This window comes from Nuphar pumila, chromosome 12, assembly GCF_984573655.1.
Source record: "Nuphar pumila chromosome 12, dmNupPumi1.hap1.1, whole genome shotgun sequence".
In the NCBI taxonomy this organism is placed as follows: domain Eukaryota; kingdom Viridiplantae; phylum Streptophyta; class Magnoliopsida; order Nymphaeales; family Nymphaeaceae; genus Nuphar; species Nuphar pumila.
The window spans coordinates 1,659,820-1,731,908 of NC_143260.1; the positions used below are offsets into that span (position 1 = coordinate 1,659,820).

Consider the following 72,089-nt stretch of genomic DNA (forward strand, 5'->3'; position numbering starts at 1 on the left):
GATATTTGTGCGGTTAGTGCACTGGGCAAACCACTAAAGGTGGACAACCTAAAGAAGCAGAAGTCTCCTTCACTTTGCTCTATGACATCAAAAATGTTGAAGCAATGATTTTGAGCGACGATAGTTTCAGTGAACTTTGCTTTTTTTGCATGATCAGAGCACCTTAATAGGTTTACACGTGATTGATCTTTAGAAGCAATTCTTTGTTTCTTTTCATGATGGAGAGAGATGCCACAAGTGCATAAGGTTTTGGAGATGGTGGACAAACAAAGCAAGGTATGTTGTCGTTAAGCAATATTAAAACCTTTATACATGAGGGGCTCCGTTTATTTCTCCATCCATGTCAACTGTTTGAATATGCATCTCTAGCTTGGCTTTGAAAAGGTTTAGGTCGGATGACATTGTCTCGTTTGAGGTCCAATTCCTGCTAATTCTTTTAGTTGTAAGAAAATTCATTTGCCCTTCTACATTACTTGGATGCTGTCTATGAAATTTTTTGTTTTTCACGAGATGCGCTTACACTTCATTCCTTTTTCCCTTTTTGGCTTTTTTTGACAGACATGGTGTTACCTTATTTCCCTTAAATTGTATATTTGAACTAAATATTGGTCTTCCATTCAAAGGCTAATGATTTTGTGAAAGATAAATCACATTTTCTACTCTTGTTAAAACAGCTTCAAATAATAAGCTTGAAATTGAATTCATGCAATGCTTCTGTTTTTTGTTAAAGCATTTAATTTCTCCACTGATCTTAATTTTTTCATCCTAATGCAGGCATTTGGGTTGATGAGGAACAGAAAAGGCTGTAAAAAGTGGAGTGCTGTACAGTATTTAAATAGTGAGCGAAGTACTAGACTAGAAATTACTAAGCTGGTTGAGTTTACTAAGGGTTCTTTGATTCATAGTTTCTTTTTTCAACATTTGAAGAAGATGCAAAGGATTTCACTCTTGTATTGCAAATCGCTAGTTAACCTTCACAATTTGAAGTTAAAAGAATTTGTGATTGGTTTCCCAGAAGCAAAGAGATGGAAGAATTTCCCATACAATATCTACTACCCTTTTGTTCAGACAGTTATAGGCATGCTGATCATTTTGTCTGTTTCTGTCGCTGTCAGTAACAATCCAACATGTAAGGACCCTTATCTTCTTCAAATTTGGTTCTGGATGCTGGTTGGCTTGAAATGATTGAATCACCACTTTGTTGTCTTAATGAACTTCACCATGCTCAGGTTCTTATACAGCCATAAGAACTAATCTTTTTCATCTGGATAATGTTTTGTTTGCAGAATTTGCTTCTTTTTTTATATTGTCTGCAGAATTTCGTTCAGTAATTTTATCACATGGACTAAGGGAACTGTTGATCATATTCTGTTGTTCTTTTCATTTTTCGAGTTAATTCATGTTGAAGCCGATAAGTAAAACCATTATCAGAATGTCACATGCTAAGCCAGTACTTATGTGCTTTATGTTGAATTGATCTGTCACACAGTTTTATAATTTAAATACAGTTGCATTGACTGAGGAGAATCTCCTGTTCTTGGAGGCATGGAGGACTATCGATCGTGCCTATTATGACAACTTTTAATGGGATTGGATGGTTTCGGTACCGTGAAAAAACACTTCGAGAGGAGCCAATGAATACACGAGAAGAGACATGTATGCAAAATTTCATGTCCATATGCTTATGCTCTTTTGCATTTACTGGATCTTATGCTGATCTATGGATATACGGGGGTAATAAGGGTCTCCATGACCTAGTAAAGGATGAACATTCGGTACTCTACATGAAGATATGCCTAAGTTGGATTTTGTTTCGAAATGCCTGAAATACAGTTTTTTGTTTCTTTTATTCTCTTTTTTCTTTCTTTCTCTCTTTTTCTAATCATAGTTGGGCAATAAGAATTATTGGGAATAAAGGATCAAATTCCTTATGCAGAAGATTTAATAGTCAGGCTAGTATTAATGTAGCTTGCTACAGTCCATCAAGTGGTTAGCTTTCACAATCTGCAATGCTATGTGGAAATTTGAGAGCAATATCATTTCTCTGACCGTTCACTGCTGATCTGATTTGCTATTTTGAAACAAATAATTATGCATGTGTGTGTAGATTTCCTCTATTAGTTTCTGTCCATCCATTCCAAAGTCATTAATTAAGGATTTCCTGAGTGGAGAATGAATTTCTAACCTCTACCATAATTTGCATGCAGATATTGCAATAAGGAAAATGATTAAAGAACTCGACGATCCCTTTACTCGATTTCTAGAACATGAAAAGTTTAAGAGCTTGCGGGTATAATCCTAATTCTTATGGCAGTTTGTGTGCAATAACTTGGATAAATTTAGCAAGAATATTTTCAAAAGCAATGGGTTTTTTGTTGTATATTTTGTTATGCAACCATAAGTGACAGCTTCTTTACAAGACTGACTGTCTTGTCTACCTTGAAGGCAGTCTGGCACTCAAGGAGCTCTTACAAGTGTAGGGTTGTCAATTGGCTATCCCAAAGGAACAAATGGATCTTCTACTGGTCTTGTGGTTATATCATCTACACCTGGTGGCCCCGCAAATAGAGCTGGTATTATGCCCGGAAATGTCATTTTAGCAATTGACAATAAAAGCACAGATAATATGGGAATATACGATGCTGCTGAACGCCTGCAGTAAGAATTTAATTGACTTAACTTTTATACTTTTGAGTTTCAGAGGCACTTTCAAACTGCAAAACTGTAGTTACACCAGGCATTCATCATTTAACTGCTTGAATTTCTTTTAACTATTGACACCCATTTTAGAATTGAAGGGATGATCCTTGTTCTGTTTTCTGATTTTCTTCATATACATTCTTTTATTTGGTCTTGGTCGTTATATTACACATGTTTTTCTCCTTTTCCTTGCCATTTCCTTTCCTTACCTGATATACTTGGTATTGCAGAGGGCCTGAGAGGAGCTTAGTCGAATTAGTGATTTGCAGTGGTTCATCTGAAATAAAAAAACATGTCATTGAAGTAAGCCCCACTGCTCTATCAATCAGGGATTCATGCAAATGTTCTCTATATTTATGTTTGTTCTCAATAACAATCATCTAATTTTCTGTTCTGAAGGCGAGAGAAAGTTACACTAAACCAGAGTTACCGGAAGCGCCTAGGCAAAAGGGGAAGCGCGCTTCCCCCTCGCTTCCCCCATTTTTTTCATTTTTTTCGCTTCCCCTCGCTTCCGGTTCACTTCCTAGGTCGCTTCTGGTTCGCTTCCTAGGTCGTTTCCGAGACGGTTCGGAATTTTCTTCTAAGTGGCCCCACGCTTCCCCGCTTCCTAAATTTTTGAAAGTGCCTCGCTTCCCGCTCCCGCTTCCCGTATCGCTTCCCGCTCCCGCTTCCTCGACTGGTAACTCTGCACTAAACCCAGTAAAGGTAAGGATGTGTGAAGTTTCAAGTTTGGGCAAGGACCACATGAGAATTGGATATATCAAGCTTACTTCATTTAACCAAAATGCCTCTGGTAAGCATTGTAATATCTTCGTAGTCATCAATTCTGGTGAGACTCGGATATCCCACAAAATTGAGCAGTGTTCTTTCATAAAGGTTTTCTGATCTTTCCATTTTCAGTCAAATTTGTAGTCAAGCTTCTTACATACCTATGCCACTTGCAGTAGCTGTGAATTTCTCATATTTTATAGAATGGATACTGAATGAAGTTTTGCCCTTGTAGTAACTTGTTCAAGGGTTTTATGTCTGGTGTGGGATGTTTGAAATTAATATTTTTTTTTCACTTGTGTAGTATTTTAAAGCGGCTTTGCTTGCAGGAGCTGTGAAGGATGCTATTGAGAGTTTGAGAAAAAATAATGTAGATGCTTTTGTCCTGGACCTCCGAAATAATAGGTGTGTATCTTAGTAGTGGCAGTTTTTGTCTTTTTGCAACTGTCCTTACAGTGAGATTCTTATGTCATGCAGTGGTGGTCTATTCCCTGAGGGAATTGAGATTGCAAAAATTTGGTATGCCACTTACAAACACACTCCCATGCCAACCTTTTCTCACACTTTTGACTCTTGGCTGTTTGTTATCATAATACACTCAACTTCTGTCCATGTGTTTTGCTTCTAAAAGTTTGTTGAGCTTGACAGCAATGTTTTTTAAGGCTGCAGAAACCAGAAAGGTGTCATTGTCTACATTTGTGATAGTCGAGGTGTGAGGGACATATATGAAGCTGATGGAAACAATGCAATAGCATCATCAGAACCCCTAGTGGTGCTGGTAAAATCTCTTTGAATGCATGAAAAACTCCATAATAAATTTATGTGTTTGTGTTAATATTTATTTATGTATCTGGATAATGTATAATAGGTAAAGAGTTACATGTGTTGAGCTACAAAGGAAGTTATAGCCCTTGAAGAATTGAAAAATGAATATATATATACATATATATATACATATATACATATATATATATATACACACATATATATATATAGAAAACAGCGTATCATCAGAAGCTAGGGCGTCAATTTTTTTCAAAAAAAAAAACTCTTTAACTGGGGTTCCTGACCACAGCTAAAAGGTGAAAAAATGCAAAAAAAAAATGCTTTATCTGTTTGACGATACACCTGTCTCTCTCTCTCTCTCCATCTGTATATATTGTTTGTACAATCTAGTTGAAAAATCATAGGTGCAAGTTGTATCCACTCAATCTGACCTCATAGTTGTGTTCAGCAATGTTTGTTTGCTAGACTTTGGCTCATCTTTTCTTATGTAAAAATTTGATTTTTTTTGTCATGAAATTTTGGCACATTGTGGGCCATTGATTTTTGAGGCCCTTGGAAAACCAACATAAATGTTGCAAAGGCATGATCCAAAACCTATTTTCTATTAAATAAACGATATAGGTCACGTTTATAAGCCTAAGTCTACAAAAAAATATGACAATGTAAAAAAAAATGGTGTTTTCTTTAAGGTCATGTGGCCATAGGAGACTCTTGGGAGGCCATTCCAATAGTCACTCTCTCCTAAAGGATGTAACTTTCAAATAATTAATCTATGCTTAAAAACACAGTTACATGTATGAATACCAAGAGATGTGTCTCGTGGCGCTGAAGGGATTTCTCCCAAGAATATGTCCCAACGTTCAAACCCCTTACAGGATTATAAATATAGTTAAGTGAAGCCAGGAAACATATAGAGTATGTGTGTGAAATAACATACAAACAAATACCAAGAAATTGGATTTTCTGGGTTTACGTGAAGGAGGGTTAAGAAGGTTCTCACCATCCCTGGTGATTCTGAGCATTACAGCACACGCTTCAGCCCACCGATTTCGTGCTTCCGTAAATATAGAATCCTACATTGGTATCAGAGCACAATAGGTCCATCCCTATTAGTGATCGTGTGCATTTGTCAATGATCATGTGCGACTCTTGATGGTCAAGTGTGCCACAAAATCTCGTGCATCACCAGGAAAAACAAATCAAAAAGGGAAATTTAGCGAAAAAAATGTTACTTATATACATTTATTATTCTAGGAAACAAATAGTGATCAAAATCACTGTTTGTAAAACCGAACAAGGGATTTTTTCCTGTAATTAAAAAAAATGAGGATTAAGAGTCGAGAATACCCGGTTTCTCAGATTTCTCAAATTCGGTAGACGGCACCCTGCGGTAACTATCACTAGAATTAGAAAGAGGAAGATCTACCGCACTGTCCCCACCAGTTTTTTTCCCTGCACATAAAAAAAATAGTGGTGCCAGAAATTGCTGAGCCTACGCCGGCGAGCAAGTGGTCTTCCTCTTGATCCTTGAATGGTGTGAATCACCGGAAAATCCTCCAGAGAAACCCAAAAACCACAAACTCTGTTTGAGAAGGGGAAACAAGAGAAAGGGAAATAAAACCCTTTCTTATTTTGAGGGTTTTGACTCATCCCAAGAAGAAGAAAATCCCTTGGCCACAAATCGACGAAATCTTGCTAAATCGGTCGGGTAATCCCCAAATCCAAGCACCCAAGGCCGAGATCAGCTTGAATCTCTGACATGCAAAGTGTTGACCAACACTTTGGTGGACGATTCATCACCGAACAAGAGAGCTCGTTCTCTCCGACGGATTGTTGCCAAAAACCACAGAAAGTGAAAGTGTGAGGACACCATTTCCTCGAAAGCGCACCGCCACAGGACCACCCTCTATCGGCTGGGTTCCATCGCCGGAAAAAGTCGCTTGGAGAGAGAGAGAGAAAAAGAGAACCTAAAAAAAGAAAACAGTAAAAGGAAGAAGGGTCGAGACCCTTCGATTCTTTAAACACGATTCTTTATTTTTTAATATTATAATTTGTTACTTTTTCATTTAAATCCAATTTATTTTATATATTCCATTTAAGGACCTCATGAAAAATCTGCACAAAGGGATTGTTTTTTGAAAATTCCAGAAAGAGGCTTATTTACTGATTTTTTTGAAATAAGGATTCTGCTAGTCGTTTTTAAAAAACAGGTTTTGTACTTTTATAAAATTACAAAAAGGCAGTTTATTCTTTTTGTTTAACTCAGAAAATTACAAAACAGGGTTCTCTGTTTCTATTTTATTTTTATTACACAACCATTTTTCTGCTTTCTAGAAATTGCAGAAAGGGGTCTCTTGCCTGCAGAATACCCCTTAAAGTTCTTATTAATTGCAGTTTGATTATTATTTGCTGGATTATATTGCAAATTTTATTGCATGCCTAAACTTGCATAAGTAACCTAGAATAATCTATGTATTGCTAGTTAAAAATTAGTTTAATATTAATCCTAGCATCTCTAAATTGTTTAGGCATATGGAAAATCGTATCATCATGTCTGAACTTTTCAAAATTGAAAAACTTAAAAGAAGGAACTTTGGAATGTAGAGGATAAAAATAGAATACTTGTTGACACATGACAAGACTGCATATGTTAACAAAAGTAAAACCCTTACTAACTGATAAATCTAGTAAAAAAGAGAAGAAAACTTATAAGTTTATCGAGGATGATCAAATTGCTTAAGCAACTCTCCTCACATTTATGCAAGATGACCTTATACATGTATTTGAAGATTATGACATCGCAAAGAACATGATGGAGGCAGTTAAAAAAAAGTATGATATGACTTCAAAAACTCATTTCTAACTCATTCTAGAACAATACAACTCATGCAGAAAGAAGGAGTCAGATAACATAGTGGATCGTGTGAATCATATGTTGGTAATGGCTAAGTACTTAGCCATAACTAGAATATTCATGAGAGAATACAAATTTTCACCATATTGAACAACTTTCTTTCATCATCAAAAATTGTGCCAATTACCATGAGACTAAACCAGAAAAGTTTTTCTCTAACTGAGCTCCCTCTACAACTAGTGCTTGAGCAAGAGCACGTGACTAAAGACAAGAAAAGAGAAATCATGAACACCCAAGAGTTCTTCTTGACAACCTCTCGAAAGTTCAAGCTTAAGGGCCAATTCTTCTAGAAATTTAAGAAGAATAAGTTCAACAAGGGGCATCCAATGCAATCTAAGAACCCTAAGACTGCAATTAAGGGTGCATGCTTCTCTTGTGGAAATGTTGGGCATTTCAAGGATTGCCCAAATAGATCTAAGAAAGAGAATCCAGGAAAACAAGAAACTGAGCAACGTGAAACTGTTTGCATTGTATTTGAGTCATTGATCACAGATGATGATATCTCAGGATGGTGGATTGACTCAGGAGCGACATGACCTAATTAATCAGATGTAAGGTCATGTGTCCATAAGAGGACTGATGGGAGGCCATTCCAACAGTCACTCTCTCTCAAAGGATATAATTGTTCATTTATGTAACAGTTAATTATAAACAAATTAAACCTAATTAATCTATGCTAAAAAATATAGTTACATGTATGAATACTAAGAGATGTGTCTCTTGGGACTGAAGGAATTTTTTTCAGGGATGTGTCCCAAATTTCAAACCCCTTAATGGATTATAAATATGGTTAAGTAAAGCCAGGAAACATATAAAGTATGTGTAAAATAACATACAAACAAATAGCAAGAAATTGGATTTTCTAGGTTTACAAAGAATTGTTGTGCTGTGAAAGAGGGTTAAGAAGTTCTGTCCATCCCTGGCGATTCCGAGCGTTACTGCACATGCTTAATTCCACCGATTCCGTGCTTCCACAAATATAGAACCCTACATTTTCTACTAGTTTGCATGTACAAATGACTGATAAAACTTTATCATATATATAATGTGTGTGTGTGTGGTTGTTATTTGGTTGGTGGTGGAGGGGAGCGTGGGGTTTAAATATATTGGCCATCAGCCATTATTGCTAGCAAGGTCTCACTTAAGATATGGCCTACATGTGTAAACAGGTTTTTCAAGAGCTTCAAAAATCAATATCCCAGATGCATCAAAATTTTGTAATTGAAAATGCAGTTTTAAATTAAAAATAAAGACTGATTGAAAGTGTGTTAAACAATAAAAGAACCATCTAAAACCACCTATGAGGCTGGATTGATGAGATAAAGCTCGTATGTATGATTTTTCTTCTAGATTATACAGTGCTAGCGATGGTCTACATGTTAGCCCTGCTCATATTGGTACTAACGATAGTACCATACTGTCTAGTCAAAAACATCTTCAACTATAAATTTGGTACTATCAACATTACCTATTGAGCAAAAAGTCGTAGTTACAGATGTTTTCTGCTTAATCTGGCCTTGTTGGTGTGTTTATCATTTTCATGTTATAGTGCAATATGGCCATTGTTATTTACTTTTAGAAACCCGTCCAATTAACAATGTCAAACCTGGTGACCTATGTCACCTGGGTACGGGTACAGTGGATACGACACGACAATTCCAAAAAAAGTGGGTACGGGGACATATATATATATTAAATATCACATAAATACAAAATAAACTGAATATAATCTAAATATATAATTTATATTTAAAATATATATTATATACTGAAAATATAATTATAAATTATAAATTGAATACGAACTTGTATGTACAGAGGGTAAATGGTGTGTCCTGGTGTTGACACAGGTACGGAGGGAAAAATGGAGTGTCCAGGTACCATAGCTGGTGACTGTTATGGCTTTGTCATGGCTGGAGACTAGGAAAGAATACTGGCATCCTATATCCAGAACAATTTAGTAGATGATAAGAAGTTCAATTAAATTTTTGCCACTAAAAAAATTATGAATGCAACGGGGTTATATCAATATGCATTTATTCAATTATTTTCAAGACTTGAAGTATTTTTTAGTATATTCAGACAAAATTCACAGCAAAAGATGCATTACATTCCCAAAATACAACTAGTAAATCTGACCTTTGATATTTTATGGAATTATTTTATTAGCTATGATGTTGACAATTCTTAAGGAACCATGATGGTTGAATTTTATTAGTGGCTGTGTGCAATAATAAAATGGCTAGTGTCTGATTTACCTTGGATCCTTCCTAGTATATTAGGATTCATTCCTTCTTTAATTTAATGCTGTAGTGATCTTCGTGTGTCACCAACTTTGTTTGCCTAAACAAATTTTCTTTTCTTTCAAAGGAAAAAGCTATGGGCAAAAGATGTGATTTGTCACTATCCACCAAAAAACATGAACTTATTCTAGTTGTGGATTACGCCTCATGCAGTGTCTAATGGATTCTAAGTATTTATCCTACCTTATTCAGTTATCAATATGTTTGCAAACTCTTAGACCTTGGAAACTTGGATTAGGATTTAGGAGTTGGCTGAGTTACTGAGTCACTTGAGCATGACTCGAGCTTAGTTCATGTCAGCTTGTGATTTAACTGTCCCAGAAGGGTTATTTAATATGTGGTAATCATGGATCATTTATCCATCATCATGTGCTTTTGCTCTTCTTGCATGTGTGTGTGCACGCGTGTGTATGTGTATGCCTTTTGGTTTGCGTGCTCACCTTGTTGCATGCCTGATGCCTGCATTTTCTCTTCATTCTCTTCAGGTGAACAGAGGAACTGCAAGTGCCAGTGAGATTCTGGCTGGAGCATTGAAAGATAACAACCGTGCTGTTTTATATGGGGAGCCGACGTTTGGAAAGGGGTAATGCTTCATGTCCTTCATATATGATCAACCTCCTCTTCTTGTAGCAATCAGCTGGACATCCTTGCATATTCTCATGCTTGCATTTACTCAAACATTAACCTGGTTCAAGGTTCCAGGCCTGAAAATGATCATGGCTACCGTGGACTAGCTATTTTAATTTATCTTATATGTTTGTTTTACAGTAAAATTCAATCAGTCTTTGAACTATCTGATGGATCTGGTTTGGCCATTATTGTTGCTCGTTACAAGACCCCTTCTCATACTGATATCGACAAGGTTTGTTGCCACTAACTACTTTGTGAAAATGCCTCTCTTCTGAGCTGTTTTCTGATATAATGGGTTTTTCGCTCTTCAAGGTTGGTGTGATCCCTGATCATCCCCTCCCAGCAACTTTTCCTCTTGATGAAGATGGATTGTGCAACTGCATTAATGATCCCACCTCTTGCAGTATTGGCAAAGCCAAGTTGTTTTCAAAGTGACTAGCGCTTAGTCTCCCGTTCACATGCTGTATTTGAGTTCCACATTGTATGTTGCTCTGTAAGGCGCATTGGTCACCTTTGTTTCAACTTCTGCACCTCCCAAGTTTCTGTGGGGGTGCCCATCACCTGAATGACTTCCGTGGAGTATAAGAACTGTATGATGCTTGGTTTTAGTGACGTTTCCTGTCTGATACAGTACCATCCTCATTATCTACTCTTACAAACAATAGTTGACTCATGATACCGTTTGAACAAAAAAAAAGGAAAATGTGATTGCTTTTTTAAGAGGAGCTTCTGAATAGAGATTGGTTTCCATTTGCAATTCATTTCTATTTTTGTTCTGAGTGTGCATGACATGAAACATGACAAAAGTTTAGCGGTTTCCAACATAGAATGCCAAGGAAAAAACGACCGTTTTACATGTTAAGTCTAGCACTCATTCTTTTCTGTATTCTGCCTTCAATTTTGAGTTGCTCCAATGGAATCATACAAACAGAGAGAGAGAGAGAGAGAGAGAGAGAGAGAGAGAGTCATTTAGGCTTCCATTCATGATGGTGTATGAGGTGGCACAGATGCTTACGTGGATGCTAGGTGGTGGATGTTGAATGGCTTACAGATGCTTGAGGGTCCCCCAGACCACATCCACTCAGCAAGGAGAGCATTTGTTGCCGCCGTGGGGTTGTAGAAATCCCACCAAACGTGGCTCTCGCGTTGTCTGCACACCATCCCGCTGCTGGTGCACCCCACCGTGGCTCCATACCGTCCAGTCCCACAGCACGCGTTGTTTGCGCTCGAGAATCCTGAAATCAAATTTAAGAACACAGAAGAGACTCGCTTACTCACAGAAACAACCCTCTGAGAATCAAAGTTTCTCGAATCATGAATTTCAAAGTTTGCCACCATAGAAAAAATGGTGACCAAGTTCATAATTCTGGTGCTTCATATGATTAGATAAACTGAATTTTATAAACAGGAAGAACAGAAGTTCATGAACTTGAACGTGTTTTGACACGACACCGAATGTGCAAATACTTACCAAACCTTCGCGGCTCACGAATGATGTTCATGATTCCTTGGTAGACATCGCAGAAGACGATCTCGGAGCCAGGCAGCTCAAGCTGTAGCTTGAGGATCTCTGAGGAAAGCAGCGTGTTGTACTCGAGCACCAGTTGGTTTATGTCATCAACACAGCCTTTCATGAGGCTACCACCTGAAGAATTGTATCTCTCCCATAGGATCCGTGGGGTGCAGCCCAGTGGTCCTATCCCAGAACAAACAATCTTCCTTGCATCTGCACCATATAGATCCTACACCAGAGGCATCCATTTACTGTGCTTGTCACATGTGCTAATTGTCTGAGCCAGCCCGATGAACCTAGAAGGTTTGAGTGAGTCCCTTTACTGGGTCAAAACAGGGTGCAAATTTTAGGCGCAAGTAGCTGGATCGGGCCTAGTTCTTCTGACCATTTTCGGATTCTCCTTGCACCCAACCAACGATCTAAGTCGTTGGGCCTGAATGTGGCTTGACCGATATGGTCCCAATGGACCAATTTGGCCTGCCTGGTTTTGGGCATAAGTTCAGTAGGCAGTGCAGCTCAGCCCCAGCTATTTTTTTTCCCCTAGATTGAGAGTAGCTATGGGTAGTCGTTCCAGTAAGATTGTAGGCACAAGTAGGGATGTAAAATAGTCGGATTCGGTTCGGATGTGGCCTTTACTCAATCCAACCTAATCAGATTCGGAGTCGGATATTAAGAATTGTCATTGAATTCAGATAAGCTTTTTACCTGAACATATTTATGGGGCCCGATTAATCAAATGAAACTTGCACCTGTGAGTTTCGGCTAGAGAATGCCGCACCGCAGTGACTGTGACTCCGTAGTTAATGATTTCTCATACAAGATCCTAAAAATAATAAAAGTACTTAAAATTTTATATAATAAGGTATAGAATGTAAAAATATTGCAGAAAAGTCTTTTACTGTATTAATTGCATGTTGAAAACAAGAGATTTTTTAACAGAAAATATAATTTTATCAATACCATACTTTTCATGATTATATCAACTTTTGTAAATATCACAATGAAATAGCAATTATTTTCAAAAGACCAAGGATGTCTGATCGAAGTCTGACATGTTATTTGCGGATATGGATCTTTTAAATAAGATCTGAATGTGATTTCAGATCGGACTCTTCAATCGGACTATTTTTTGGATTCGGATCTAAAGTTGATCCAAATCAAAGACCCATTGCATTTTTTATGTGTAAATAGCTAGTTTTTTTCTATTTTTCTTGGATCCAGTATTATCACATGTATTTCGGATTCGGATTCAACCTTAGCTCCCCTGATCTTATTCAGATCTAATGTTTACATGTCAGATTTGGATCTGAAAGATCCAGCCTGAATCCGACCCGTTTTCACACCATCTAGGGGTGTCAATAGGTCGGGTTTGACCTGGACCCAACCCGTACCAAACCTTATAGGGTCAGGGTTTGGTGATAAACAAGGAGGTCTGATTAGAATCCGGGTCAGACTCAAAGGATCTGATTAATATATGCAGCTGGGTATGGTTTATAAACTTTCATATCAGACCGGGCTTGACCCGAGTTCCAACTAAGATCCAAAAATTTTCAACTTAAAATAGATATAAAATATTATTTTACTGGGCATCGTCCCGGGTCTGGTTCATGTAATCTTTATAGGACCCGGGTATGGTTTCTCTTATGGTAGGTCCGATTGGACCTAGGACCAGACCCTGTGCTTGGTCTCACCTGGGTTCGAACCAAACCCGACCCGTTGACATCCCTACCTACATGTCTACATCACACAGCTCCAGAGATGGTCCAGACCCTATGCTTTCAGCCGGGCCCACATGCAAGAGAGAGAGATGAATCCACCTTGATGATGCGGGACATCTGACGGACAAGGAGGCGCGCGAAATCCGTGCTGCCGAACCCCTGCCGCACGGCGAAAGCGTTGGGCAGGAAGACGTGGAGGTAGTCGTTGGCCCCCACGGAGACGTAGAACAGCGACCGCGACGCCAACTCCCTGGCCCGCTCCTGGCCGTACGATATCTGCAGCAGCTGCATCGCGTCCGTCGCCTGGCGCAGCTGCGCGCTCGCCCCCTGCACGCTCGACCGCTCTGTGTACAGCAGCCCCGCCGTCAACGATCCGAAGTTCAGGCCGTTGACCAGACCCTCGATCGTCCCGTTCATGCCGTAGAACGGAGGTGCACGTGGCAACCCCAGCTTCTCGGCTGCACACAGCAGAACGAACACCAGAAAAAGAGTAGTAAATAAAAATATCCATGGTGTTTGCAATGTCTGGAACATTTTCGTTAATTACACAAAAACTAGGGTTATTTTGGTCATATTAATCAAATCACGAAATCATGAAGGAGTTTCTTGTAAATTCTCAAGCGGGACGAGTCACCGAGTCAGGATCGTACTGACTCTGTGACTCGGAAGGCGAATAGTTACGACTCAGGTCAATGAACTAGCTAGACCGATCCGAGTTGTTCTCTTTCCCAGGATGGACGGTGGATTTCGTAGGGTAACTTGCTAAACGGGGAGACGACTTTATCCGATTGGTCTCCAGGTCGACTCTCGCGACAAATCGGTTCTCTGTGGTACGGAGGAGGAGGAGGAGAAGAAGACTTACACAGGAGATCCGGGACGAGAGGCGGATCGGCATTGCGGCAGAGGGAGGAGGTGGCGTTGCGTTGCAGAAACGAGAGAAGGTAGACGTTGTCCCCGCAATTTACCGACGAATCTCCGATGATGAAGATTCCGGCGATCGAAGATTCGCTCACGACCGGGTTGATCACGTATCGGGTAAAGAGGGAAATGGTGAGGATGAAGAGGAAGAACGGTGGAATTCTTGATTTTGATGAAGGGCTTTCTTGACAAGCGAGCATTTCTTCCAGAAGATTCTTCCCCTCTGTAAACGGAGACATCGAGGGTCTCTTTTCCCGCCTCGCGAAAATTACAACTCACCTTCAATTATTTCGTTAAGTACTTAAATAAGGCATTTTCCAAGATGAGGTCTTTGCGGTTTGTTAATTGACGATCAAGTCCTTAGATGCCACACGGTCCGATATGACATTTATGGAGAGAGTATTAAGGGGTGGCCATTTAGTCGGATACGGTATCGGATTTTGGCTAACCGACCAGGATGAATGGTTTTAGTTAGGGCTGTCAACGGGTCGGATCATGGTTGACCCGGACTCACCCGCATAACCGGGTTCGGGTTTTGTCGGGTCACAAAAATAGAATTCCAAACCGAGACCTGGCTAATTTCAAAAATTTAATTTTATTGAAAATACATATAAAATACTCTAGTTGGGTCAGGTCAAGTACTCTGCAAAAAACCCAGCCCACATATTACTCGGGTCAGGTTCAGGTCAACCTAAACATTACTCAGGTGCGGGCTTTTCATGCCCATAATGGGGGATTTGGGTTCAAGTTGGGCACCCGATACAAACCCGATCCATTAACAGCCCTAGGTTTAGTGACTTCAGTCTACTTATAGAATTTGAAAGAAGAAAGCATGATACCAGAGATGAAATGTGATTGCACACTTATGGTGTGCGGATAGAGGTGGGCACTTGGCTGGGCAGCCCGCAGGCCGGCCTGGCCCAGCCCACCATGGGCCAGAAAATTTGGCCTTGGCTCGGCCCGAACCAGGCCTCTGGCTCATGGCAGCATCAGAACCCCTAGTGGTGCTGGTAAAATCACTTTGAATTGATGCAAAACTCGATCACTCCATGCTAAACCTAGAGAAGCATGGCTCAGAGCTCATCAAGCTCAAAAGTGGACTCATTAAAGGTTTGTTTAGGATGCTAATACATTAATGTATTAGAGACGCAAATGACAAAGTCCCAAATTGGAGTTGCAAGCGGCCAGAATACGTTTAGTTGGGTTATGTAAATAGATTTGGAACAGATTAATCAATGGGATTTCCATCCAACCCTGTAAGAAATCGCACACTCTACGAAACCGGATTTGCAGCGTGATGAAGACAATTCACAAATAAAAAATGTTTTTTTATTATAACCGTGAATGCCTGTATGATTGTTGTAATTTCATTACTGTTTAATCATATCATTTCACCGCATTTTATACTTTAGTTTTGAGATATAACCCCTAAGAGAAATCTCTTCATCCCTTAATATACACATCTCTTGAATTTGAATATTGTGACATATGAAAAGCCCCCAGAGTCACCTTATGGCCACATGACCTTACATCTCTCACTTGGTAATAAGAGATTTTTTAAGTTTTTATGTTTGTTATCAACTGAAACCTTGCCTACACACTTTCCGAGTAATCTTTACTCTCATTGTGTTTATATGTTTGTTCTCAACCGAAACCTTGCATGCATACTTTCAGAGTAATCTTTACTTTCATTTACTACTTGCACATATCTAAGTCTCATCTGACTTACAAGTCTAGTGAAAACATCCTCAGTGTCTGCCTTGGTTAGCGGGTCTGCTATCATGTCACTTGAAAGAATATAGTTCACTGTTATTTCATTTTTCATAAGTATATCATGAATATATTGATATTTAACTTCGTTATGCTTAGCTTTAGAGTTATCAGCTCTTATTTGTATTAGTCTTATAGCAACTTTATTGTCATAATATAGTTGAACTTGATCATTTGAAATATCCAGTTTCAACTCATTTAAGAAACGATTTATCCACACACCAAATGTAACTGCCATGTTGCAAGCAATATACTCAGCTTCTTGGGTATGTTGTGCCACACACCTTTATTTCTTGCATGGCCATGCAATTGCCCCACCTTCTAACATAAATATATAACCAGAGGTGAACTTTGTTTCATCTCTATCACCAACATAGTCAGTATCTGAGTAGCCTAGAAGCTTTAAACTATCTGACTGATAGCATAACTTAAGTTTCTTGGTTTTCTTTAGATATCGAAAAATTTTCTTCACTGTTTCTCAGTGAGAAAGTTCATAATTACTTTAATATCTACTTAATTAACTTACATCAAAACTTAAATCAGGTCTATTGCAAAGCATTGCATGCATCAGGCTTCTAATTGTCTAAGCATAAGAAACATTCAACCTTTTTTGTCTATCTTTTGGATAGTCATTTTTACTTAGATTTTGGCCTGTTACTATAAAAGTATCATTTGCCTTGGTACTTTCTATTCTAAATTTCTTTAGAATGTGGTCAAAATACTTTTCTTGACTTAGACATAGCAATCTCAATTTTCTATCTCTATGGATTTTAATTTCAAGGATATATGAAGTTTCTCTCATATCCTTCATTTCAAATCGATAATTTAACTATGATTTAGTCATATTTATCATGTCTATGTCATTTTCTGCAATTAATATATCATCAACATAAAGAGATAACATAGTAAACTCACTCTCACTATCTTTGACATATACATAGTAATCCAGACTATTTGCCTCATAACCCAATTTAATTATATCATTATTAAAAGTCAAATATTACTGTCTTGGTAATAGCTTAAGTTCATACAAGGATTTATAAAACAAGTATATTTTATCTTCTTAACCTTCAATTTTAAAACCTTCTAGTTGCTGCATGAAAATTATTTCATTTAATTCACCATTTAAGAAGGTCATTTTTACATCCATTTGATATAGGTCAAGATCAAAATAAGCTATCAATGCCAAAATGATACGAATAGATGTCAGTTTGGCTATAGGAGAGTAAGTGATGCAATGTTATGATGGACTCGGTATACACCGATCCACGATCTAGGATCCAAACGGATCCAAATGCATGCGGAAGCTTATACGATGCAGAGTCCGAACAGAACTCTGAAAAACAGATTTTCGAGACTTGTATGCTCTGTTTCGACAGAGGCGGTCCAAATGAAAGTTGTGTGTCATTCGCACAGCTTTTCAATGAATCCAGAAACAACAGATTTGAAGCAGGAATGTTCGATCCACGGACTCGACACCGAGACTGCTAAATGAGTCCAACACAGATTATCGACTTTCAGGGGCAGATTGTTTGAAGGGATTTTTTGACCCTTCAAACGCTGAAGTTTGGAAAAACTCATAACTGACAAAATGAAGGTCAGATCCATACCTTTCCATAACACTAAATATCGTAATTTTTCAATGTTTCTACAATCCTCTATGAATTTTTTAATATCCGGAATGATATAGAAATATTATTGCAAGAATAAAAATTTAAATATTAAATAACAGCAGAAATTGATATTTTTGGAGCACAACGAAAATGAGTCAACAAAATCTTTAAACATAAAAGTTGTAGGTTTCGATCTTATCTTTTCATAGAATTGAAAAATTCTAAATTTCAAGTAGGGAAACTTCAGATAATGGCAAAATACCAAACACTATTTCAAACGTTCTGTAAGAGAAATGAAATAATGGACTTCTGTCAGTCCAACACCTTGACAGACAAATTCAAAGGTCCAAACGGATGAATCCTAAAGAGGTCTCAACTACAAAGTTGTAGACAATCGTATCAACTTTCCAAGAAGCTAAAGAACATGAAAATCTATTCAGAAATGAGTCTTTCATGGATGTTTTAGCATAGACTTCTCTGTTATCATGGAACAACGATTTGGTCTTTTTGAAAGAATCTGAGATCATTCGCACACATCAATAATCTGAAATAACTTAGGATCAAATGAGACAACTTCAACATAAAACTTTTCTAAGCATGTATTCGCAATTCTCAAATGAGTTGATACAGTCTAGCAATGGTAAATCAAGAACAATCGCAACACAAATGCGAATAAGAGTAACAAAAGTAATAGAACGAAGAACCGATGGAGATATCTGGATTAAAGTTGATAATGGCCATCGTTGGGAAGCAAATGACGCCACAAGATGAACCACAAATAGTAGAGATGAATCTTTAGCCACCATGAACAAGAATGCTTACACAGCCACGTCAAGGTCGATCTTCTCAAAGATCACAAACTCGAGCTTTTCCACCAATCAAAGGGCTTGATGTCGTTAGCAGAAAACTTACTAGGTATTTTAGAGGCTTAACCAATATGATTCACTTAAAATGATAAATATCAAACTTGTAGGGAATAATCTTAGCTTTCCAACAAACTAAAGATCACGTAATTTAGACCAGTATCTAGGGAGATACGGTCAAAATACAGAGACTATCTTCACCACAATTTTCTCAAGTACCAGCCACACCAAGAAATACGATTTTTCAAAATGGAGAAGAAGCCCTTTTCCCCCTGATCGACCTCCCTAATTAAAGACTCCTTTGCTTGGGAAGAGCCACAATAAAAAGACCTTGGGCCTTCCCAAGCCTTGCACCAAAAATGAGTGTGCAAGGCCTCGTTCTTTCCAAGAGCTATTAACTCACCAACAGTCCATTTTTTACTTTGGACTGGTCAACAAAATTTGAATGAGGTCCAAAACGGACCACACTAAGGTGGCACCACCTAGGACCCCCCCTTTGAAGATGGATCACGATCCAGATCCAAATAAGTTGCGAAATGGATCCTGCACCAACACAAGAGATAAGCAAAAATGCGAAAAAAAAAAAAAAAAAACTACCCTTGGACCCCCATACACCCTCTAGTACTACAAAAAAATCTTACAGGGTACCAGAACTATTCGGATCCGTAGAATACAGCTCCTAAAAAAAATAAAAAACATGTTTAATACGATTCCTCACATGCCAAAATGGAATCAAAAAAATAAAAATACAATCTCTGAGAAAAATGCAAAATATCTCAGAAATTGAAACATGATAATCAAAATGGGTCTGCGTTGGCAGAGATCCAATTAGACCCCAACAGTCTTGCACGATTGAATCTGCCCTGGATCGCATCCTGGATTGGATCTTTGGAATTGGATTTGGATCCAATTCATCTTCAAATCTCGGATATTCAGGATGCTCTGCATCATTCCCTCCTGGGTCGAAAGGCTTCATCCTCGAAGCCTGTATCTGCTTAATTGTCACTACATAATCCTTGCACAAGTTCAAAATATAATCAGCGTAGACATTGTTCAAGGTAAATAGAAGAGAAGTAAACAGGACACGAGATTCAATATTGGAATGACAAAAATATTTGATGTAATGCAATGCAATATGCTCTATAAAATGTAATTCAGACAAATACAAAGCAGAACAATGAAATTGAATCTCAAAAGCATCTAAGACATTATATTTAATGACCTTACCTTGCATCAACGCTCTGTAGATAATACCAAATTTTGGGTCAGAAACAGATACTGATTGACTATATAACATGTGATTCAAAAATGAAAATTTTGCGCTATTAGATTGAAATTCACATGATAAATCACAAGCAACACAAAGTAACAACATACCAAATGTACTATCAGGATTTATCAAAGAGACAAAATCAACATCATCTACTAAACCCTGGTGGTCATAAACAAGATTTGGGGTTTTAAGGCCAACTAGACCTACTGTGTCATGACTAAAATAAGACTCTAAATTCAACTCCGCAGAAGGAGTTTCAACATCTAAGTGTTCATTGACACACCTGTCTTGTTGATTCTTATTAATAAAATCCACCATTTTGATGTCGACAGTCATGTCAGATGCAACTCGAGATAAAATCATAACGTCCATGGGTTCATAAAATTTTTTGACGACTGGATCGTCAAGACTGACATAGGACGGGTCTTCTAGAGGTGCTATTTCCTAAAATGATGAGATGTGAGGCATTTCTTCTTACATATTTTCAAAGACTGGTTTAGTAATGAATGCACTCATAAGAACATCCTCAAATTCAGGTGAGGGTTCCTTCTCGATTTCCTCATCGAAAATCAATCCACCAATCATTTCACGAAAAGGCTCCTGAGGAGGATCCTTTGTGAAAATAACAAGAGTGTGATTAATTTCTTCACACCGGTACTCTTATTTGCTATCCCAATCTTCATTTTTCATTATAACTTCTTTGAATTGTCAAGATCTTAAGACAGAAGAAATAGAATTTTCTTTGTCCTCGCAACTCACACATGAGATTTCCTCAAACCTAACCCTAGAATTATCAAATTTAAATGAGGTGGGGTTGGGTCGGGGACTAAAGGATGAGACGGGTGTACGAGAACTCTGCCTTGATTCTCTCTGCGAAAAAATTACATAATGAACCTTCAGATTTGGAGCACTAGACTCCTGAATGGATCCTTCTTTTTACCCGCATACGTGTACTGATATGGGTCAGACCCACAAACGGAGTCAGAACACCCATATGCCCTCAAGGATTGAAGCAGATCCGATCTGTGACAAAGCTCTTTCTCTAATTTCAGTTCACAAAGCTTCGATTATATCCCTACAATTCGCATTTGATCAGCGCAAAGTTGACTTTGCAGATTTTGAGCTTTCTTATCCCGTTCTCACTCAAATTCTTCATCAGAGTCATAATAATATGTCTTACGTATTCCTCGTGAACCGTGTTGACTTCGCTCGAATGCTCTCTCTCGCTCTTTGGTAAAATCTTTCATCCTATGACTTAGATCTTTGATTTTATACCGCAAATTTTGAGTTCCATACTTAAGGTCACATATTTAATTTTCAGGCTTATACTCACTATAACTCTTATAGCATGTTCGCCCAAACATGGCGCATGGATCCTAAAAAAAAAAAAAATTAACCTCCCACAATACTGGGAATCATGTTGGATTGAAAAATCCAACAACCCTCACTTTGATACCAAAACGATGCAATGTTACGGTGGACTCGGTATACACCGATCCACGATCCAGGATCCAAATGCATGTGGAAGCTTATACGATGCAGAGTCTGAACAGAACTCTGGAAAATAGATTTTCGGAACCTGTGTACTCTGTTTCGACAGAAGCGGTCCAAATAAAAGTTGTGTTCGATTCGCACAACTTTTCAACGAATCTAAAAACACCAGATTTAGAGTAGGAATGTTCGATTCACGGACTCGACATCGGGACTGCTAAACGATTCCAACATAAATTATCGACTTTTATGGGCAGACTGTTTGAAGGGATTTTTGACCCTTCAAACGTTAGAGTTTGGAAAAACTCACAACTGACAAAATGAAGGTCAGATCCATACCTTTACAGAACACTAAAGATCTTAATTTTTCAATGTCTCTACAATCCTCTATGAAAATTTGAATATCCAAAATGATATAGAAATATTATTGCAGGAATAAAAATTCAAATATTGGATAACAGCAGAAATTGATGTTTTTGGAGCACAACGACAATGAGTCAAAAAAGTTTTAAACATAAAAGTTGTAGGTTTCGATCTTAGCTTTTCATATAATCAAAAAATTCGAATCTTCATGCAGGGAAACTTCAGATAACGGCAAAATACCAAACATTATTTTAAACATTCTGTAACAGAAATGAAATAATGGACTTATGTCAGTCTGACGCCTTGACAGACAAATTCAGAGGTTCAAATGGACGAATCTCAAAGAGGTTTCAACTACAAAGTTGTAGACAATCGTATTAGCTTTCCAGGAAGCTAAAGAACACGAAAATTCGTTTAGAAAGAGTCCAACGTGGATATTTTAGCAGAGACTTCTCTGTTATCACAGAACAACGATTTGGTCTTTTTGAAAGAATCTGAGATCATTCACACAAATCAATAATCTGAAATAACTTATGGTCAAATGAGACAACTTCAACATAAAATTTTTCTAAGCATGTATTCGCAATTCTCAAATGAGTCAATACAGTCTAGCAATGGTAAATCAAGAACAATCGCAACACAAATGTGAATAAGAGTAACAAAAGTAATAGAACAAAGAACCGATGGAGATATCCGGATTGGAGTTGATAATGGTCGTTGTTGGGAAGCAACCGACGCCACAAGATGAACCACAAACAGTAGAGATGGAACTTCAACCACCATGAAAAAGAATGCTTACATAGCCACGTCAAGTCGATCTTCTCAAAGATCACAAACTCGAGCTTTTCCACCAACCAAAGGGCTTGATGCCGTTAGCAGAAAACTTACTAGGTATTTTAGAGACTTAACCAAACTAATTCACTCAAAATGATAAACATCAAACTTGTATGGAACAATCTTAGCTTTCCAACAAACTAAAGATCACGTAATTTAGACTAGTATCAAGGGAGATACAATCAAAATACTGAGACTATCTTCACTACAATTTTCTCAAGCACCAGCCACACCAAGAAACATGATTTTTCAAAATGGAGAAGAAGCCCCCTTCCCCCTGGTCGACCTTCTTAATTAAAGACTCTTTTGCTTGGGAAGAGCCACAATAAAGAGACCTTAGGCCTTCCCAAGCCTTGCACAAAAAATGAGTCTGCAAGGCCTCATTCTTGCCAAGAACTATTAACTCACCAACAGTCCATTTTTTACTTTGGACTGGTCAACAAAATTTGAATGAGGTCCAAGATGGACCACACCAAGGTGGCACCACCTAGAACCCCCCTTTGAAGATGGATCACGATCTAGATTCAAATAAGTTACGAAAATGCGAAAAATAAAAAAAACTACCTTAGGACCCCCATACACCCTCTAGTACAACAAAAAAATCTTATAGGGTACCAGAACTATCCAGATCCTTAGAATCCGGCTTCTAAAAAAAATAAAATTAAAATTAAAAAACTTGTTTAATATGATTCCTCACACGCCAAAATGGAATCAAAAAACTAAAAATGCAATCTCTGAGAAAGATGCAAAATATCTCAGAAATTGAAACATGATAATCAAAATAGGTCTGGGTTGGCAGAGATCCAATTGGATCATGATAGTCCTGCACGATTGAATCAGCTTTGAATCGCTTCCTGGATTGGATTTTTGGAATTGGATTTTGATCTAATTCGTCTTCAAATCTCGGATCTTCAGGATGCTCTGCATCAGTAAGTTTCTTCCTAATCAATTTTTTCTCATTGAGTATAGCCTTTTGATACTAATCTTTTCTTAAATCTATCAATAGATCCATCTAACTTGAGTTTTTTCTTGAGAACCCACTTACTACCAATTACCTTATATTCACTAGGTAAAGTGGCTAGTTCCCAAACTCTATTCTTTTCTATAAAGTCCGACTCATTTTTCATTGCTTTCTTCTAGAGTTGAGACTCATTAGAAGTAATTGCATCTTCAAAACTCAAGTTGTCAAGAATTTTATCCAAATATATGGAATAGCATAGTTCCTCACTCAAGAATGTATAATAATCATTCAAATAGGATGGAAGAGTTCTTACTATTTTCTATCCAGTTACTAGATGTGAATTTTGCTCATTATTCACAACTGGATCGTTATGCTCTAACTCTTGATTTGGTACCCCGGGATCATTTATGATATCCAGAAAGATATCATCTTAAGGATAAAAAATGCTTTCATGAGTTTTCAAGAATTCTACCTCTCTACTTTCTATAAATCCTTTTTGAGGATTATATAGTCAATATTCTTTTGATCTCTTTAGCTATCTCATGAAGATGCATTTGATAGTCTTGCTATCTACCCACTTTAGTAAATGACTAAAGTATGACTTTCTACCAGTCCATAATTCATGAAGAGTAAGTTTTACAGTCTTAGAAGGAACCTTATTCAGGATATACATGACAATGCAAATTGCTTCTCCCAGAACTTCTTGGGAAGATTTATATGTATCAACATAGATCTTGTCATATCTATTAAGGTTCTATTCATTCGTTCTGCTACGCAATTTTTTTTTGGTGTATAAGGCATAGTTGTATGAGAAGTTATATTATTATCAATACAGAAGGTCTTAAACTCATCAGAGTTATATTTACCTCCTCTATCAGATCTGATAACCTGGATTTTTTTTCTTAGTAATCCTTCAACTTCATGTTTGTATGCCTTAAACTTTTCTAGAGCTTCAGTTTTCTTAGAAATTAGGTATATGTATCTATACTTAGAGTAATCATCTATAAATATGATAAAATATAATTTTCTTTCATGTGTTTTTACGGTTAAAGGTCCACAAATATCTCTATGTACCAGAACTAATAAGTCACATGACCCACTTTTCTTAAGAAAAGGTTTTCTTGTCATTTTTTCTGATATGCATGGTTCACATTTTTAAACTCTATATTTTTAATAGAGGGTAATAATCTCATGCGAATTATTTCTTTCATTTTGTTGACATTTACATACCCTAACCTTAAATGACTTAAATATGCATCAACATTAAATGCACAATCACTATAATAAGAAATATTCATTGTATTACTTGTAAAAATAGTTACATTAAGACAACAAAGATTATGGTCAACATCATTGCGACCTCTGAGCTTTACTTTTTCATCTTTTTCAATAGTAACCTTGTTACTCCAAAAGCGAATTTCGAAGCTCTTTTTAATAAAATCTCTCACTGCCAAAAGATTTCTTCTCATGGAAGGTACATAAAATATATTTATTAGTAGGAGATTGGTCACTTCTACCTGAAACTCATAGGTCTCTATCTCAACCACATCACTATAACTGCTATTTTCCATATACACCTTATGCAAGCTTCAACTCCTTCATCTCCACAAGTTCTTTCTTTGTTTTAGACACATGTCACATCACCCCTGAATCAATCCACTACCCTGAGAGATCACTATATGCGATCAATAATTCAGACACAGTGCATACTAATTCTCGTTTTTCATTTACTTGCTTTCCTGGATTCTCTTTCTTGTTTCTATTTGAATAATTATTCTTGAAATGCTCAACTTTTCCACAAGAAAAGTATGCTTCCCTGATTGCAGCATTTGAGTACTTGTTTTGTACTGGATGTTTCTTATTGAATTTATTCTTCTTAAATTTCTTGAAGAATGTGTCTTTAGGCTTAAACTTGTGAGAGGTCGCCGGAAAAGACTCTTGAGTATTCATAATTTCTCCTTTTTTGTCTTTTGACATGTGCTCTTACTCAAGAGCTAATTACAGAGAGAGCTCTATTAGAGTAAGGCTTTTTTTGTTCAATCCCATGACAATCAACACTATTTTTCATGATGAAAGAACGCTATTTAATATGGTAGAGATTTGCATGCGCTCGAGAATATCATTTTCTACTATGACTAAGTCTTTATTCATTACCAACATTCGATTCACATAATCGACCACGTTATCTGACTCTTTCATCCTACAAGAATTGTACTGTTTCAGAAGAAGTTGAATATGGGTCTCTGAAGTCATATCATACTTCTTCTTGACTTCATCCATCATTCTCTTCGCAGTATCAAAGTCCTCAAACACTCGAATGAGATCATCTTGCATAAATGTTAGAAGAGTTGCTCGAGCAAGTTAATCATCTTCAATAAACTTGTTATAAGCTTTCTTCAGTTCTTCAGTCGATTTATCAGTTGGTGAAGATTCTACTTTTTTAATATGTATAGGGTTTTGTCATGTGTCAATAGATACTCTATTTTTCTTCTTCACATCCTAAAATTCGTTCCATTTAATTTTTCGATTTTGGATAACTCAACCATAACAATTTGATTTGTTATATTCTAAATTTTAAACAAATATTAGAATTAATAAAGGTTTTTCAAGTAATATTTGTAAATGTAACTAGTTTTGATCTTTTTAAACTAGTTTAGCATGCAATATGATTTTTATGTATACAAAAATCTCACAAAAATTAATAAATTTAAGCATTTTTTGACAAAGATAAGTAGCAAGCAGTTTTTTAAAACTTAGAACCACTTTTTTGCAATTTCAAAAAGTAATTTAAGAGGTTTTGTGTAAACAAAAATCATAGAAACATATTTATGCAACTTTCTGAGTTAATCATAAGTTCAGGCACTTTTTTGTAATATCAGAAAAGTTTAAAGGCCCTATTCTACAAAAATTCAATAAAACAAAAAACTTTCTAAAATTTTTGTGTTAATCAGAAAAGATAAACAAATTTTATGTAATTTTCAGAAAGTCGGGACCCTCTTTAAGTAAAAACGGAAAAACAGAAAGACTTCAAAACAAATTGAGTTAAACAGAAAAGAGAAAACTCTTTTCTCCAATTTTAGAAAAGTCGTTATACCTCCAATCCCTTTTATCAGAATTTTCGTAAAATTTCGAGTCTAAATTGATTTTTTTTAAGTAAAAGAGGTATACGATAAAAATGAAAGGGGAAAACCCAATTTAGGGTTCCCTGTTTAGTTTTGTTCTGAAGGAGAGGAAAAACCTGTCGTCGGAGCAGCGTCGGTTTATCCAGCAAGAGACCTTCTGGCGACCTCCTCCGGTTTGTTCGGGGATACCCACACCTTCTTCTCCCTTCTTTTTTGTTTTTTTATGTCTTTGCATATGAAAAAAGGGGGTGGATATCGGTCGACGTTTCAGCGAGTGCATACGGCACCCAGCTATCATCCGACGTCAGGATGCCGCATGAGACCGAGTGATCGGCGATCGTCGCACGCCGCTGCAGGCGGCCTGTCCGGCGACACCTCTTATCAGCGGCGACCCAAAAAAATACTGGCAACCAATCCAGCCTCTGATCAAAAGGTGAGCAATAAAATTTTTTTCTTTCGTATTCAGTCGATGCCCCTTTGGCTGTCTTGCGTCTGATTTGAGCCCCTTAGAAAAGAGAGAAAGGAAAGGAGCCAAACCCTCTTTCTCTCAAAAATTTTTCTTTTTTTTTCTTTTTTGACACTGTGACCACCGAAAATCGAATGGTCTGGCGCATAGAGGGAGAGGGTCAAAAAAGACCTGGTCACCACCGGTGTCCGATTACCACCGGTGGTGGTTTTCCTTTCCTCTTTCTGAAAAAAAAAACAAAAATCCCGAAAAGGACCAAACCCTATTTTTTTATGATTTTTACGCAAATCGGGAACACGTTGGGTTTTTCGATTTGACTAAATAAAAGAAGAGTGACCTCTCATTTTATTTTTTATTTTTCTCTATTTGTGCTCTTTTTCTGGTGATGAGTCACTATCGTTTACCAGCGTTCAATTTCCTACATCAACGCGCCTGCATGCACAGGAGACTTCTAACGATATCGTTAGAGATTTATCGAACCTGTTTTGATACCACTATAAGAAACCGCACACTGTACCGGACTGAATTTGCAACGGAACGAAGACTCCACAGTTACGCTTAAAATCACCATGAAGTCCAAACTCTCTTTCTCTCTTTCACAAATCAAAAATGTTGTTTCACTGTAACCGTGAATGCCTTTATGATTTTTGTAATTTCATTATTGTTTAATCATATCTTTTCACTACATTTTATACTTAGTGAAGAGTTCTAGTTTTGGGACACAAGCCCCGAAAAAAAATCCCTTCATCCCTCAAAAGAGACACCACTCTTGAATTATATATAACCCTACTCGGACCCGTTCCCTTTGCCACAAGTGTGCAGGTGCCTTTCTCGCTAAGTGACCCGGTTCTCAACAAGGGTTTATCGTCATATAAAAAAAATCAACTTTCAACATCTGCAGCTTTGCAGATCTTGGCCTCTTTTGCAAATGGTGAATTACATATCTCAACATAATCAGAGACCAATAACCAACAATAATCGTCACAATTATGTAGCGGAAGCACCAATAGCATCAACAGAAATGAGAATCCAGACCACTCCAACAATCAACCAGTTTAAGAAGTCGTCTTCGAATTGATTAAACTAAAAAAGCACATCTTTTTCAACTTGTCAAACTTGCATGTCAAGTACAATTCTTCAAGTAAACTTAACCACGAAACTATCAACGCCAAATACAAAGCCTAACTACCAAATAAAAGGTCAGTGTTCCAAGCACTAAGCCTTTAGCTTGCGGCTAACCCCACGCCTAGACCAGGCATTGCTTCGATCACCATTCATCTGATTCCTTTTGGCCACAACAGAGCACTGGTCCCCTCGATTCCCCTTACCACTACCCAGCGCAAGCTGGGCTCTGCGCCGCCTAGCCCGATTCTCCAACCGCATGCCTCTCAAAGCCTGAACCCTCCCTTCGATCTCGAGAGACTGGGAGAAGTCCCAAATCCTGACAACTCCTTCCTCGCCCGCGGACACGATTCTATCAGTGCCAATCGCCACAGAGAACAAATTGCACCCAAAACCATGTAACATTCTTTGGGGAGCCTCAAATGTACCAGGAGCAGTAGAGTAGCACCTTCGAGCCGAACCCCATCTCGACCTGAGCAGCTTTCTCACATCAATCAGTGCCATTTTTCCATCACTGGAGCACGAAACAAGCCAAGGAAACTCGAAAGCAAGAGCATACACAGGACCAGTATGAGGAATCCAAGATGTGACAGGCTTAACGCAATCAACAACAGAATCGGAGTAATTGCATCCACCACTGGGAGAGATAATTTCAAACATACGAATAGCACCATCTTCTCCACCAGTGAACAGAAGATCACCAGTATGGTTTCGAGCCAAAGCATGTATATTGCCCACATGAGCATTGCCAATAGCTCCTACCATATCCCCACTTTCAATGTCCCAAATATAGGCATCCCTACCAGCAGCACTCACGATCGTTGAGCCTCGAGGGCTTAGATCCCATACCCAGTCTCTCTGTCTTAATACCTTAGTGCACTTCAGCCTAGCCCTATCCCAGATTCTGATGCTCATATCCCATGAACCACTGTAAATTCTGGAAGAATCTAGTGCAAGACAAGACACTGGTCCTCCGTGCCCCCGGAGGCGGAACTCAGAATTCTTGTTTGCAGTCCCGGAGATGTCAAACAAATGTGGCACTCCTTCAACAGCTCTCCAACACTGGAGGAATGCATCGGTACCGGCTGCCACCAAAAGCTCAGTATCTGCTACCACAGCTCGGACGGTGCAACCTAATGGCTGAGAGGAAGCAATCAACAAACCCTCTTCCATGTTCCACATGCGAATCACAGAATCATATCCACCACTGAAAACAAGCTTTGCCGATGTCAAAACAAATACGGAACGAACCGCTTCTGTGTGACCGTATAGCACATCCACACTGTATCGACCGAGGAGCGCCTTGCACCTACCTTCGCGCTCGATATAAAGGTCTTTCCACGAGTTGTCCGGCTCCGGCATCCCAGGGCCCAAAATTCTTGCACCAGCAGGGGGTAAGCCCCATCTCTCACAGTAGAACTCCTTCCAGTTATGATGTTCAGAGACGAGCCTACAGAAAAGCTTGCACACACAGGTGATGGCGCCGAGCTCTTTCGCATCCAAGTGACGTAGGATCTCTGAAACTAATGCCGGGGGGAGGTCGGTAATATAACGCCGACCCTTAGCTGAAACATCATCAGCTAAAGAAACAATGGGATGATCAACCCCCACAGACGATTTCCATATGTCTTTCTCTAGCTTTATCCTAGATGCTGCACAAGGAATGTACGACCCAAAATTGGTAGAAGGAACTTCCTCATCCCAAGGGTTACTTTCAGATACTTGTAATGAATCCTGTATTTCCTCGGATTCAATTGCCATAAAAGAAGGTTTCTGTCTCAGCAACACCACCGTCAGAAGTCCTAAAGAAACCTAAATCTTAGAGGGGAAATCCACCACCACCACCAAACGAGATCTTCAAAGATACCGGATGGAAATTCGATTCAGCTGCTGATAAAGAATTCTTACCCTCCCTCTCTGCCCCTAAAAAATCAAAAAAAAGGAAGGAAATAGAAAAAGGGGAGGAGAAGGAACCCTAACTATTGCTCGATTCGCATAGAACTTTTGTTTAACCACACGAATTTCCAATTATCCTAAAAAGAATGCCCAAACCAAAAATTCGAAAAAACAAACTGATCTCCTAAAGAAACCCTAAAAAGACCCAACAAATTGGAGAAATCAAATTTCTCTAACCCTAGAAACTTTACCCAAAGAAGAAAGAAGATGAAATCTGCTACCCTATAGAAGCAAGAAAAAGGTATCCAAACAATAAACCAAAAACGCAAAACAGCTAAGAAAAATGAAACATTAGGAAATTCTGCTCCAAACCCTACAAATTACAGGAATATACACTAACCCTAACCCTAGAAATCCAGATAGAATTATATGAACACATCAATGTAAAGATCCAGAAAAACAAGAAATTACAGGAAAACTCTAAAGATTTCACTCGCGTACCTCAGATTATAGCGAAAATGGAGCAGAATTCCCCTACTTTTAATATTACGAAAAAAAGGAGAAATTAAAAACGAAAAAAGCGAAGGAAGAACGCGTCGACTTTGACAATCAAACACGACAAAGCGAAGGGATACCTTTTATATGTGGCCCACCGTCATCCTGACCGTCGGTTAAAGGTGCTCCCTGATTAATGATCTGATCGGAACCGTCAGATACGTAAATATCGACGGTAAAGATGAAATAAATTGGTCGTACGATTCACTTAATCATGTTCCGACTTAGCAGACGCAGCTAACCAATTTAACGTTAGAAACAGGACGTGCAAGCCATGGTAATGCTTTGAGAATTTTTTTTCTCCTCCTCTTCTCTTTAGGTTTAAGAAAAGACTAGCGGTGCAAACGGATCGGATATTGTAAGTATTTAATCTGAACATGTCATGTTATTTCCGGATTTAGATTCTTAAATTAAGGACTGAATGTGAATTCAGTTCTGATTGATATGTGTATAATCCGGTTATTATCAGATCATGATAAGATTTAGACCAGTATTTTAGGTTGGACCTCATTTATATTTGGTTCAAAATCCAATCTGAGTTTTTCTTTTTACATGTAAAGAGATTATTTTAATCCTTTTTATTGACTCCAGTATTATCACGTACGTATAGTTCTGATCCAACTTCAACCCTACCTCATTAAATCCAATTCAATCCAAAACTCGGATTCAAATCTATTATCCCTGCTTTGGATTTGGATCCAAATGTAACATGATCTAACCCGTGTCTTATCCCTTTGGTCCTTGAAGGATGACCTTTGGATGTTAGTATGACTACCAATTCAACTAGGGATGGGGCTGGCCCAGCCAGCCCATTGTCCAGCCCTATATATGTTTATACGTTACGTTTAAATATGTATTTTTTATATATTATACTTAATATATTTTTCATTCATCATTCTTTATATATATATATATATATATATATATTTTATGCATTATTCTTTTTATATATTGCACTTAAAATATATATAAACATAAAAATTATATATATTACCTATACGAGCTCCCGCTCAGCTCGCCAACTACGTGAACTGGTCATGAACGAGTTTGTGACTAGATGACTTTTTAAAAATCGGTGACTTTTTAAAAATCGGCGCTATCAAAACGAGTTATTCATTATAAATAAAAGCACAGTATTTTCTCAGTTTTTAAAAAAAAAATCCTCGTAGTGCTTTATTAATTACCATTAGTAGCAACCACGGATACCAGTGTTAAATACCACATATTTTTCAAACGAAATGCAATTAAACCAGGTCATTTTAAAAATGTAGATAGTTTTTCTGATTTTTCTTTTGTATTTATTATTTAAATTCTTAATCAAGGTCCTCTCATAAAACAATTATTGTTATTATGTCTTTATTTTGTTAACATTTTCGCAATAAAAGATAGAGAAAAAAAGAAATATTGTAAATATCACAAGAAATTCATGATATAAATAAAAACTAAGGCCCAGTCAGTCTCCAACTGATTAAGAAGAAACACAAAACATAACAAAAAAATAAAATATAAAAACTAAAAATGCATTCATATGTTCGACATGTCATTGTAAGTTTGTGACCGTTTTGGAGTAACTAAAATCTGACCAGGTAACATGCAGTCAGGTTCAGGTTCAGGTTCAGGTTCAGGTTCAGGTTCAGGTTCTGGTTCCAGTTCCTGTTTGGGACATGCCCAGTCGAGAAAATGAGATCCTGAACCCAACCAATATATTAAAAAAAAATCAAAATATGAAAATTACTCCAAAATGCACATAAAAAATACCTAGGTACCGTTGTGCCGTTGGGTTGTGTCAGATATCTGATAAAACTTCCACCCTCAAACCTAACCTGATTAATATTTGGGTCAACCCAAATATTGGATTCTAACACCAGTCCAAATACACCTAGCTTAGCAAAATCAGATCAAGGTGGTTAAAACAGACTTGGATTAATCAGGTAAACTAACTCTACTATGAACAAATTACATGTAATTTGATAAGATTATGGCTAGGGCTGGGAAACAAGACGGATCGCTCGTACTTCAGCTCATGCTCAGGCTTATAAAGAGCTTGTCCAAAGCCATCAAACAGGCTCAGCAAGTCGAACATGAACAACAGATGTTCAATTCGGTTAGGCTAGTTGAGTAGTAGTAAATATATTGGAGTATATAATTTATATCACAGATGGTAGTATAAAATAAATAGTCAAGTGTTTGGCTTGCAAGTAATAGGTTTAGAGTTCACACTCTAATTACTTTCAGCTTTGAAACGATGCATTTTTTTCTGTAAACAGGCCAATTCAAGGTTGCCAGACTAGGAAGCGAAAGCAGGAAACAATATGGGAAGCAGAAGCGAGAAGTGATGTATTTAAAAATGTATAGGAAGCGGGAAGCGAGGAATATAAAAAAAGAAATGTAAGAATTGAATGAGAATCAAAATGAAACACAAATAAAAACTAAAATAAAAGTGACTAATATTAAATTTCATGATTTTTTTTAGTGTAAGAATTAAAATTTTAACAAAATCTAAAAACGATGACTACCAATTTAGAGAAAACACATGACAGTGAGTGAGAAGAGTGAGAGAAAACACATAAAAATTATGAAAAGTTGAGTAAAAGAACATATATAAGAAGAAAAAATGAAGCATGTGGAAAGCATAGGAGAAGCCTGGGGAATCGAGGTTCTCATCAAGTTTCGGAAGCATGGAGTATTGTGCTTTCAAAACAAGTTTCCGGGAAGCGAGCTTCCCATCTATCTAAGAAGCTTCCGGTAACTCTGGGCCAACTTGAGTTTGGCTAAATAGGTTTAGAGTTAACAGTCTATACTTTCAACTTTCAAACAATGTATTTTTGTGTAAATAAAGCAAAGCTCAAGCTCAGCTCGACTCACCACAAAAATGAACCAGACTTGAACACCTCATGTTAGGTTCTTTCGGCTCTTTTACCAGTCCTTATTATGCCTCTTTTCAATTTGTAGCTTTAAAGACCTTAGCATGAACTTCGTACTCTTCAATTTCTTGGTGGCATATCTGACCATAGTTACCTGTGTAGGAAGTTGAGGCTGAGAAGCGAGTGATTAGAAAAAAGAGTAATTTGCACAATCAACCGCCTGCTTTATCTGAATGCATGACATTTTTTTCCTTTCTCATAGAACAACTCTTCATGTGCCATCTTATAGTGATTTTTTAAACAAATCAATAATGAGGTTATTCTCATCACTTTATATAACTAAACAAAGGTCAATTGAATGGTTTTAGGAGCAAACATGTCTTTGAAACATAAATTATAAAAGCAGGCGAGTAAATGCAATAATCAAAATGTTGAAAATGTCTATGGGATTTTACATCCTAGCAGCCACCAAAGAAATGCCTCATCCCACCATTCAAAAATTGTGAGAGCTAATAGCTTGGTATCTTCTCTCCACAATATGGAGAATATACTCATCCAATTCTTGTGCTTTCTGACCACCTAAAAAAGAAGAGAAAGAAAAAGTTGCCAACAGAAGAAGACACTATTTTATTAATGAAGATAGGTTTTCACCTTCAATCAAATATAACATAAAAACTAAACTTTTTTCTTCCAGCTGGCTTATCAACAAAAAAAAAACATGGATTACACCCTTAAGAAATATAGGATTAGAATACCAAAACTCACAAAGTGCAGACCCACCAATCATTTCTCTCTTTTGGGAACATGAACTCAGAAAATTTGAAACGAAAAGGGCATAAAAACCATTAAAAGAGACTGAATATAAAAAGCATAAAACTTCAATAATATCGAAAAAACTATTAGGCATTAATCTACAGGCAGAAATAAGCACCCAATTGCAAGCATCAAATATAGAGTGAATAGACATGCATCTGCAGCAGTGTCATTGATCTTGAATCATGCACAACAAACCAGAGGTAGATATTTCCAACCAATTGCACTAATCTTAAAGCCATCGACCTGCTACATTGCTACATCATACAACAGCTTTTTGTTGTGTTTTTGGTTGTGTTTTTTCTAAAAAAATGATTAGGCGGCCATACCTGATGGGATCATCATCTAACACTTGTCAAGAGATTGCTCACCATAAATCTGATCTGGACACTTTTCAAGGGACTGTCCGCTGTAATGTTTGATCTGCTAACTTTGTCTTTCTCGCAGAATCGAGTATGTTTGGTTAATTAAACAGCACTTGTCAAGAGATTGTCCACCATAATGTTTGATCTGCTAACTTTGTCTTTCTCGCAGAATCGAGTACATTTGGTTAATTAAGGAGTTTCATTCTTGCTCTTGAATCCCATTTTCGAGTTTCAAATCACCAATCCGTGTCCACTCTAAGACTTTCCAAATGTTTTCGGACCTTAGCACTTTATTTCCATTCTTGCACTTGATTCTTAACATTTAATCCCAAATCACCCATCAAATTCTCCATAACGAGTGGAAATACTTGTTTTGATATCAACATAAGCGGCAAATTCAACACCATGTCAAGCAGTTCTTCCACTGATACCATTCTCACATTTGTTTTTTCACATAAACAAGCCTTACATGGTATGAGTATTACCTTAACAAGCATTCACGTTAACATCTTGCAACAACTCTCTGTTATGGTGATCAGTGTCACTGTAGACAACCAACTATTTCAAGTTTTCTTCAAGACTAGTTCTACAAAACACGGGACAAAATTTCCATTCACTATCATCGACTAATGCTATCAGCTTCATCTGCAATATAATGTTTTAGCATCATGTTCTCATCAATAGTCTGCACCAGATCAACCAAGTGTTTCAGCAAAATATCAACAATTTTTCATCACCGAAGACTCATACCTGAACCAGCAACAAAGGTTCTTTCAAGGGATATCAACAGGGTTCTCCAATGTTTCTTTTTCAGAACACTTTAAATTGTAGAAATAGATCAATTCATTGACCTTCTTTACAATCATACTCAGCGTATTCGTCATCCCAATCGTGGTCATTGGCATTTCTAATGGCCGCCTGCTCCAGTTCCCGCTGAACCGCTTCTCTCCTCAATCTTTCAAGTTCCATCCGCTCGCGGTGCCCTTCATCCAACATTTCGACAAACTTATCTTTTATCTCATGCAAAGGATCCTTGTCGATCAATTCACTCTTTCGGTATGCCTCCCTCAGCACAGCAGTCTTGATACCCTCCTTAAGCGACATGTAAAAAATCCCAGAGTGCCTGGAAAAGATACTGGGGAACGCGTTCGAAAATCTGTACTCTTCACTGAACTTGCCCAAGATCGGAACCGGAGTTCTTCGAAGCAGAGAAAGAGATAGAAGCTCGTGGAACACACCAACTGTCCTCTTCTCCATCTCAGGTGAAGCCTGATCCAAATGAGTTGCATCAAAGTAAGGGGATATGTAAGGGAGCTCCATCCAATCCCTGACCCATTCCCTCATCTCCTTCTTAAGAAAAAACCCTGGTGGAAGGCGCACACTGAAAGCCGGGCGCATTCGAATGCCGGTGAGCCGGGATTCCTCCTCTGCCCTCAATTCAATCACAGACTTGGCAAACTCAGGCCTCCAAGAAACCAACTCCAGGAAGGATTTACCTTCTCCCGGAGAGCCTACCAATCTGAATAATTCCTGATATTTAGGCACCAAATTGCACAAGAAATCGTCTGGGAACCCGAATTCCCTCTTGACATGAACCAGTTTATCGGCGCTAACCACTTTGTGCTTCGACATCATGAGCAATTTGCTCAACTTTGCAACTACGAGCGGTTCGTTCTCGGATCTGATCCTCTTCTCCTCATCGAGAAACCGGCGAAGCCGATCGCCGACCCTGAGAAAGGGAACGAGTTCAGACTTGGGTTTTATTCGGTCGGGATAAATCTCAAATAGTCTAGGGTAGCGATCGAGGAAGGTCTTCACTTTAACGGGGAGGCGCAACCTTTCTCTTCTCTTCTCCAAGTACCTCAAAGGGATTACCTGGCCGGGCTCGTTGAGCACTTCCTTGACGACTCTGGTGCAGAGGCGCCACCTTTTATCGTTCTCGATGGCCTCGTCTAGATAGGAATCCTTCCGCCAAACAACCTTGAGGCTAGAGATGAGACGGGATTGATTGAAGGCCGAACCATTCGAAAGAGCAGCCGATCGAAAGCTCGATAACTTGGATTTTACTGTCGATAGCAATGGCATTTCGCAATTCAGAATTATGGGTCTCGCGATTTTCCTCTTTTAAAGAAGAAAATGGTCGAATTTGGAGCCTACTGAAGATGGGGAGCAAAATGGCAGTTCAATATAGGAATGCTCGGTATGATACGCACAGGGCGATGGTTTGATAGAAGAAAAATGACCTTTTTTTAAGCCTATTGAAGATGGGGAGCAAATGGTAGTTTAAGAAGAATGGGGAGTGGTTCTGCAGAAGAGAAGAATAGAATATGACGCCTACTGAAAAAGGGTAGCAAAATGGTGGTTCAAGACAGTATAGCTGGGCATGATTCGACTAAGGCAATGTTTGATAGAAGAAAACGAACGTAATTGAAGCCTGAGGCAAAGCTGTTGAAGATGGGAGCAAATTAGTTCTTGAAAAAGAATGACTCGAATTGGGGAATGGTTGTACAGGAGAGAATGATAGAATTTTGACAATTACTGAATACGGGAAGAAAATTTGTAGTTCAAGAAAGGAGTGCAGGGTATGCTTCAAATCGGGAAATTGGTCCGGAAACTTTTCCGGCGAAACAGAGAGGCCAGAGAGAGAGAGAGAGAGATGAACATGGGAGTGCTCAATAGAAATAGGGCTGTCAAATAGTGCTCAATAGAATACGGGTCTGGGTCTGGGTCTGGGTCTGGGCCTAACCAGACCTGGTTTAAGCAAAACCAGATCTCATCCAGGTGAAACCTCGTCCATTTTAATAATCAGATAGATTAGACTAAATCTGGTTTATAAGCTTCCAAACCAGGCCCAGGTCCATCTATTACTTGGATATTGTGAGCCCCGTCCGATTAGCATATTGAATCTATTTCTGTGGGTCCATACCCTAATGGCATCGATGACATGAGGCTTAACACCCATTGACAGCCCCACGATGAGTGATTGGAATAAGGGATCCGATAGTGTTGTTCAATAATACCAATCCATCTATCACATTCCACAATTATATTTTTCTACCATACTTATGCTTAGATTTAACTACTAGGAATGCAAACCGATTGGATCTGAACAGCTAAATACATAGAGAATCGGATATGGAACAGCCAAAATTTGTAAAACCTCTATCCTGGATCTGATTTCTATTAGCCATTAAGAAGTGTAATGTTTGTTTGTTTGTTTTTTCATGGAGGACAAAGAAACCACCCTTAGGATCAGAAACCTAATCACACTGTACTTACAGTTGTCTTCCTGCCTGTGGCACATCCCTTGCCCCCAGGGAGTCGCCCGGCTTTTGCCGAGCCATCAATCATCACTGTTTTAAAATCTTTAGGAAATGATTCATTATACAATGAATATTTTTTATAAATTTGCCTTAATTTACTTTTAAGTAAATAAGACAGGTTAGCTGAAATTTGAAATTTCATGTGTGCTTGGCTTTTTATGGTTGTTTCTTGGCTCTCTTTTCCTTGTTATTCTTAAAAAACTTCACCCTTCAAACATTCAGATATTATTTAAAGGTTAAAAGTTGTTATAATGGTTTTTATTTACAAACGACTTAGCAACTTTCTTTTTTCTAATTTTTTTTTTTTTTTTTTAATTGATCCTATGGATGTGATTTACATGTTTTTAGTGAGGATTGGCTTTTGAATGCCAGAATTAGACCCATGTACAGGTTTTTCCAGAAATGCAAAAAATAACAGTTGTGAATGCACTGATTTTCCTCCACTCAAGTAAACATGTTTTTTCATTGAAAAGGCATGATTTGAAGGATCGTTTCACATTAAATAAAGCCTGTTAAACACATTTGTTTTATGAGGTTGCATTTGTAATAAACTCATTTTTTAAATACTCGATTATCGCTTCATCTACATGTTTTGCTATTTATAGAAAAATGCGTTCTGACAGGAAATTATTAGGGGCATCAATGAGTCAGGCTTTGCTTCGGATTCAGATGGAACAAGACCCAATCCTAATTTGAGATGAAGGTCTACTCGAACCCACTATAAGAGAAGCCAAACCCCGGATCATATAAGGATTACGTGAACCAGACACTGATCATACCCGGTAAAATAATAATTTTTATCATTTTTAAAATGAAAATTTGTGGATCTTAATCGAAAATTGGTGTCCGGCTTGAGTTTGGTATGAAATTTCATAAATCATACCCGACTCCATATATTAATCGAACCCTTAAAGTCTAACCCAAATTCTAATTGGGTCTTATTATTTATCACCAAACCCTATAGAGTTTGGTATGCGTCAGGTTCAATTCAAACACAACCAATTGACACCCTTAAAGCACACTTTGAAAAGAATCACTTAACCCCAAAGTTCTCTTGAAAACTATATTTCACTCAATGAATAAGGCAAATTGAGCTTCAACCAGATGCCCTTAAAGTCATGCTTTATATAAGCTATCTAAGTGATAGTTGGCCCACTTAGAGTCAAGGTCTTCTTGGTGCAATGTGTATTCATGTAACTATACTCTCAAGATACAACTGAACTTTCATCTTCTCACGAAGATCGGCTCACGCTTTGCAAGGGGTAAGACCGATAATATCGATACAAACCACCTTGAAAAGCCTCTTGAGTAGGTTAAATTGATCTAGGTTCAACTATAAGTTAAAACCTAAGTTTAGCTTAGGCATGGACCCTAGGCTTAGCTTAGATAGGGATAAACCATAAGCTTGGCTTAAGGAAAGCCTTGACTAAGTCAAAGGTTAAAAGCACTAGGAAGAGAGAGAGAGAGAGAGAGTTGTGGGATTGCGAGAATGGGAGTGGGTTAGGTTTATATAGGCCCCAACTCATCAGCCCCAATAAAGACACTTAATAGGAATTCAAGGGATTCAACCGTGATGGCCCAAACGACTAGCCCAAGGAGGAGCGCAGTCAAAGGATGAAAAGGTTATAACCCTAATCCAAAATAACCCTCTTAAAGTCAAGATTATCTAGAACATGAGTCAAGGTCAATGATCTATGGACTTGGGCGGCTAATGGATCATTTGACCATTAATGCTTCATGTAATGTGGTTGGGGAGGTTTTAGTCAAGGTCTAAAAATGATTCAATGTGATTTAAAACTTAGTCAAAATTCGTTAATGGGTCAGTCAAAGGTTAAATTTAGACTTGAGGATTAAATCCACCGCAAGTACTAAAAAAAGGCAAACTAAAACCAAAACTGAAATCTAAATCTAAGTCTAAAGTATAATATTCAAGATCCAAGATTCAAAGTCAAAGGTTCAAGATTCAAGATCCAAAATCCAAAATTCAAAATTAAAAGTTCAAATTGATAAGTCTTCAATGTTAAGGTAAACACCCTTCTATACAAGGTTAATAGGGGTTTTAACAATCTTTAGGTATGAGACTAAACTTGTAGGTAAGATTAATCACCCACTAATTTAGGTAAATGTAAGAAAATGTGTAAGAAACTGATAGTTTTGAGCCAAGCCCAACAAGTCCTACTTATGCATCAAAAAATCATTACAAGACATGTTTAATTATTAATAAAAGAATCATTTACAACAAACTGTCTAACTTATCTGCTCTGTACAAAGACCACCTAACGTTTGGATTACTGCATTGAAGTACCTTTTTTATTTTTTATCGATTTCAAATACCTACCTAATATATAAAATGACAATTTTGTCATGGTCCCCATAAAACAACTCATGTATGAAGTTTTATGCTTTTTTGTTAAATAAAACAATAATTAGGGTACTTTAATGATCTTTTTGAGTAAACAAAGGTCAATCTATATGATCTTAGAAACAAGCATGTCTTTGAAACATAAATTATAAATACAAGTGGCTAAATGTACTAATTAACATGCTAAGCATTCTGGCAAACACCTCGAGGTCCATGACTATACTGTTTACATTTTAGATAGGTCTTAAATTTTATTTTTTTTAAAAGCCATTGATGCTCTAGATGAACAACATCTAGGGTATACAAATGAACCCCTCACATATTATTGTCAATAAATGCCTCAGACCTGATCCGCACTCATTTTCTTTTATGCATTTTGGGAAAAATTAATCTCTTTTGCCTTTGCCCTAGAGGTGGTATAGCTGAGGCAGCTGCCACTTTTCTATGTGCATAAACAAGCCAAGTTGAAATTGGATTGTCTACAGAAAGTATGCATTGTTTAAGTGTTGTATGTATGATGTAAAATATATCTAAAATATTTATTTTTCAAAGTAATAAGAAAGATTTTATTTATCAGCAATCAGCATTAAATCCTTGATATGAGGATGAGGTATCCTCATAATCGACAATCTCATTACCCAACAACTTGGAGAGCTCAGTTTTCATTCTTGATGTGAACAACTTCACCAACAACTTATATGGTGTCCCCAACAACAAAATCGGTAGGAAGGAGAGCATATCAGTTGATCCGTCAAGAAAGTGATTTGATATCTTCACCATCCATTGTGTCATCCCACCAGGACCCCATGGTCTTTATGCAATTTGTGTACGGTGAGGATGCCAAATCACTTTCTTTGAAGTGATTTGGCAGATCACCTGATCTGCTCTCGGTCCTCCACTTGGTTGTCCTTGGAAATTAAAATAATTTATGATCTGTTTCAGGTCGTTTAGTAAAGGGCAGTTTGGGTGAAACTGCTTGACAAACAATGCCAAATCTTTCTTGCAATGATTTAAAAAACAACTAAAATGGCACTCTCATCGGCCTCTGCTAGTTTGAGAAAGGGCAGCTGATGGATGGTTCCCTTCTTGAATTAGGTTCGGAAAACAAGGCATTTATGTGGGCCAATATCAGATCCATTTTTCACAGCACACAGTAACAGTATGCATGCGATTTATGGGGAAGCCTTGAGGTGGTGAAACAACCTTGTATTTTGGTCCCGCTACTTAACAAGCTTGTATGAGTTGAGTTTTACTAAATGTATGCAATTGATTTGCCTTCGATGGGATGCCTTGAGGTGAAAGCACCATGTGTTTTGGTCCCGCTATTTAACAAGCTTATGCAAGTCGAGCTGCACTAAATGTCTATTGTTCATGTTTAGCTTGTCAAATTTTATTTTACAAGTTTAAACGGTCTCTTCAAACACTATCCACAGCTTTTGATTTACAAGATGTTAAAGAAAATGCTTAAAATTTGGTAAGTTCTCTTGGAGTTTTCTTTGACCGGTGAGCCCAACAAACTCCTATTTGATGTAAGTTAAGTAGGGTGCTCCCACATGAGATTGAGTGTCGTTGGGCTCGGCATCCCATGAGATTTAGGACTTAAGAGTAGAGGGATGGCAGTGGACTTGGGGACAACTGGGCTCCGCCCCGCCTCGCCCCGTTTGGACCGGGGATGAAGGGCATGAAACGAGGATGGAGGCGGGGGATGAAGGTTAAAATCTATCCTCGTGCAGGGATGGAGGCGGGGATGGACTTACGCTTTTCTCCACCCCGCCCCATCTTGTCCCCGTCCCAATCCATGCCTAACCCCACTCTACCTCGCCCCCATTTAAACCGAGGATGGAGGACATGAAACAGGGATGGAGGTGGGGGTGGAGGTTAAAAATCATCCCTGTGCGGGGATGGAGGTTCGGATTTTGAAACAGGGCAGCGGTGGAGACCTTGTCCACCATCCCGATCCACTGCCATCCCTACTTAAGAGGAGAAAGTAGCTAGTCTGTGAATAACTAATAGACATTAAAATACTGGAAGCATATTTGGGGATTAGAACTAGGAGTGTCAACTAGTCCGGTTTGGTTCGGACCTAGGTAGAACCAGACCTAGCCTCAATTTTTGGGTATGGTATTGGATCCAGACCTGGGTCTTATCGGACCCACCATAAGAAAAATCATACCCGGTCCCAATAAAAACTACATGAACCAGGCCTAGGTCATACCCGATAAAATAATATATTTTTATCATTTTTATATTGAAAATTTGTAGGGCTTAATTGAAACTCATGTCGAGCCCCAGTCTGGTATAAAATTTCACAAACAATACCCAGATTCATGTATTAATCAGACCTTTAAGTCCGGACCTGGGTTTTCTTATTTTTTGTCGTACCCAAACCCTATTGACACCCCTAATTGAAACCCTCTTGTATTTATAGACTACCTCTCACAAGTCCATCTTCAAGTTTGGACTGTGGATGAAGGACATGAAACGGGGAACAGACCTGGGATGGAGGACATGAAATGGGCAATGGACCCAATATAGAGGTTAAAATCAAAACCCATGTGAGGATGGACTTGCACTTGCCCCCCGCCCCATTCTTAATCCCCATTAAAAAATTATTATTATACCCTTATACATATTATAAAATCATATATCGGGTAGGGGTGGAGACAGCCCCCCTCCTCGGTCCACTATCATCCCTTCCCATTAGGATACACCTTAAAAAACATGTGGTTGTAAAAGAGATTCTTAATCTTACAACAAACAACAACAACTACGCCTTCATCCCAAAACAATTGGGGTCGGCAATATGAACCAAAAAGAAAATCATTCTGGGTCTTTCACATGAATCCTTCTCCTCCAATCATTTCTATCCAATGTCATGTCCTCAGTGAGGTTCAAAGCATTCATATTCTTTCCTATCATCTCCATCCAAGTCTTCTTAGGCCTACCCCGACCTCTTTTAACTAATATATTTTCCCATTTCTCCATCCTTCTAACTGGAGCATCATTAGGCCTTCGCCGAATATGTCCAAACCACCGTAAATGATTCTCTCTCATCTTATTTTCAATGAATGCAATGTCTACCTTCTTACGTATCTCCTCGTTTTGAATCTTATCTTTTATTGTATTTTTACACATCCATCTAAGCATACGCATCTCAGCTACACTCATTTTTTGAATATGAAGCCTCTTGGCAACCCAACATTTCGTACCATATAGTAAAGCGGGCCTAATAGTCATCCTATAAAACTTTCCCTTCAACCGCAATGGCATTCTACGATCGCGCAACACTCCAGTTGCACTTTTTCATTTCATACACCCAACCTTTATTCTATGATTTGCATCTTAATCAATTTCTCCATACTTTTGAATGATAGATCTCAAATATTTGAAACAATCATCCACTGGTATTTCTTGCTCATCAAGCTTCACTATACTCCCATCACTACTTCATTGCTTACTAAACCAACATTCCATATATTTTGTGTTAATTTTACTCAACTTAAAACCTCTTGCTTCCAATTTTTTTCTCCATAATTCTAACTTAGCATTAACCCCAGCTCTAGACTCATCAATCAAAACAATATTATTAGCAAACAACATACACCACGACACATTTTCTTGAATTAATCTCGTAAGTTCATCCATCACTATAGCAAATAGGAAAGTGCTTAATGCAGATCCTTGATGTAACCCAACCATTATAGGAAAATTGGTTGTCACCCCTCCACAAGTGCGGACATTGGTTACTACACTACAAGAAAAATGCTAATTAGCGACGGAAATTTATGACGGATTAGCGAGCGAAAACTATTTGTCGCTAACATTTGAAATATTTGCAAAATTAGCGACAGAAATATCTTCGTCGCTAAATCCGTCGCTAATTAGCGATGGATTAGCGACAACATTTTTTCATCACCAAAACACTACAAAATTGCTAATTAGTGACGAAATTAGCGAGGGAATTTTTCTGTCGCTAATTAGCGACGGATTAGGGACGAAAAATTCCCTTGCTAATTCTGTCGCTAATTTTCGATTTAAATTGTCCCGCCTGAGGCACGAAATTTTCCCTCCCCCCGTTCAAAATTTTTCTTCCATCTATTTTTCCCTCCCCCCTCCCCCCCCCCCCCCCCCCCCGTTCGATTTAAACCATCCCCACCTGAGGCGCTTGTCAGGACGCCAGAAGTTTCGCCCTTCCTCTGACGACGCGTAGCGACCTCTCGCACCATGGAGGTCGACCTTCTCAGGCACCTCTCGCACCACGCGCAGCTATTTTTCTTTTTTTTTCATTAAAGGATAGGGGTGGTGCTTGTGTTTCCAGGTTCGTTCTATGGGTTCTTCGATCGCAACCGTGGAATGTTGGGTAAGTACTGTTGCAATGATTTGAAATAATTCGCTAATTTTTTATTTTTGTTTAACAGATAGAGATGTTGCTAGTTGGTGCTCGTGTTTCTAAGTTCGTTATTGAGAAAGGAGAATGTCTTTTTAGACGATTGATGGTAAAGGGACATGCTTATCTTGGATTATTTTTTAGCCAAATCCAGAACAATTCACAAGAGAATCGGTATCGATTCACCTGAATAATTGGTCAAAAGATTCACGCTGATACCGATACTGACAACACTGAAATGAATAGAAACGATCGGTTGGCAAGGTTAGGAAAGTTAGAAAGAAAGACGTAAATACGTGGGTTAATGCCAACATCCTTACCGACTCTGGCGGGCCCTGCTCCGTCTCAGATTGTGTGCTGCTCTGCAACGATCCCTCCGTCCCCGTCTCCTCCTGCTCGGGCACCAATGGCACCTCCATCCTCCGCATCGTCGTCCAGCCCGACGCCTCCTGCAAGTTCTCCCCCTGTCAACCCTGGCTACGCCGTCTGCCTTGACCGCTCCTCCCGGCGGTGCCCCTAGCCAGTCTCCATCGCCCGTCCCGCCTCTCCCTCGCCTGATCCCGTCTCCACTACGACCCCTTCTCCCGCCGTGACTGGCTTGCTGCGGAAGAGCGTCCTGACGTCGGAACGTGCCGGTTCTATGAAAAAAAATTGCTCCCTGTAGGAGAACACGCCGACAACGAACAAAAAATTTTTTTTTTTAAATTTAATGACGGATTAGCGACGGATATTATCCATCGCTAATTTAAAATAGCGAAGGACTCACGATGGATCATATATATCGTTAATCTATCGCAAATTAGCGACGGATAAGTTCTGACACTACTTCAAACAAACAAACAACAACTACGCCTTCATCCCAAAACAATTGGGGTCAGCGATATGAACCAAAAAAGAAATTCATTTTGGGTCTTCCACATGAATCATTTTCCTCCAATCATTTCTATCCAACGCCATGTCCTCGGTGAGGCTCAAAGCATTCATATCCTTTCCTATCATCTCCATCCAAGTCTTCCTAGGCCTACCCCGACCTCTTTTAACTAATATATTTTCCCATTTCTCCAACCTTCTAACTGAAGCATCATTAGGCCTTCGCCGAATATGTCCAAACCACCGTAAACGATTCTCTCGCATCTTATTTTCAATGGGTGCAACACCTACCTTCTTACGTATCTCTTCGTTCCGAATCTTATCTTTTATTGTATTTCCACACATCCATCTAAGCATCCGCATCTCAGCTACACTCATTTTTTGAATATGATGTCTCTTGGCAGCCCAACAATACGTACCATATAGTAAAGAGGGTCTAATAGTCGTCCGATAAAACGTTCCCTTCAACCGCAATGGCATTCTACGATCGCACAGCACTCCAGTAGTACTTTTCCATTTCATCCACCCAACCTTTATCCTATGATTTACATCTCCATCAATTTCTCCATACTTTTGAATGATGGATCCCAAATATTTGAAATAATCATTCACCGGTATATCTTGCTCACCAAGCTTCACTACACTCCCATCACTACTTCGTTGCTTACTAAACCGACATTCCATATATTCAGTCTTACTCTTACTCAACTTAAAACCTCTAGCTTCCAATGTCTGTCTCCATAATTCTAACTTAGCATTAACCCCAGCTCTAGACTCATCAATCAAAACAATATCATCAGCAAACAAGTTCTGACACTACTTAGTGTCAAAAAATTCGCGATAAAAGTTATATGTCGCTAATCCGATGCTAATCCGTCGTTAAACAGTTTAGCGACGGATTTATGTCGTCGCTAATCCACATGTTTCTTGTAGTGCTACTTCTTCGTACATATCTTTAATTATACTAATGTACTTGAGAGAAACACCTTTCTTCATCATTGTCCACTAGAGAACATTCCTAGGTACTCTATCGTATGCCTTCTCCTAATCAATAAAAACCATATGCAAATCTTTGTTCCTCTCTCTATATCTCTCAATAAGTTGTCTAAGAAAATGTATAGCTTTCATAGTTGATCTTCCAGGCATAAAACCAAATTGATTCTCTGATATCATGACAACCTTCCTCAACCTATACTCAATCACCATCTCTCAAAGTTTCATAGTATGACTCATGAGTTTTATACCATGATAGTTTGTGCAATCTTGTATATCACCCTTATTCTTATATAGAAGCACCAAAGTACTCTTCCTCCACTCACTAGGCATCTTATTTGTCCGCCAAATCTTGTTAAAAAGATTTGTCAACCATTCTAAACCTTTCTCACCCAAGCATTCCCAAGCCTCGATAGGTATACCATCTGGGTCAATTGCCCTTCTTGATTTCATTTTCTTCAAAGCCTCTGCAATTTCTTTCTTTTGAATCTTGCGCATGAAATCACGATTCATCTCATGAAAAGGAATAGAGAAGTCTCTAAGATCATGAGCATGACTTTCATTAAATAGCTTATCAAAATAATCTTTTCATATCTTCTTAATCTCCTCATCTTTGACTAAAACCATCTTTGATACATCTAACCATATTCAGATCACTCGATTTCTTATCTCTCATCTTTGCAAGCCTATAAATATCCTTCTTGCCCTCTTTGGTATCCAACTTGTCATAAACTTCCTTATATATCTTATTTCTCACGTTTCGAACTATTTTTTTAGCTTCCTTCTTTGCTATCATATACTTCTCTAAATTCTCATTATCACGACTTTTACTTAAATTTTTATAACACTTTCTTTTAACCTTAATAGCTAATTTAACATCTTCGTTCCACCATGATGTATCCTTACCTAGCGGTGCACCGCCTTTAGACTCACCCAATACCTCCTTAGCCACCTTTCTCATGCCACCTGCTATCTTATTCCACATTGATTCTGAATCCTCCTCAAGACATCAATTAGCTTCCTTAACTACCTGCTCTACAAACATTCCTTGTTTAGCTCCTTTCAGTGCCCACCACTTAATTCTAGGATATATCCTATATCTATTCTTTTTGCGGCATTTTTTAATTCTAAGATCTAAACTTAAGACTTATGTTGTGTAGCTACACTTTCTCCCGGTGTAACCTTACAATCGATGCAACAACTCCTATCTCTTTTTCTAAGTAGGAAAAATAAATTCTTAATCTTGAATTTATAAATTCAGTTCCAGCTTTAATCCCAAACTTGTTTCTAGATTTTACCAAAGTAAAAACATGTGATACAAGACATTTTACTAAAAGTAAAAATAAGTAAAACAATGAAAAACTTTTACTTGGAATTCATGGTCAGGGGTGACCGTGATTTGTTACCTGACATGTGATGACCGTGGTTCGAAACCCACCGGAACCATGCCTTCGCTGCAAGGCTGAAGTGGGTGTACACCCTGATGAATGGGAGAACTCGGAGAGTTTTACTAACCAAAAGTCTGCTAATTGCAGTGGGCTAGGGATGTCGATAAATCAGATTTTATCCAATATGGGACGGAATTTGATTCTATTTACTTGCATTTGGTATGCCAAAATAATATCTGATTATAATACGATGCAGATGTAGTATGGATTTTTTGTTACCGAATTCAACAAATATCCAAATCCATTTGCATGTAAAAAACGGAACTAGTGCCATCAAAATCCGTTGGTCAACATCCGATTAGTTAGGGTTGCCAATGAGTTGGGTCTGGGTCAGGTCAGGGCTGACCCGGACTAACCCATATAATTAATGAGCAAAAATAGAATCAGAAACTTGGACCCGAATAATTTCAAAATTTTATTTTTACTAAGAATACATATAAAATACTCGAGTCGGGTACTCGGCAAAAATCATAATCCAAACCTGGCCCACATATTGCTCAGGTCAGGTTTGGGTCAGCAATACTTTGAGTTCGGGTAAGATTGGGTACCCGGTACAAACCCAACCCATTGACAGCCCTACGATTAGTCAAATCTAGTATTCCCACATCCGATCCCAATCCGAACCGTTTACATACCTCGCCAAAAAAAAAACAGAGTCAAGCCGGTGGTTTGATTGACTGGAGCCTTTGATTCATAAATGGCGCTCAGGTCCTCTCCTTTAGATCTCTTACTAGCCAAGTTAAGAACAGAAAAATAAGTTTCCAAAAACAAAGAACAAGGAGAAAAGCAAAACCCCCAACAATTTGTCTTCCTTCAATCTCCAAGAACTCTTCTTCATGGAAATCGTAGAAGAGCAGTTCTGAAATCTCGTTTTTTTAATATTCGTCGCTTCTGTGCATTCGAGGGATACAATTCTATACGTTTTTTTTCCTTCTTTTTCCTTTGAGATCTTTGGGCGACTCCTGGATCGGAAATCTTGCTCCAAAATTTGTGTGTGTGTGTGTGTGTGTGTGTGTGTGTGTGTGTGTGTTGGTTTCTAATTCTACAGAGTTGGGTTGCAACCGCTCCATACAATATATTGGTAAAAGTTTCTCTTAGGTCTTCGAAATTGATTCTTTTTTTCCTTTTTTGGTTATCTATTGTTTATGTTTGATCCAGTTGTGAGGGAAAAAAAGTTCACCACCATGCCTTGGGTCTCAATCTGAAATTTTTTGTTTGTTTCTGTGTGAAATTTTGAGAGTGGGATCGTTGGAAATTGGGTACTATAGCATTCTTTCTTGACCATTGTACGAGCTGTTCTCTAGATATTTTATCATGGAGAGATCTGGATATTGGGCAGAAATTTGATTGGGTTTGTTAAAATCACGATGAGAACTCTTTAGTTCGTGCGAAGACATCCTGTGAGAAATAAGTGGTTTTTGTTGTAGAATGTACTGCCTATTCTTTTGGTTGCTTCTCATGTTCCACTTTTTTGGCTTTTTTGGATACAAGAATTCATTTTGTTGGTGATCTGAACTTGACAGAAGAAAAATTGCGTAAAATTATTGCATTTTAAAGATTATCTTGGATACTTGATTGCTTCTTTGTTTGACACACTCATAATTGCATGTGTCCTTTTTCTTTTGTGCAATGGTTGCATGGGGATCACAAAGTACGTGTCCAACACATGCTCAAAAATTGCTTGCTTCGCCTGTTTCAGGTAAAATCTGTGCGATCATATCGCAGTTCAAGAACAACAAAGAAGTGCAGCTGGTGGACTTCTGTCATGACTTCACGAACTTTAAGGAGGAGACTGCATCATGGAGACGTTGACGGGAAGAAGCATGAGAATCTTGAGACAAATGGATTAGATTCTTTAAGTGAGCCTTTGCTTGGGAGTGCACGTGATAGTGATAGCTTTTCAGATGTATGTTATCATCATTGATTCCTTTGAAGCTGAACAAACTGGTGTTTGTGTTCAATGTGTTGCATTGAACTCAATTTGATGACATCCAATCTTTGAGAGGGTCTGTCTTTTATATGCAGGGAGATGATCACAGAAGCGATGAGGATACTTGGGATGATCAGAAGAAAAAGGAGAAACTGCACTGGGCTTTTCTGTTCTCACAATTGATAGCTCATTGGGCTCAATTGCTGGGTAACGGTTTGTTCATTATTTATCTGCTCTCGACAGTAGTCATTCTGTTTGTATGGACTGGTAGTTGAAATTGTGTGCCCTTTTGAGCTGCTTTGCCTTTCTGTTTTGGGTGCTTCCATTTTTTACTATGAGAATATATTAAAAAGTATTTGCCGCATCGTTAGAAGTGTTCTCTCTATTGAATATGATCTTCTTCTTCATTGCCCATTGAAAAAGTTAGTTTTTTTTGTAGATTCAGGATTTGGAGTAGTCTAAGATCAATATCTCAAAATTTCAAGATTGGCATAACTAGTTCCTTTCTCAAATCATTCTGTATAATCTTGATGGCATGCATATCCTACTGAACCTCAATAATTTCGGAGTCGATATTGTAGGCATATAAACAGGGCTGACCCTATGATAGTTGTTATGTTGTGGATAAAGATGGTGATGAGACACGTAACAGCAAGGTAGTGACTTCTAAAAGTCTAGACCATATCAGCTTTGATGGAATAAGATCGATGCTTATCTCCAATAATCACTTCCATGCTCATAGGATCTTATTTATCCAACTTTCATGGATCTGGGCACATGTACACAAATCAAAACACAAGCATTGGGATAGCAAGCATGATTCTTAATCGATGGACTAATGTGTTAAAAAAGCTGAAGACTTGAAGTACAATCAATTTGCAGCAAAAATAAACATATATTTGTGCTAGTAAGATGGTGCAGATATTGTTCGGACTCAGTTCAGGGCTTGTTATGTTGTTTATTTTCCCTACCACATACATGTGTGCTTCAAATATGCAAACAGTTTTACAGGTGAAGAAACGGCCTTGTTTCCATGTAAAGCACTCATGGTCTCTTTCATGATATCTTCTTTTTAACCCTTGTTGCCACTTTAGAATTTATTGATCATTTTAACTCCACTATTGCCTCAATTTTGTCGCCCTGTTTTCCATGTAATTGATCCTCTTCTATGTTTTGCTTTTGGTGGATAAACATCCTTGATAATCTGTGGTAGTACATTATCTTTTTGAGGGATTTAACATAGTATTAGTTTTCAACATTAGTTCATAAAAATGAGTGGAATATATAGCAAGCTTATGTCCAATCACTGATGCCTGTAAAAAGTATAGGATAAGTATGCAAATGAAAATATAGAAACTTCTTGTGATGAATTCTGAGCCTAAGCAATGGACTGCCAATTATTTCTCTAAGTTATTATGGCTTCACTGTATCTTGGTTCTGCTTGTAAAATAAGTACAGGATAATCTATTGAGATTAAATCAGTGTCGGGCATAGTTGCTGATGACTACTCTGTTATTTGCAGCAAACATTGTAATAGGCACTGGATCAGTTATTGGGTGGCTTCTACCTCTTCCTTCAGTCATTAATTTCGGAAGTGAGAAGAAAAACCTTCTAGGTTTTCTGAGTCCTTTGCAGGTGATTTCCACCTACATAATCTTCCACAAGAAAATGCATGTTAGGAAAGAAATGTTGTTTCCTCAAGAAATTTCTAAGGAAATATGATGTTTTTATGTGTATGCATTGTGAACCAAGAATTATTGACATCCATATGTATTGTCGCCATTAAAAAAATTTGTCCATCATGGAATATGATAGATAATCTCTTTGAGATTTGCATATGTAATTTTGATAGATAATCTCTTTGAGATTTGCATATGCGATTTCAATGCTTTTCTAGTTATATTATATCTATAAAATTTCTTGCAGAAGTATTGCTAACTTACCCCATCCATCCCATTGGAACCATCTCTGAATACTTTCCTTCTCCGCATTCCAAGAGTCTTATGTATGCTCTGCCTGAAGGGTGAAAGAGTTCTTCTTGCACCCCCATCCATGCTTCTCTAGAAGCAATAATTATAACTTGTTCTAGGTTTCTCTTTTTCTGAATTTTCTTTCAGTGTGACTACAACCTCTTAGGTTTATGCAGCAGGCGTTCTGTGAAATCAATGATGTAGGATCTCCTTGGTCTTGAAACAAGCTTGAGATAGAAGAGGGGGATTTACTTGACAAGGTTGGACTTGACTCTGGTGGGAATTTCTCCAATGAGGCCTGGATGTCTGTCTGGGTCCAATTTATTCTGAATCTGACTCAATTGAGAAATAAATGCCTACAGTATATTTAGAAGTCAAAATTGAAGTTTTTTCTGCATGTGTAATACATGAGGATGTAAAAAGGGAAGGTTTTAAGAGGAGCATGTTCCTATTTTGAGCTTTTACAAAGGGCGCACTCCAGGAAGCCCCCAAATTCATAAGCATCAAATAATGAGAGTACTAAGACGTCAAACATCCATTCCATTGAGCACTGGATCAGCAGGCATTCAGAAGAGTGGTTCTTGCAGGAAGCCTAGGACAGGTGGAAGTGGAAAAGTGACTGCATGGTTCATGTGATAGTGCAGATACTTGCTTGATCCTGTTTGTCAATTTTGTCTTAAAACAATTATTTGTCCTTTTTCTCTGATTGGGTGATCTAGTTTGAATGCTGATAACTAACATTTAATAACTTTATTGATCTTGTGGTGAAACTCGAGCAAAATTGAATACAAGAACTCTCTCATTCCCCAATTTTCTTGTTTTTTTTCAACCTCTTGACAATTGGATCTTGTTCTTTTTATGGTATAATTCCAAAGTATACATGAATATGAAGCTTCCAGTCTCTATGAAGTTTGAAAGCAAGAAAATCAGATATCAGATGATAGATTACGGCTTACGAGTCACAACCAGGTTGATCCTCAAATAGGATTCCCTAATCTTCTTCAATATAAATGCCAGTTATAAGCATCAAAAAGCTTGTCTTGAGAACCTCTATTTTCATTTGTCTAATGCTTGAATGGTGAATCTTTATATGCTTTTAGGCATGCTTTCAGACAATTGTCAGTACCCACATGGATGTGCTAAAGTAGCCATACTTTTAGCTAATATATTGTATATGGACTTGATCATGTCAGAAAATTTTGCAAACTTACTACCACCAAAAAAAATTATCAGCTTTCTTGTTCCAATATGAAGATTTGGTCTTAAGTTACTATATCATAAATGGCATGCACTGTAAGGTTGAACAAGTAAACTGTATGCTGTCATTTCTATGCTACATTGTGTTCTTTGAAAAGCAATCTATTTTCTTACAAGCCATATGTTTGCTGACATAATTTTGTGGTTGTTTGGTTTTCCACTTGACCATTTAGTTATAAAACAGGTTGTTCTAGCCAACATCTTTGCTCCAGATTTCTATTTGTATTAGTTCCCCGAGTTCAGTATTGTGGTTTTTACTTCTCTGCATATATGTGGTATCTCACATTATGTTACATATTTGATTCCATAAAATTTCAGGAAGAAAGATTGAGAGCTTTGCAACAGAGGTTGGGAGTTCCTTTCGATGGTTCTCGTTTAGATCATCAAGTAAACATTCAACTTACATTTGTTCATTTTCTATATTGCATCACCTGGTCTACTTCTCCTTAATATGGTGGTATGGTTGACCTTTGTTTCCGTTTTTCTCTTGCATTTCTTCTTATTGCCTAGTTTATTGCTAATGCTTCTTTTTCTCTCAAGTTTTAGATTTAAGGTTATTGATTTTGTTTCCTTTTTTTCCCTTAAGAATTTGTAGCTATAGTGACCAAAGATTTGGCAACTGTGATGTATTGGAAAAACCAAAAATTCTTTGCGTTAGAGAAACTGTCAATTTCTTTCCTGTTTTAGTTTCCTTTTATATTTTTGCATTTTTCAAAAGTTCAAATTTCATTCAAGTTAAAATCCCAAGAACACACAATCTGTGGTTTAGATTTTGAACCTTTGAACTATAAAATTCTCATGAAGCCAGTGCATTACAATGTTCCAAGTTTATGCATAATCAAGACACACAACATTTTTGTAGGATGCCCTCAAGCAGCTTTGGAGCCTGGCTTACCCTGGCAGAGAACTTCCATCACTTAAATCAGAACTGTGGAAAGAGATGGGTTGGCAAGGTTCTGATCCATCGACTGATTTCAGGTATGATACAGGAAGCAAGAATATCATTAAGAACAAATGACCAATACTCAATGCCTCTTGTTAGTGAGTTTACATTTTGATTTTTTGCCATGTTTTCAGGGGAGGGGGATATATATCATTGGAGAACTTGATTTTTTTTGCACACAAGTATCCGGTATGCCATGCAACCTTGTCAAATTATTCCTGGTTTCTTTCCATCAGCTTCAGTGAAATGAACCATAAAAGGGAAAGAGGATAACATGAATATTAGCTAATATGGAAGTTTATGTTTTCTTTTATTTGCTTTTCAAGGACTCATTCCAGAGTCTGTTGCATAAACAAGAAGGGAGAAGGTCTGATTGGGAGTATCCATTTGCTGTGGCTGGAGTAAATATATCTTTTATGTTGGTGCAAATGTTGGATCTACAGTCAGGTATGGTATGGCAAAGGGTGCTTTTTGTGATGTTAATTGCGTGGTTAAGTTCCCACTTCTCATGTTGCAATTCTTTATTCTCAGTCTCCCCTTGTCATTAGGTTGTTTCCCAGTCAGGAGCTCACAGCAACTAATCCCTGGTCATTAAAAGTTCAGCATGGACTTGGAGTGATCAAAACCATATAGTGAAATTTCCTACTGGCATAGGGCTCAATCAATGATTTGCAAGTTCTGATGCCGCAAAAGTATTTTAGAGGCTATGAGTCATTGTAAATCTCTCAAGAAAGTGTATGGCTATTTTACCGTGACAGTTCTTTCAACGCTTATGTCTGTATCTTGTGTCAACACAAGCAGCACCTAATGCAGATATCTGACATGCTGCAAAGGCCCATGGCATTTGATGAGCACAGTCAACACCATGTCCCTAAATTCGTTTATGTTATGTTCTTGATCCTTTATTTCGCAGTTACTTTTTCTTTCTTTCTAAAGTCTGTCATTGATGGGTATAATTGAATTGGTAGCTTGTAATTGTGCAATAAGGTTTCCATTTCATCTGGGAAAAGCCAGCTCTTTATCAACAATGCCTTTGCCATTGAACCAGTAGTGTTCCTTTATTAGACAGGAAGACATTTGATAAATACTAACTCTCAGTTGAGTATGAGAATGGAAACACCATTAGATAATGAACTATTAGTATTAGTTATAGGCCATCTCTGAAGATGAATATATGTGTCTCTGTTTATAACTGTGCCACCTATCAAGCTTTGGAGAAATTTCTGTCTGTGTCGTGTATCTATGTTATATCCCTTGTCTGGGTCTGTGTGACAGTTTTTAGTTTTATCTAGATAATGGAGGAAATTTGTCCTGCTAGAGAAATATCAAACGCCTGAACCAAATTTCATATTTTGTTTCTCGAGGTTGATTAAGAACTCATAATTTTCAGTTGGATTCATGACCTAGAAAGAATCTTGATTGAATTTTGAGTTCTATTGCAACTATTAGTTTTAAGTGTTTGCGGTGTCTTATGAATTTTCTTTCAGGGAAGCCGAGTTCTACAGTGGGAATGAACTTTTTGAAACTACTTGCAGAAGATGAGATGGCGTTTGACAACCTGTTTTGTGTAGCATTCCAGATGTTGGATGCCCAATGGCTTGCTAAGCGTGCTTCATATATGGAATTCAATGTAATAACACACGATTTAGTGGTTCTTGTTCTTTCCTGCATGAGCTTAGCTCTGGTATTTTCCATAAATAACTACTTTTTTCTTTTTAATTTTTCAGGAGGTTCTGAAATCAACAAGGATGCAGTTAGAACGTGAGCTATCGCTGGAAGATGTTTACTACATCAGGGATTTGCCTGCATATAACCTGTTACGTAGATAGGCAATTCCTTGACTATGAAATTAGTGTTTTTTACATGTAATCTTATACAGTTGCATTGTTACGTTTTTCAATGTTGTAAATTTGCAACGTAATTTCAATTAATTTGAAGATGCCTTTTGCATAAGGCTTTTCAACATAAGTTCAGTCTACTATGTTTCACTGTTATTGCTTCAGACTCCGGCAGCATAATGTGACACTCTCCTTTCTGAATCTGTTGCTTAAAATATGTATCAAGTGCATTAAAGTAGGGGCTATTACAGCGCAACTGTATCAGGGAACCCCAGGAGAAATCACTATATGATTCGAGAACAGTAACTTGAGTTGTGAACATCAAATGCATGATGAATACCTTGTGTCTTCTAACACAGATTTATTATGAAAAAAACTTTTCCAAATTCAAGGTCATCCATGCATGTAATCTTGATCTCCTCCCCTTAAACTTGCCTCACATCTCGAACACTCTCCTGATGTTTGATCACATACTTCTTATGAAAGGCTGGGATTCTCCTTAGCTAAAGGGCCAATAGATGGTGCATCTTGGAACGGTTCTGTTCACAAATAGGTGGAGAAAGCAGTCATGATTCATGAAGAGTATATACATATATTTAGCTGCGTTTGTCCCTATAGCAGGAGATTCCAAGTGCTTGGCTTTACCCTCTGTTAATTGCCATGGGGGCTTTCTAGTGCATCCGTTAAGATCCAAACCTAATGGGCCAGGTATGATGCCTATATGGGTCAGGTGTGGGCCTAGGTTTCAAGGATACCATCCAAAGCCAATGGGCTCAACCGAGGGGTTAGCCTTCATATTCAATTCAAACCTAAAGAGGCCTGTGTAAGACGGCAACTTTTCCATCAAACCATCGCACTTGCTCCTTTACAGTTTTCATGGTTAATCGTAGTTCATGTCAAAGATATTTTGAGCCTCATAGTTGGGATGCTTAGCTGCAAGTATCTGATGTTCTTTTAAAGATATTTGTATAATCGGGGCCATCTATTTGTGTGACTCTAAATCTCCTACTAACATGAACCCCACTGTCTGATACATGCAGCAAACTACGTGTATCATAATGGTAGCATCACTAGTTCCATCTACTTTCTAACATTAAAGCTTCATTACCTGTGCAATCACAGAAAAAAATGTTTTTTAGTTAATGACAATAATGTGCTCTCTCTCTCTCTCTCTCTCTCTCTCTCTCTCTCTCTCTCTCTCTCTCTCTCTCTCTCTGTGTGTGTGTGTGTGTGTCATGGCTACCTGATTGGACTAGTGTTCAGAAAACCAGCTCCAAAACAGTTTTCTATCCGTTGTAAAGGTCTTGCAGTTTTCTCCCATTCTCTCTTTTAGTTAATCTAGAAACGTCCCACAATTTGTAGCATGAAGTCAATGTTGGCTTGATGTTTAGAATCTAGATGAAGTCACCATATCACTACATTTCATCCAGTAGATACCATTCAACAGATTGGCATAGAATGTAACAGCCAACCAATCAGCATTTATGATATCAAAGTTCAACGCAATAAGGTCTGATAGAATTTTTCAAAAACAGAAAACACAATGCAAACTGTTACCAATTCAGTCCAATTCTAAGAGCAAATGCTGATGGGACAAGGAATAGGAACAGAGTTACTAGCAGACATGGGATCCACCAAAGCATAGTCCATTTCCTTATCAATACCAAGAAGGCTCTCACCATCGAATGCACTAGGGCTCTGGAAAATCTCGTCGAAGTTTATCCTACTTTCTCCATCTCCAGGCCCATCCATGATCTCTGGGTTCTCGAATAAAAAATCCAAGCTCTCTGTGATATCAGCATCACTAAACAAGTGATGGATGTCTGAAACTTCTCCCGTTCTTTCATTAAATTTCTCAATTTCAGCGTGAGTTTTATCATAGATAGAATTGACAATGATGATGCTCGGATTTTCTGTGCTAGAACATGTCGACGTGGTCGCGTCATGTGGAATAGCACAAGGTGGTAAGAATTCATTGCAGGCACCAAAGACATCAGGTAAGTGTCCTCTGTAATTGCTTATATCAAAGTTGGTTACTGCATTTGGTCCTCTGTATTTGATAGCAGCAACGTCATAGGCAGCTGCAGCTTCTTCTTGAGTACCTGTATACATGAAAAGTAGATGTGACAAGCATAATTAATCAATAAGCTATGATGTAGATCACTCAGTTCTACATAAAGTTCTTTTTTTGTTTGAAAGAACAGATTACATAAAGTTCTTGATATCATGAAGATTGGATGCATCTTGGATGAGCCTTTCTACTGACAATAAATGTTTGGAAAAATATAACATTTGTATATGTAGAGAACCGCATCTAATATTAGAACATGGTAAATAGAAAGTTGACTAGGCATGTTGTTGCAGGGATCAGGAAGTCCTTTCCTGTATCCCGCAAATCTGATACCAAATTCCACTACTAAACTAAGTTTATTTATGAAAATCCAGAACTACTGGAAATAACTGAAGAAAAAAAGGAAATTATCCAACTGAGAAATAATAAAACTAATAAAAACTGGAGATTAACTGTAACATGTCTTGATTCTCAAATTTAGACTGTCTATTTATAGATGGGGCTTTCTAATCCAAATAAGCATCCTATTTTTGATCAGTTTCCTAAATCTAATTAACTTCCTGATTGAATATGAATCGCATGCATAGATCCAATATCCAAATACAAACTGAAAATCCAAATAAGAAATCCAAACTGCCAGAACAGATTCAGATGGATCTTATAGATCCGGTTCGACTCTCGCTTCCGCTTTGCATCACATGTTAATGTTTTTCGGAGGAAGTCACACATAAAATGGTCATATAATATTATCATTTAAAGGTAGGGCATCCAAAGAGAAGTTTTTTAGAGTCTTGGACACATGCCTACGCAAACCTTTCACCAAAAAGGAACCTATCCACAGAGGATCTACATTGATTCTAGCCATCCAACTGATGGATCTGGACGGCTAGGTTTGAACATTAGATGGATGTCAGATCATGGGTTCCACACATGCATGCAAAAGGGTATTGTGACATGATGCAGTGTTTTAGGCAAATGCTTAAGGAACAGGCACATGCATTGGATGCCAAAGCATGTGAAATAGGCAAGCATTTCCCAGTGAAAAACTCACAAAGACGTACATATACATGGGATTTGCTAATATGCGGTAGAATGAGACAACCATGGTTAAGGGTAGCTTAAGTACTTGATGGCTTTTGTTGAGGAGAATTTTATAAAATACCACAAAAGTGTACTTGGGACTTGGGAGCTATTCACATGCTTCGTTGATAATGACTGCTGAAATTTGAACGGCCACCTGTATAAGTGTCCTTGTAGTTATAGTTTGGTCAACTCTGCAGTAAATGATTCTGATGCAACTTGTTTCACTCTGACCAAACGGTGGTAAAGCCCAATCCAGTTCCAAGTTCAAACAAACCCGCATAAAAAGTGGGACAGTGACAGCCCCATAGATCTCTCAAAAATATTTCAAATTGAAAAAGGAGAGAGAGAGAGAAGAGAGAGAGTACTGAAGGTCCCCAAATAGATATATTTGTGGCTCGAAACACGACCAATTCTTGCTTCCCAACGTCCGTTGTGATGATGCCTAGAGGACACGACACGCAACATTAGTAAGCATTAAACAACTTTAACATGATAAGAAAAATCTCAAAAAGCCTGTTGTGTGAAACATCAAGAAAGTACACTATAGTTCCTACTATATTGATTTTGGATCACCTTGCCACACCACGATATTTTGAGACTCCTCTGGAAAAGCCACTGCTGCTCCTCCTAAGAGAAGCCAAGTACTCTTCCTTTGCCATGCTTTGCATCTCCTTCAGGTCCTTTGCATATTCATTTAACTGCATATATATATATATATATATTTTTTATTTTCCCTTATTTTTCTAGTCTTGACATTTTTTAAGACGAATAAAAGGATTTATTATTCTTTTTCTTAATAATTTTCATGTATCTACTTACCCGAAAGTTTAAAGTGGTGCCAACTCCCCAGTATTTAAGCGCAGCCAAATCGTATGTTCGGGCAGCAGCAAGTTCATCATCAAATGCTCCTGCATTTTCCCATGCATGCACAAGCAAAAAGGTCTCTGTAATATATATATATATTACAAACAGCTATTTATTATGAAGATTGTTGTCTTTTAGAACCAGTTTTTTTTTCCTTCAAATCTGTCATCAAGGATTTTGTGAACTTACAAATTAATGAAACTGGAAAGAATGCATGCTTAGACAAAAAAATTAGTTTGAACAAAGGATGCGTGCCACTTACCCAGGTAAACTGAGCGCCAAACATGACCGTGGAGTATATATTATACAAAAACAGCACCAATTTGAGTCAGCCAAAGACAACCAAACAATGTTCTAGTGAAGAAAAAAAATCAAAAGAAAATAAAAGAGATAGAGCTCCTTTTTGTTGGGGTTTTCAACCTTGTCTTCCCTTCTTATTCTGTTTAAGATTCCAAGCATTCTTATCCCAAAGATGAGCTTCATACCTTCCTGTCCATCGATGCCTGAAGAAAGAAAATGGAAATGCATGCAGCCAAATCACTTAGAATTGAACAAAAGAAAGAAATAAAAGCAAAATAGAAATCCAAATGAAGCATGCATGCAGTTAGAGGATGCATGGTCTACAAATATATGTATATGTCAACCTTGTTACTCCTCTGTAGATGGAGCTCCTCTTCCCTGTGCTATTATTGCAAGGGCTTCTTCCTTCATCAGGGCTCACATTCCTTTTCACACGTTTGTTTCTGGGTGTGTCTGCAGCCTCATGAGCAGTGGAGGAAGGTGGTGTGGGAGTGATTGATGGCTTCATCTTTGGTGGTGGTAAGGCAAGACTAAAGGCTTGATTTGGGGTGGGCTGTCTTTGCCCACAGTGGAAATGTGGGGTTTTCTTAGTTCTCTGCCAAGTTTGGAGAATAGATAGAGAAGTCTAGACCATGCAGGCACTCTCATTTTCCGGGTTGTTGCTCCTGTTTTTGGCCATATTTTCTTCTGCTGGTTCACCTAATTCTTATGCTAGAGAGAGAGAGAGAGAGGTGGGTGGCTTTTTGGATGCGTCCTGGTTTAAATATGAAAGGACAGTCCACTTTTTTTTAATGCAACGAACACTTGGCTGAGACGAAAACCATGCTCCCAATGGCATTCCACCTCCCCTTGTCATGCATCCTCGTAGCAATTGGACTCTCTCTCTCTCTCCCTCTCTGTTGATTCTTCTTAGTCAAACTAGCCAGATCTCAATTTCGTGGTCTCCATCTACGTTATAAATAGTATCACAAATGTGTAGTGACTTTTTAAAATCAATATAATGCCAACAAATTAGTAGAAGGTGGTGATCCTTTCTCCCTAAGTTCGACTCCAGGATGCCTTCAACTGGTGGGCTCCACCAATCGGGTCTCTGCGTGGTTGGCAGGAGCTTTTAGTGCAAGTCTCCTTGTGGTGGGAGGTTGTAGGTTCAAACCCTAGTGATACGTTGAATAATAACTGGTGGGTCTGCCTAACCCCAGCTCGCCTTTAAAAAAAATCTGATGAGCTCCACAAGGGTTTGGGTGTCCATTGAGTTCATCTGGTACAGGGGCAGAGAGGCAGGCTCATTAAGTGACCCAGTTCTCAGTGAAAGTTTCTCATCACAAAAATAATTATGCAACAAAATGTGATATTCTCAAAATAACACATTTTTTCGAAGATATTGTGTTTTCGTTGCAATACTGATAGTGTAAAAAACACTTTCATTTTACATTATTTATAATTTGTATATATATTATTATTTTTTATTTCTGTATACGCTGATATTTTCTTATAAAACCAGACTTTTCAAAATATCATGAGCTGAGCTTTCCCAATAACGAGGTTTGTGGCATTGGTCCCCATGTGTGACTCACGGCACGCTCAATTGGATGCATGGTTACATCCATTGACTTAGAAACGGTTGTGCTTAGGCTAAATTTGACTGCTTCCTTATGTAACCTGGTTCGAGCCCACTAGGTCATGGACCAACAAGATCTCATATGTGAGCATGTTTGGCAGATTTAGAACATGAGATCTCAGATCCTAAACATTCAAAAATACTCCCATCATTGGATTTAATGCTCTCTCTCTCTCTCTCTCTCTCTCTCTCTCTCTCTCTCTCTCTCTCTCTCTCTCTCTCTCTCTCTCTCTCTCTCTCATATATCGAACAGTAGATCTCTGATCCGGTTTTAAATCCTGTGGTCTCAGATCGTCTCCGATCTCAGATCTGAAGTAATCAAACAGGCTCAAAGTGATTCAAGTAACTAAAGCTTGTGCTACATACTTGACGTCATTTTTTTTTATGACGAGGAACTCTCACCAAGAACTGGGTCACTTAAAAGGCCAGCTGCACTGCAAGGTAAACCCAGGGTGGTGCCAATGTAAAGCTTCATTTACTCAATAAATATTTCAAGTCTCATTAAAACCTATTTGTTAAAAAAAAGCGAGTTCTTTTCAAGAAGTTTGGGCATATTAATAAAACTAGAAAACGGCTCGAAACAGGTTGAAAACCAAGAGATATGCGGACTAAAGTAAATAAACCAGCTTGGATGTTCAACATTCAACTTTTTTTCTCACCTTTCCATCCATGTTGCAATTGTGAATATATCAACCATTTTCTAACTTATAACCATGTGCATCAGACTAAGAATTGTTAAGACTACAAAACAAAGCGTTAGAACAAGCATCATGAACATTAGAGAGCATGAGTTCCAATGGAACACCGAATGGAGCAAGTACCGACTTCTGTGGACATGCATTCATCAAGCCCTTCGCAATAGCGTAAGGTTAGATGCCAAGGTGGAGAGCAAGAGCAATCTCAAACACATGCTTTAAACGCAAGAGAAAATTTTGCATAATCATGGGCACTCTCATGCACACCGATGTATTACTCATAAAATATAAGAGTGGTCTCTTCAAGACGGCATGGTTGGCACACTAATGCAAATCAAGAGAAATGATCTCTATACAGGTGTTATAGGAATTGACACTTGGCTATTAGGAGGAACTTGAAAAATACTTGCAGAACCATAAATTTTTACTTGTTCAAGTTCTCAAAAGTATGCTTCAACCAAGTATTGAATTTCGCCAAACTAACCATACCATGGTCTTCTCCCTGCAAGGAAAGTGGGCTCAAGTTTGAGGCAGACCCGTATGTTCACTGATGAAATACCTTTAGATAAAGTTGCTCCTTTCCTGTTCTGACTTCATAAACGTGTTCCCCGCATATGATTTGGCAAGATAATATTAAACGAGTGTAGTAAATTCGGTAGGCAAATGCTCGTTCAAAACAAATGCCTAAGACACTCCCATGGCATGGGGGCATACGTAGGAACAAATGCACTCGAGGTACAAGAGTGCTATCGAGAATGTTGTGTTGCCTCATGGTGTCACTGCATGCCATAGTCATAGGCAAGGGATTTTCATTTAGCAACGCTTGCACATCACCATAGGCAAAACTGCGATTTATATACAATGGCATGTCACATTTTGTCGCTAACGAACAAAGTTTTGATTTTTTTTTTTTAAATGCATCTTAAAAAATATATATAGTGGTTAACAAAAAGGCCCAAGAGCTTACTACCATCAACATCATATTTTCGATTTGTTTTGATTAACGGTGTAAAAATTTAAGTGTTTTTTTTTTTTTTAAAGTTTTGAAATACCATCCTAACCTTTCCCCTATTTACAAATACCCACCTAACATTTTAAATAATACAAATGGCCGGTTGGTTTAAAACATAATTCTCAAAGACCCGCTTGCACTAACTTTAGCGCTTCAACCTTAGTCAGTCTCGTCTCTGGTTACCTATTGTAAAATTGACCTTTTTACCCCATTTGCAGCCCTTCATCATCCCCCATCTTTCCTGTGGTTGACAACGAAGGTTCTGTTGCAGTACAACTACTGGAGAATATCTCCTCATCCATCCATTGGATCGAAGCCAAAAAAAAGAAACCTACTTATCACTAATCCCCCTTAAATCCCACAAAAGTTGAAAAATACAATGAAATGTGAGACTAAAACCAACCAAATACTGGAGAAAGAAGAGAACAACACTAAGGTCTGAACCTAAATTCCACAAATACGAACAATTTAAAAATCAAATAAAATCAACATATTCAAACACCAAGATCAATGGCAGAAACTACCCATTTCTCACCGAGAAAGAGAGAGAGAGAGAGAGAGAGAGAGAGAGAGTGATGAAGATAAGGGAAGTCAGCAACCATTGTTTGTTAAGTTTCCTAAATCTCTCTATCTTCCTGTTGGGATAAGATTGAGTTTCCTCTTTCCTCTCCTAAATATCCTCTTTCGGTTAATTAGCTTTGCTATAAATATCAGGATATACCTCATATGATATCATTGGAAGAAAAATAAAGAGTTGCATAGATTGCCTATCGTGGACGTAGGTCTTAAAGACTAGACCACGTATATCAATGTGTCTGCAAATCGTGATAGTTACAAATCGCAGTGCCAGTAAATCATGATGCCTGTAACTCGAAGTGCCTACAAATCGCAGTGCCAGTAAATTGTGATGCATGTAACTTGTAGTGCCTATAAATTGATGTGTCGGTATATTGTGCCACCTGCATATCACTGTGTACCTATAAATCATCATGGTATCAAAGCGAGAGCTATGATCCTATCATCCGTTTCGTGCTAATCGCCATAGTGTGTTGTCTGCTTCGTCATGACCAACACATCAAAAAAGATTATCATTCAGGAGCAAGTATCTCCTTCTCTCAAGATCACCTCTATCTTACTCAATGGTTTCAACTATATTTATTGCGCCAAATCGGTGACTCTATTCTTGAGGGGTAAATCCAAGTTAGGTTTCATCAATGGAAAAACTCTCAAACCAGATAAAGATGAAACACAAATCGATGAATGGCAATCAGCCAATGACTTGGTTATGTCTTGACTTCTTAATTATATGGAGCCTAAAATCGTTGAGAGTTTTTTGTTCCTCCATACCGTCAAGGAAATTTGGAGACTGTGGCTAAGGAGTTGTACAGTGAACAAAATAACATAGCTTGCATGTATCAACTCACCCAGACCCTACACGAACAAAAGAAAAATAACTTATTCGTGAGTGAGTATCTTGAAAAACTCAGGAGTATGTGGGATGAATTGGACTCTATGGCCATCTCTTTTTCAAATGTTTGCATTATTCAAAAACTTAAAGAACAAGAAAAAAAATTCAGTTTTTAGTCGGGCTTGGATCAGACTATGAAACTATTCAAAGTCAAATTCTCTTAGGGCAAGGATTGTCATCTCTTAGTAATGTTTGCTCTATCATCTTGAAGGAAGAAAGTCGTAGAAAAGTAATGATGAATAATACTAAGCCATTCACCGAAGAATCAGGTGAGAGAGTTGCCTATAACATATACTTCATACCTCAAAATACGAAGAATGAAGATCGATCGAATAAATACAAAGGAAAATGTCTTGTTTGCTCTTATTGCAAAAAGGAAGGACATCATAGAGATAAGTATTGGTTTCTTCATGGTAAACCTAACAACTATAGGGATGAAAGGAAAGATACTATTAGAACTAAAATGGGCTATCTTACTAAGGATGATAATATGTTCTCTCTGAACTCTTTAAGAGATTTTCTGAACAACATCGAGGGAAGCAAGAAGGACATCCCTACTGTTGCTGCATTAGTTGTCACGTCTGTAGAGACAGTTATGTGTTCTTCCTCCTCAAAACAAAAACTGAATATTTGGGTTATAGACTCAGGGGCTTCAGATCATATGGTTCAATCTGCAACAAATATCCAAAATATGCGGCCAGTATATGAGAAATGTTTGGTAACCATAGCCAATGGATCCTCCATCCAAGTCGAAGGAAGAGAAGAAACATATTTGTTTGACAAAAATATTTCAGTCCTTCACATGCCGGAGATTTCTTCAAAATTATTATTTATCTCTAAACTGACACAAGAACTAAATTGCAATGTTGTATTTGCTCCATACAATGTTATTTTTTAGGATCGCCCGACGCACATAAATTAAGATTGGTGAAGGGCGTCTTGAGCAGGGCCTCTATGTGATAAATAAAGAAGACTCGGCTATGATCTCTAGTCAAAGCGTGAATAATGGTCAAAGATGGCATCTCAGGTTGGGACATCCTTCCAACAGGTCTCTTTCAGCCTTGCTTTCTGATGTTGCTTTTGACACTCATATGTGTGATGTTTGTCGATATGCAAAGATGACTTGACCTCCATTATCAATATCTGACAATGTTGCTAGTAAATTGTTTGATCTTGTTCATTTAGATGTCTGGGGTCTTGCACCCACGACATCACATACTGGTTTTAAGTATTATTTAACATCCATTGATGATCACTCAAAAATAACATAGATATACTTGCTCAAATCCAAGGATGAAGTTTTTGAAAGATTAAAAAAAAATTATAATATGGTTTACACACAGTTTGATACCCGAATTAAGGTTTTGAGAATTGACAATGGGACAAAATTCAAAAACAAGAGTTTTGAAGAATTTGAAGACCAAAATGGCTTGGATCATCAGTTTACCTGCATCAAAACTCCACAACAGAATGGAGTCGCCGAGCGAAAAAATAGGCATCTTCTCGAGGTAACTAGATCCTTACTTTTCCAAACTCATATGCCAAAAATATTTTGGAGTGACGCTATCATGACAGCATGCTATATTATAAATTGCCTCCCTTCGGTAAAACTCCAAGGAAGATCCCCATGGGAACTGCTGAAAGGAAAAAACTGAGTGTTGAACATTTGCGAGTTTTTGGTTGCATCGTGTATATATTGATCTCTAAAGGTGACCAAGACAAACTCAGTCACCGAGCTTGAAAATGTTTATTCTTGGGATACTCTACGTTGAAAAAGGAATATATGTGTTATAATCTGGACAAAAAATGCTTGTACATCTCGCGTGATGTCAACTTTGATGAAGATACACCTTTCTTCAAATATGTCCCTAAAGAAGAAGATCGTGAGGGGGAGGTGGTTCTCTCCAGTATTGACGCCTATGATGATCTGTTGATAACCAAAGTTCCTAGATCCATTAGTGAGCCCCAAAGAACGGATGATCTATCCCCAAATAATACAAGCCAGACTTCCAATGAACAGGTAGTGGTCCACCATCCAGATGTAAGAAGATCTTAGCGAGTCTCTAGACCTTCTGATCACTTAAAAGATTTTATTACCTTTACGGCCACTAAACATCTTATTGAAAAACAAATTAGCTATAGGCATTTGCCAAAGGCTTTCATGGCATTTCTTAGCTCTGTTGATGTCAGTCATGAACCGACATCATACGAAGAAGCCAAAAATGAGCCAGTTTGGGTTAAGGCGATGAAAGAGGAACTTGACGCTCTGCATAAAAATAAAACATGGGAAATTGTTTCCCTTCTAGAGAAGGAAAAGATTATAGGGTGTCGATGGATTTTCAAAAATAAATTTAAAAGTGATGGATCTATCGAAAGGCACAAGGCAAGACTTGTTGCAAAGGGATACACTCAGACCCAAGGGATCGATTATGAAGAAACGTTTGCCCTGGTTGTCAAAATGAATAGTGTACGTATTATTTTATCCATTGCTTGCAAGCTTGCTGCCAGGTCATCCTCAAGAAAAAGATCCTTCTCTCGCCTGCAAGCTTCACAAATCCATATATGGATTGAAGCAATCCCGAAGAGCTTGGCATCTGAAATTGAGCAATGTCATTGAAAAGTATGGGTTTGTTAAAAATTCTGCAGACAACTCTATATTTTTCAAAAGGAAAAATGACTCGATGGTTATCATGTTGATCTATGTTGATGATATCATCATCACCGAGAATAATGTTCAAAAAATTATTGCTGCCAAAGAACTTCTTCAAAAATGGTTTGAAATTAAAGATTTGGGTAGGCTGAAATGTTTTTTGGGGATAGAGGTGGCTCATTCAAAAAAAGAAATATTTTTGTCTCAAAGAAAATACACTCGATTTACTTAAGAAAATCAGAAAACTTGGAAGTAAACTTGTTAATACTCTTATAGAAACCAGAGGTAATTCAATGAAAGATCAAGATGAACTTGTTGCAAACATCACTCAGTATTAGTGAATTGTTGAAAAGTTGATATATCTGACCATTACTCGACCGGACATCACATATGCCCTTAGTCAAGTGAGTCAACATATGCAAGCTCCTTGCCAAAGTCATATGAAGGTTGTTGATCGAATCCTCAAGTATTTGAAAAAGGTGCCTGGACAAGGATTATGGTATAAAAAGAATGATAATATAGACATAAAAGGCTTCTCAGATGGTGATTGGGCAGGTAGCCTGGATCGTAGATCTACTACAGGCTATTGCGTATATGTCAGAGATAATTTAGTATCATGGAAGAGCAAAAAACAAAGTGTGGTTTCTAGATCCAGTGCAGTGCTGAGGCAGAATACAGGGTCATGGCTACCACTACCAATGAACTCGTTTGGGTCAAGAATCTTTTATCTGAGCTCGGGTTCAATACAAGCTCACCTATACCAATGTATTGTGATAACCAAGCGGCTATTCACATTGCAGCCAATCTTGTCTTTCATGAAAGAACTAAGCATATCGAAATTGATTGTCACTTTGTCAGGGAAAAAGTTCAATGTGGAGAGATTTGTACACATTACACAAAGAGTATCAATCAAGCTGCAACTGGGCTAACAAAAGGAGTCACACAGGCTCAACTCAAGGACATGTTAAACAAGTGGGGATGTCATGATATTTATACCCCACTTGAGGGAGAGAGATGAAGATAAGGGAAGTCGACAACCATTGTTTGTTAAGTTTCCTAAATCTCTTTATCTCCCTGTTGGGATAAGATTAAGTTTCCTCTTTCCTCTCCTAAATATCCTCTTTCGGTTAATTAGCTTTGCTATAAATATCAGGATATACCTCATATGATATCATTGGAAGAAAAATAAAGAGTTGCAGTGGTTGCCTATCATGGACGTAGGTCTTAAGGACCGAACCACGTAAATCGATGTGTCTACAAATCGTGATAGTTACAAATCGCAGTGCCAGTAAATCATGATGTTTGTAACTCGTAGTGCCTACAAATCGCAGTGCCAGTAAATCACGATGCATGTAACTCGTAGTGCCTATAAATCGATGTGTCGGTATATTGTGCCACCTACATATCACTGTGTGCCTATAAATCGTCAGAGAGAGAGAGAGAGAGAGATGGGCGATAAGATCGGTTCAGGCAGAGAGAAAAGGGACTCTAGCACAGTTGCAGTGGATTAGTTACAACAACAAGAAGCATGGTGGATCGATAGCGCTAGCTTTGATGGTGGTTCTCCAGTTGTAAGTTGTAATAGAATTCTCCGTTTAACCCATTATAGAAAAGGATGGTAAGGGACCCGATATGGGTAAAAATGTCAATTTATAATGACTACAAGGTCTAACCACGGTTAAAGTATTAGAGTTAGTCGAGGCGTGTATTTGAGAATTAGTTTATAAACTCAGGTGGCCATTTGTAATATTTCAAATGTTAGTTGAGCATTTGTAAATAGGGCAAAGGTTGGGGGCAAAGGTTGGGCGGGTATTTATAAATTAGGTGATTTTTTTATTAATGCCCAAACTTTGTGTGCGTTTTAAAGCTAATTTATTTTAATGATGTAAAGGGTTTGGATTCAGGTTGGGTATCGGACTGAACCTGAATCTGTTTAGTTGGACTTGGTAGCCAAAGTCAGATCCGAATAATAATCGGATTGAACTCGGGATCATGCTTTGCATCCAAATCCATGCCGAAAACCAATAGAATCCATACCCGAATGCATGTAAATATTGGATTTTGAGCAAGTTGGATTCAGATTCAGTTTTAACTGAACTACATCCAACTCTGCATCAAAATCAGAGCGGAATCCAATTATGCTAGATCCCGTCAGTCGGATTCGGTAAAGTCTAGATCCGACCCCCAGTCCAAGCCACTTGTGTCCCTAATTTATTGTTTGGACAAGCTTCCTTGGTTTGTTATCTTCACGAGACCTCGGGTATAGTTGGCCCATTCAAAAGGCATGAACACATAAAAACTGTACCCCTGAAGAATGTGTCAATTCCATTGGGGTACGCTGTTTGTTTCACGCCCCCACTTTCATGTGAAAGGGATCTTCCACATGAAAGTGGCACTCTTTCCCGCCAGGGTTGAAATGAACACTAAGCGGGAAAGAGCGAGTGGGGCCCACACATTTTCCTTCCAAATAAGGGGGTTTCAATGGAAACCCATGGCGCGCCTCCCCTCCCCTCCTGATGACGAAGCATTTTCTGCCCACGAGGGGTTTGGGTTTCCTATGATTTGCCTTTCTGCAGCATGAAACAAACGACCCGTAAGGCAATTCTATACAAATTGATGAGTTCTACCAACTCTCCCCTACTTGTACGGACTCCAAACCTGCTGACCAGCATATATAAACCCATAAATGATGGACCACCTTCACTTTCACTCCAAAAGTAAAAAAATTGATGTAAACAATTTTTTTCTAGTACTAACTTCATACAATTATTTTGTTAGTGAGAAATCACCATTTTCATCCATCAACGAAATCTAAGCAACGGTGGTTTGACTTCCCCTATCTACCTTGAGCTCATCACCAACTTTAATGCATTTAGGTTGCCAATTTTGAAAAAGTTGAGCGGTTTATCCTTTCCATGGCCAATCTCTCTCACATTTTTAATCTTAGGGCACATTTGTTACACTCAATGTTGCCAGTATCGATACCAATCGGCCGATTCACCTCAATTCGGGCAGAACCGGCCCTATCGGGCTGAATCAGGGACGGATGGAGCCTTATTTTGATATTTTTACTTTTTAATGCTTTTTTTAAATTAAAAAAACAAAAAAACAAAAGTGACAGATTCAGCTCAATTGGATTCGAGTCTGAATCAGACCAATTCTCTGAATTCAGGTCCGAAACCAATATTGGCAACATTGGTTACACCGGACCGGGTGGGACTCACGTTTCACTTGAAACACACACCCCGCAGGATTTTGCTTCCCCCGAGGGGAGGGGAGGGTACAGGTTTCATACGAAACTTGTTTTTTGCAAAACTTGTTGGACCCCACCTGTTCTTTCCCGCAAGGCACTGCTTCATCCCCTGTGGGAAAGCGCCCCTTTCATATGAAAAGAAGATCAAACACATGGCTGTTTTCACCCCAAAACATGAGAAAGTGCCCCTTTTTCGTATGAAAACACGGCCCTCTTTACCATGTGCGGGCACTGAAATGAACACTCCCACGGGATCAAGTAGCAGGGCCCATGTTTTCCACAACTGTGTTTCGTATGAAAACAGGGTTGCACACCCAGAAGGGCGTCTTTTTCGCGTGAAAGCCCTTTCTCGCAAAGGGGCGTGTCACAACTGTGCCTTTAACCGGTTAAGGGTAACCATGTGGAATTAGAACCAGAGGCCCCAGGACTATGAAAGTGCAACCAGCTATCTCATTCTCAATCCACGAATTCTTGCGCGTCCCTTGCTTCCCAACACTGAGCATGCAAGTAAATTCTTGTATGATTGATATTATACTTGCATCTACGCATACATGCAGTGCTTGTGTTGTGGTTTTGAATACCAAGGGCTATCCTCCAATTTGCCAAGCAAATACCAATCATAATCACAATAATAATAAGCATGTGTTCGTGCCATACATAGCATATACGTGGATGATTCACCAAGTTTTATCACTAATTTGTTGAAGATTCTGTTACAGGTGATGCTTTAATGCTGCCCCTTTATGAGTTAGGTACTTTGAGTATCTTTTTTTTTTTTTTTGAAAGAGAGAGAAGGTACTTAGTCTGAGTGTCAAATATGTCATAAAGAGAAAGATATGGAACAAAAATAAAGTCAGTTTCTTATCGAAGAATAGGTTAATAGACACTATCTGCCTGCAAAATTGAATACCAGCAGTTAATCACTACAGAAAGGGAACACTTAGAGTTCAGCAGATTTTTAAATGTGCAATGAACAAGGACTTGGAAGGGTTTGGAAAGCAGATTCCTACCCAGGGCCCAACTTGAGGGATTTCTGTATCAAAGACATCCTTAATGCCACAAACATTTAGTGAGAAAATAACCATAATGACACAGGAAAGATGCTAATATGCAAAACACTTTTTTGGATCTTT

At 38.1% G+C, this 72,089-nt stretch overlaps 4 protein-coding genes and 1 pseudogene across 6 annotated transcripts; 2 read left to right on the top strand and 3 right to left on the bottom strand.

Moving 5' to 3' along the window:
* Nucleotides 1–1,080: 1,080 nt before the first annotated feature.
* On the top strand, nucleotides 1,081–10,645 carry LOC149819601 (carboxyl-terminal-processing peptidase 2, chloroplastic-like). Its single transcript, XM_089983342.1, is given in 13 exon segments — nucleotides 1,081–1,129; nucleotides 1,509–1,575; nucleotides 1,577–1,656; nucleotides 2,208–2,290; nucleotides 2,450–2,658; nucleotides 2,931–2,996; nucleotides 3,366–3,493; nucleotides 3,798–3,873; nucleotides 3,946–3,991; nucleotides 4,145–4,246; nucleotides 9,957–10,054; nucleotides 10,240–10,333; nucleotides 10,414–10,645. Coding segments are annotated over 13 exon segments (1,221 nt in total). The 3' UTR covers nucleotides 10,537–10,645.
* A 417-nt stretch (nucleotides 10,646–11,062) lies between these two features.
* LOC149819602 (GDSL esterase/lipase 7-like) lies at nucleotides 11,063–14,489 on the bottom strand. Its single transcript, XM_089983437.1, has 4 exons — nucleotides 14,195–14,489; nucleotides 13,432–13,790; nucleotides 11,573–11,843; nucleotides 11,063–11,336 (listed from the first exon to the last, which is right to left on the bottom strand). The coding sequence occupies exons 1-4, from the start codon at nucleotides 14,487–14,489 to the stop codon at nucleotides 11,113–11,115; spliced, it is 1,149 nt and encodes a 382-aa protein (XP_089839563.1). The 3' UTR covers nucleotides 11,063–11,112.
* A 13,563-nt stretch (nucleotides 14,490–28,052) lies between these two features.
* On the bottom strand, nucleotides 28,053–30,630 carry LOC149819603 (F-box/WD-40 repeat-containing protein At5g21040 pseudogene; annotated as a pseudogene). Its single transcript, XR_016426508.1, has one exon. The product of XR_016426508.1 is annotated as an F-box/WD-40 repeat-containing protein At5g21040 pseudogene (transcript).
* Nucleotides 30,631–35,464: 4,834 nt separating this feature from the next.
* Nucleotides 35,465–36,706, bottom strand: LOC149819604 (protein WHAT'S THIS FACTOR 1 homolog, chloroplastic-like). Its single transcript, XM_089983438.1, has one exon. The coding sequence runs from the start codon at nucleotides 36,704–36,706 to the stop codon at nucleotides 35,465–35,467; it is 1,242 nt and encodes a 413-aa protein (XP_089839564.1).
* Nucleotides 36,707–48,901: 12,195 nt separating this feature from the next.
* LOC149819605 (uncharacterized) lies at nucleotides 48,902–56,066 on the top strand. 2 transcript variants are annotated; one of them, XM_089982137.1, is made up of 10 exons: nucleotides 48,902–49,085; nucleotides 49,704–49,910; nucleotides 50,030–50,141; nucleotides 51,457–51,569; nucleotides 53,480–53,548; nucleotides 54,024–54,139; nucleotides 54,239–54,293; nucleotides 54,431–54,551; nucleotides 55,592–55,734; nucleotides 55,832–56,066. In XM_089982137.1, the coding sequence occupies exons 2-10, from the start codon at nucleotides 49,770–49,772 to the stop codon at nucleotides 55,931–55,933; spliced, it is 972 nt and encodes a 323-aa protein (XP_089838263.1). In that variant the 5' UTR covers nucleotides 48,902–49,085; nucleotides 49,704–49,769; the 3' UTR covers nucleotides 55,934–56,066. The 2 variants fall into 2 exon arrangements, with proteins under 2 accessions (XP_089838263.1, XP_089838262.1); XM_089982136.1 differs by having other exon boundaries at nucleotides 48,906–49,085; nucleotides 50,030–50,147.
* Nucleotides 56,067–72,089: the final 16,023 nt, after the last annotated feature.

Excerpts from the sequence above, each read along its gene's own strand:
- LOC149819602 (XM_089983437.1), bottom strand. The coding sequence starts at position 14,489 with ATGTCTCCGTTTACAGAGGGGAAGAATCTTCTGGAAGAAATGCTCGCT. Across the intron at positions 13,791-14,194 it reads TCTCGTCCCGGATCTCCTGT|CCGAGAAGCTGGGGTTGCCA; the intron begins GTAAGTCTTCTT and ends TGCTGTGTGCAG. Across the intron at positions 11,844-13,431 it reads AGATGTCCCGCATCATCAAG|GATCTATATGGTGCAGATGC; the intron begins GTGGATTCATCT and ends CCTCTGGTGTAG.
- LOC149819604 (XM_089983438.1), bottom strand. The coding sequence starts at position 36,706 with ATGCCATTGCTATCGACAGTAAAATCCAAGTTATCGAGCTTTCGATCG.
- LOC149819605 (XM_089982136.1), top strand. The coding sequence starts at position 49,770 with ATGACTTCACGAACTTTAAGGAGGAGACTGCATCATGGAGACGTTGAC. Across the intron at positions 51,570-53,479 it reads GTTTTCTGAGTCCTTTGCAG|GAAGAAAGATTGAGAGCTTT; the intron begins GTGATTTCCACC and ends ATAAAATTTCAG. Across the intron at positions 53,549-54,023 it reads GTTCTCGTTTAGATCATCAA|GATGCCCTCAAGCAGCTTTG; the intron begins GTAAACATTCAA and ends ACATTTTTGTAG.